The 67,530-nt window shown below is 47.8% G+C and overlaps 6 protein-coding genes across 15 annotated transcripts in view; 3 read left to right on the top strand and 3 right to left on the bottom strand.

The window, feature by feature from the left end:
- The first annotated feature begins 8,815 nt into the window (after positions 1-8,815).
- On the top strand, positions 8,816-22,217 carry Hyou1 (hypoxia up-regulated 1). 5 transcript variants are annotated; one of them, XM_075966215.1, is made up of 26 exons: positions 8,816-8,888; positions 9,826-9,923; positions 10,123-10,216; positions 10,376-10,454; positions 10,576-10,730; positions 10,829-10,905; positions 11,210-11,391; positions 11,645-11,760; positions 13,728-13,920; positions 14,062-14,196; positions 14,306-14,388; positions 14,486-14,618; positions 14,779-14,966; positions 15,215-15,353; positions 16,542-16,602; positions 16,763-16,842; positions 17,228-17,413; positions 17,539-17,708; positions 17,804-17,891; positions 18,007-18,129; positions 18,295-18,428; positions 18,536-18,620; positions 18,772-19,012; positions 19,110-19,160; positions 20,664-20,714; positions 20,833-22,217. In XM_075966215.1, exons 2-26 carry the CDS (start codon positions 9,833-9,835, stop codon positions 20,892-20,894), a joined length of 2,997 nt encoding a protein of 998 aa, XP_075822330.1. In that variant the 5' UTR covers positions 8,816-8,888; positions 9,826-9,832; the 3' UTR covers positions 20,895-22,217. The 5 variants fall into 5 exon arrangements, with proteins under 5 accessions (XP_075822330.1, XP_075822326.1, XP_075822325.1 ...); XM_075966211.1 differs by having other exon boundaries at positions 17,536-17,708; XM_075966210.1 differs by having other exon boundaries at positions 8,873-9,229; positions 17,536-17,708.
- Positions 22,218-26,528: 4,311 nt separating this feature from the next.
- Slc37a4 (solute carrier family 37 member 4) lies at positions 26,529-32,831 on the top strand. Of its 4 annotated transcripts, none has more exons than XM_075966207.1 (10): positions 26,529-26,669; positions 27,939-28,280; positions 28,938-29,170; positions 29,589-29,832; positions 30,280-30,438; positions 30,652-30,737; positions 31,234-31,347; positions 31,515-31,580; positions 31,881-32,019; positions 32,139-32,831. In XM_075966207.1, exons 2-10 carry the CDS (start codon positions 28,133-28,135, stop codon positions 32,303-32,305), a joined length of 1,356 nt encoding a protein of 451 aa, XP_075822322.1. In that variant the 5' UTR covers positions 26,529-26,669; positions 27,939-28,132; the 3' UTR covers positions 32,306-32,831. The 4 variants fall into 4 exon arrangements, with proteins under 4 accessions (XP_075822322.1, XP_075822324.1, XP_075822321.1 ...); XM_075966206.1 differs by having other exon boundaries at positions 26,652-27,120; XM_075966209.1 differs by lacking the exon at positions 31,515-31,580 and having other exon boundaries at positions 26,578-26,669.
- Positions 32,832-33,446: 615 nt separating this feature from the next.
- Positions 33,447-36,458, bottom strand: Trappc4 (trafficking protein particle complex subunit 4). Its single transcript, XM_075966203.1, has 5 exons — positions 36,152-36,458; positions 35,851-36,025; positions 34,753-34,856; positions 34,019-34,145; positions 33,447-33,794 (listed from the first exon to the last, which is right to left on the bottom strand). The coding sequence occupies exons 1-5, from the start codon at positions 36,324-36,326 to the stop codon at positions 33,716-33,718; spliced, it is 660 nt and encodes a 219-aa protein (XP_075822318.1). The 5' UTR covers positions 36,327-36,458; the 3' UTR covers positions 33,447-33,715.
- Positions 36,459-36,638: 180 nt separating this feature from the next.
- Rps25 (ribosomal protein S25) lies at positions 36,639-39,280 on the top strand. The gene is made up of 5 exons (XM_075966205.1): positions 36,639-36,780; positions 37,011-37,106; positions 37,891-38,074; positions 39,030-39,128; positions 39,218-39,280. The coding sequence occupies exons 1-4, from the start codon at positions 36,778-36,780 to the stop codon at positions 39,122-39,124; spliced, it is 378 nt and encodes a 125-aa protein (XP_075822320.1). The 5' UTR covers positions 36,639-36,777; the 3' UTR covers positions 39,125-39,128; positions 39,218-39,280.
- On the bottom strand, positions 39,231-47,387 carry Cenatac (centrosomal AT-AC splicing factor). Of its 3 annotated transcripts, none has more exons than XM_075966200.1 (11): positions 47,221-47,387; positions 46,961-47,124; positions 46,463-46,561; positions 42,466-42,532; positions 42,330-42,392; positions 41,971-42,035; positions 41,750-41,891; positions 41,264-41,294; positions 39,780-39,869; positions 39,515-39,647; positions 39,231-39,439 (listed from the first exon to the last, which is right to left on the bottom strand). In XM_075966200.1, exons 1-11 carry the CDS (start codon positions 47,338-47,340, stop codon positions 39,379-39,381), a joined length of 1,035 nt encoding a protein of 344 aa, XP_075822315.1. In that variant the 5' UTR covers positions 47,341-47,387; the 3' UTR covers positions 39,231-39,378. The 3 variants fall into 3 exon arrangements, with proteins under 3 accessions (XP_075822315.1, XP_075822316.1, XP_075822317.1); XM_075966201.1 differs by having other exon boundaries at positions 41,750-41,876; XM_075966202.1 differs by having other exon boundaries at positions 41,750-41,855.
- Positions 47,388-65,207: 17,820 nt separating this feature from the next.
- The window catches only part of Foxr1 (forkhead box R1), a 9,214-nt gene continuing 6,891 nt past the window's right edge, over positions 65,208-67,530 (bottom strand). The window contains exons 2-5 of the mRNA XM_075967813.1: positions 67,438-67,512; positions 67,117-67,343; positions 66,697-66,926; positions 65,208-65,490 (exon numbers count right to left, since the gene is read on the bottom strand). Of these exons, the coding sequence (XP_075823928.1) occupies positions 65,208-65,490; positions 66,697-66,926; positions 67,117-67,343; positions 67,438-67,512 (815 nt within the window). The remainder of the gene's footprint in view (positions 65,491-66,696; positions 66,927-67,116; positions 67,344-67,437; positions 67,513-67,530) is intronic.

Raw genomic sequence — 67,530 nt, 5'->3', positions numbered from 1 at the left:
AACCCTGTCTCAAAAAAGGGAGCAGGGGAAGACCAGAAAATCACAATTACCACAAAGGATATGTAGACTGCCAGTGGAAACCTAAACATACAAGAGATTTAAGAGCTATTAAGGAAGCTGGGCGGTGGTGGCTCACACCTTTAATCCCAGCACTTGGGAGGCAGAGGCAGGCGGATCTCTGGGAGTTCAATACCAGCCTGGTCTACAAGAGCTAGTTCCAGGACAGGCTCCAAAACCACAGAGAAACCCTGTCTCGAAAAAACCAAAAAAAAAAAAGAGAGATATTAAGAAAGCAATGGATTCTTATGGTAGACATTGAGCATATGTGAGACAGTTTTTAAATGCTTGATCTTCTAGGAATAGGATCACCCCAAATGACTGGAAGCAATTAGTCTCAGCACTATTAAAATATGGTCGTTAGTTACAGTGTGAAAGCTGTAACAGTGGAAAAGAAGCTAAGGCTCTGAACAGGGTAAGATTAGAGGTTTTGAGGCTTCCCAAGATCAGATACTTGGTGAGGGCCCCCATGCTGATGTGGGTACTCAAGCTACATTTCACATCACACCTTGTCCTTATGCTGTACAGTAGGGTTCAAGATTCGTTGACCTCAGAATGGAAACAATATTTGTTAGATTGGGGACGGTGTTTTGCTTTTGTTTCCACAGGTGAAAAAAAGCTACAAATACGATCAAAATTAATAAAGATTTGGTTTGATTGATTATGAGAAGTGATAATTCATAACCGATGTGGTAGTTCAACCTGTTGAAAAGAAAAACTCACCCAATCAGGTTCAGGGCAGGGTTCTGTTTTTATCTTTCCAGGAAAATAAAAACATCCATCTTGAGGAATTTAAAAACCTTTGGACAAATAAGCATCTAAAAAAGGGAGAATTATCCCCCCCCAAAAAAAATGACCAACAAAAGGAATGATCTGGCCTAATGGTATAATATACTATCAACAGGGTAAAAATTTATATACCTGCCGGGCTGTGGTGGCGCACGCCTTTAATCCCAGCACTCGGGAGGCAGAGGCAGGTGGATCTCTGTGAGTTCGAGGCCAGCCTGGTCTACAAGAGCTAGTTCCAGGACAGGAACCAAAAACTACAGAGAAACCCTGTCTCGAAAAATCAAAAAAAAATTTATATACCTTTCAAAATATTTGTTTTGCTGGTCTCTACAGTCATGTTATCAGGTGGTCTTTATGTAGTCCCAACTCACTTCAAAACTAAAGCTGGCTTTAGTTTTAGTGTTGGATTGTGGCTCTCTCCTCCTCTAAATCTAAGCCTGTTGTTAAAAGAAAAATTCAGAGGTTCTGTCTCATAGCAGAAGAGCCACCTGGTATGGGACAAAAGAAAACCAAAAATGTAGGGACTGTTGTTGTCAGGACACTTATGTCCCCAAAATTCTGTTTCTCACCATACTTATTTTTGATTCTTTAGAACCTTTCTTTAGATACAGTGCTATCTTAAAATTTAAACGTTTTGATATTAATAATGCTTAAGTTTTCCACAGTGAATAATTTTCCTAACAGCGATCTCTGAAGTCTCCAGAAGGATGATGCGGCCCAACAGCAACTCTACCTGGTTCATAATGATGCCTTTTTTTGTTTGTTTTGTTTTGGTTTGGTTTGATTTTTGACTTTTCGAGACTGGGTTTCTGTGTAGCTTTGGAGCTTGTCCTGGAACTCATTCTGTAGACCAGGCTGGTCTCAGACTTACATAGATCTGCTGTTTTCCCTAAGGTTAGGGAATACCCCCAGAGTACCAGGCCCATAGATACTTTCACTTTTTCACCAGGACTAAACTTGACTTTTTGGTTTTTTGAGACAGGGTTTCTCTTTGTAGCCCAGGCTGACCTTGAACTCACAGAGATCTTCCTGTCTCTGATTCTCCAGTGCTGGAATTAAAAGCATGCACCACCATTGTTGAGCATAGATGCTCGACTTCTTACATTACCCTAGACAGAACTTAAGAACTTCAGATAAGCCTTAATCATTAATCAGAGACTGGCTATAAATGTTACAAATAGTCCTGAGTTAAATCCTAGACGTAACTATTACCTTAATTTTTTTTTTTTACAGGATCCAAAAGAGATACATTTGCCCCCTAGACAGCAGGAAGCAATTCTCCCTCTCCCAATAGGTGGGATGGATGTGTGCTTGGTTTTTCTTGGGATTATGCATAATAGTCATCTGTTAGGGTTGGTTACAAAGGTAAAATTATTTTCTCATTCATGTTTAAGATAATTTGTATATTGTTACAAAATTAATATTTATAATACTGTACATGTTCCTACTTCTGCTTACAGTATTTTTGTATATTGATACAGAAGTAAAATTATTTTTGTCATGTTGTATATGTTTCTACTTCTGTTAAAGATATTTTATATATTGATGCAAATTAAGGATATTTTTGTCATATTGCACTAAACATTCTACCTCTGATTAAGATATTTTTGTATATTGTCATGAGGTCATTGTCCTTACTGTACATCTGTGTACAGATTACTTTATAATGTGAAGCTTTAGTCTTTAAGCTATGTAGGTTATTAAGAATTACAGGTTAATAGTCTCCCAGGTTTGTCATAATTATAATTTGTTGGTTAGGTTCTCCAGACAAACAAAGTTGTATTCTGTGTAGATAGGTAATCTTCAAACACTTCAAAGACCTACAGAATAGGGCATTTAAAAGTTTTAATAATTGAGAATTCTGTTGATGTGAGACACAACTGCTCCTGGCAGCACAGATCTACTCCCGAGAGAATGATGGGCATAGAAGACACTCCACATGGAGCTTGTTTTCTCCTTGCAAAACTGGCCTATTGGGCAAAGAACTGCCCCTGCCTTGCTGCTGACAGTAAGCACACTGTCCAATCTTCTGGACAAGCAGGATACAAGGGAAAGTGACTGCTGAACCTTGCCAAGATAGGGGGGACAGTCTTTCAAATTTTCCTGCTTCTGAAAATGGTCTGTTAGGGCTGGAGAGATGGCTCAGAGGTTAAGAGCACTGACTGCTCTTCCAGAGGTCCTGAGTTCAATTCCCAGCAACCACATGATGGCTCACAGACATCTATGAGATCTGGTGCCCTCTTCTGGCATGCAGGCATACATGGAAAGAATGTTGTACACATAATAAATAAATAAATCTTTAAAAAAAAATGGTCTGTTAGATATTGTAGGCCTATAGCTAAAGTTGGAGGCCCCAATGCTACAGAGAAACACTGGGTGATTGTCCAGGCAGCTAGCTGTTTCATTTCTGGCATCTTCAGAAGTTGTTTGCTTGCACTTCCTGCTTACTCAAGTAATATTTTCCTTCTCAGGTTTGTGATGGGTTTGAAGATTAGGTAGTTACTGTTACAGTCCTCTTATCTTAGCTAGAGCATATTCAGCACAACACAGACTTTCCAGAATAGGACAGCTATTGGAGTAATCTCTGTAATTTGCCATTTTTTAGTGTTTCTTGCTTGATGTTCTTCTTGTTGTTTCATTTTTTTTATGCTATTATCACTTCTTCTGCATAATACTTGATAGGTCTTATTGTAAATAATTTCATGTTATTTAAAAATAACCTTCTTAATTAGAAATAAAGGGGAAGTGTTGTGGGATTTTGATCCAGCCAATGACTTTTGTGGGGAGGGCAGCAAGCCCTAAGGTGTGGTTTTGTCTGCCTATGGAACAACTTAAAACCTGAAGGACAGGTTTGCACACTCTTACACTTTCTTGGTTGGTCGGAGTGGAGAGGCATATCTTGCTGTTGGTGCTCTTCACCCCTGGACAGATGACTGGACAAGGCAGCTGATCAAATGTGGCATCTAACTGTTTCTGTATCGTGTTTATCCTATCCTATACCTAATTCCTGAGACCCCCTGGCAGACTCTCATGGCTTCTCGTTATCCTTCCCAGGTGTAGGAAATAGGAGTGGGTTTGCTGGGGATTTACACATTCCCACTTTTGCAAACAATGATGTTTCCAAGCTCAGGTTGTCCTTGTGACTGTAAACAACCTAAACCTACATGAATGTGCCTTGCTCTTGTAACTGTTTGCAGATTGAACTCAGGTGAACTTTGCATATATGACACTGCTTAACCCTCAGAAAATAAACTATCTGGTGCTCTGAATAAAGTTGGCTATGGCATGAGACTTCAATCTGCCTCATTTTTAGGCTCTGCTCTCCCAGGTTCCCCTGCCAGCTAGGGCCTTAACAAGGAGGCTAAGGAGGACTAGCTTGAAGCTATCATTATGTATCATTAGATACATAATTTCTTTATCCTGAACTACAACAAATAAAAAGAATCAAATGCCTGAAAATATAAGTGTAAGCAGAGGCTGAAGAGATGGTCCAGCCATGAAGAGCACTGACTATTCTTCCAGAGGACCAGGCTTGTCTTGAATTCTCCAAGGTCCACCTTCTTCTGCCTCCTGATATTGTTTTTGCATTCTTTTTCTTGTGCTGTTCCAGTTTTCTTCAATAACTATGGGGTAATTTTTTCTCTCTTCTAAAAGAAGAAAATGATAATCTGGTTTCTGTTCTGTTGAAAATAGCTTCTCTCAGCTGGGCACTGGTGATACAGGCCTTTAATCCCAGCACTCAGGAGGCAGAGGCAGGTGGATCTCTGTGAGTTTGAGGACAGCCAGGCATACACAGAGAAACCTGGTGCTAGCACACACTGAAATTGTACAAATAGAACATACCATTTGCAATCAGGAATGTGAGTTGCTAGCTCTCTAGAAGCTGCCTACTGACTTATTTGGAACACTATCTTTCCTTGAGGGAAAGCACAGCCCTCCCTTCCATAATCATTTGTTTTTAAATTTTGTATAAATTAAACATGTATGCTTTGGCTGGGTGTCTTTCTGGCTAGGTAGCCTAGTTAGGTCTTAAACTCTAGATCCCACCTCATTCTGCTAACTCTCAGGAGTCCTGGTCTGTACAAGCTGCTACCCTCCATTTGTGTCTGCTGTAATCTTGTCACTTTCGGCCCTACCCTTGCATAACAGTGATGTTCTTTTCTTCAGATTTCTGCTTAGTGCCAGAGAAAGGGCTATATGAACAAGTTCTGGATTGGAACAGTGAGTTCATCAGCCAAGGTCAATCCAGATCAGGTGGGTTTTTTTTTTTTTTTTTTTGGTTTTTCGAGACAGATCAGGTGTTTTTACTTGAAAATTTTCCATCGTTCTACACTTGGTCTTGTGAAATTCTGTTCTTTTCTGGCTAAAGAACAAAACAGGCGGCTCCCTAGAGCACTCACACCTGCTACAGCTCCCAAGGGGACAGAGATGGAGGCCGAGGACTGTGATGGCAATAGCACTGTTTCCATCGAGGGTGTTCTGGGGCACCAGTCCTCGGAACAGGAAACAGCCTCCAGGTCAGCAACAACTGGTAGGTTAAAAAGTACAAGGAACCATTGGACATAGTTGATTGAAACTTCTGTGGGCAATGCTAAGTTATAACTATTTCTGGAGAGCACTTAGAACACTGCCCATCACAAGCTCAGTAAGTGTTAAACGCAAAGTCTTTGTCCAAAACAATTGGAATTAGTCTGCTGCCTCTTTGACCAAAGTGGAGTTATTATTGAGAAACAAAATATTTTTCCTTGCGGCCGGGCGGTGGTGGCGCACGCCTTTAATCCCAGCACTCGGGAGGCAGAGGCAGGCGGATCTCTGTGAGTTCGAGACCAGCCTGGTCTACAAGAGCTAGTTCCAGGACAGGCTCCAAAGCCACAGAGAAACCCTGTCTCGAAAAACCAAAAAAAAAAATATTTGTCCATGCAACTATGCAATTGGGTAGAGCCAGGAGGACTGAGTTCAAGGCCAACCTACGTGAGACCCTGTCTCAAAAACAAACTAGGTGGTGGTGGCGGCACAGGCCTTTAATCCCAGTACTCTGGAGGCAGAGGCAGGCAGATCTCTGAGTTTGAAGCCAGCCTGGTCTACACAGGGAGTTCTGGGACAGACAGGACTGTTTCACAGAGAAACCCTGTCTTGAGCCTCCCCGCCCCCCCCAAAAAGTAGAAACAAAGCAAAAATAGAAAATTAGAAGCACATACTCATAATCCCAGCACTCAAGAGGCAGAATTTTAGGCAAATAGGTTGCCTCAAATTCATGGTCAGTAGCAAAACTTCTACATAGTGAGGGCCTGTCCATTACGGACTAGCACTATGTAGTAGGGACCTTGTTTAAAAAAACAAAATAGGGTGTGATAACAGACATTTAATCCAGCACAGAGAACGCAGAGGAGAGGCAGGCAGATCTCTGAGTTTGAGGGTAGCCTGGTCTACAGAGCAAATTCTAGGACTGCCAGGGCTACACAGAGAAACACCAAAGAAAAACAATAACAGAACATGAAGTCAGTGCAGGGCAAAAAGAAAGAACAGGGTGCACTAGAGAGATGTCCGGTGGGTAAGCATGCTTCCTACACAAGCGTGAAGACCTGAGTTCAGATGAAAATGCATAAAAAAAGAATTTAAAAACAAAACAAAGCCCCCATGCACCTACAACCAAGTACTGTTGAGGTTGGAGACAGGACAGTCCCCTGGGGCTTGGGCACTAGCCTAGCTCCATGTTTCATAAGAAACCTGGTCTTAAAAAATGAGACAGAGGGCTGGAGAGATGGCTCAGTGGTTAAGAGCATTGCCTGCTCTTCCAAAGGTCCTGAGTTCAATTCCCAGCAACCACATGGTGGCTCACAACCATCTTTAAAGAGGTCTGGTGCCCTCTTCTGGCCTGCAGACATGCACACAGACAGAATATTGTATACACAATAAATAAATAAAAAAAAATGAGACAGAAATTGATAAAGCAGGACTCCTGACATCCTTTCTGGTCAGTCTTTGTGCACACATCCCATGTATGTGGTAGAAGTGACTACTCATATCCATCACTGGCAAACAACCCCCACATTATGCAATGTTGTACAGTAGTAACAATGAGGTGACTCCCACCAACATGGAAAAGTCTCTGAGTTGAAAAATAGTGCCAGGCAGTGGTAGCTCATGCCTTTAATCCCAGCATTCAGGAGGGAGCGGGGCAGGTGGATCTCCGAATTTGAGACCAGCTGGTCTACAGATCCAGTTCTAGCACAGCCAAAGCTACACAGTGAAATCGCGTTACTTATACTACTGACGAGAGTGGGAGGTTGTGGTTGATGTCAAGGGATTTACTTTTATCTAGGAAACTTTCCAAGATTGCATCTCTGTGTTTAGTGTGATTACACTGTTACAACTTTAAGCAAAGGTCTAAGGTCTCTTTGTTTCTATTTTTTATATCACCTGAATACCGTTTGTTTATTTATTTATTTATTTATTTATTTATTGAATGGTGCTGTTGAAGGAATCCAGAGCTTCAAGTGTGCCTGGCAAGAGCTGTATCCTGACCTACTTTCCCAGCCTCGAACCATTCCTAAAAAGAAATAGACTGCCCTATAGCAATACCAAGGATTTCCCTAACACAGACACCAGACTCTCAGCTCTTAAGCATCATGAAACCGTAGAGAGAACAGACAAGGCTCAGATTTTTGCCAAGTCTGGCAATGACAGAACTGGCACCAGGGTTCTATTTCTAGAACCGAAGGAAAACAAACCAAAGAGTCACAGCATGAAAAAGACCTGCGCAGACACCAGTACTAATTTAGTGAGGAGAGCCAACCTTTAAGCAAAGATCTCTGTATTTTTAATTTCTTTATTTTTGTTTTTTCGAGATAGGGTTTCTCTGTTTAATAGCTCTAGCTGTCCTGGAACTCACTTTGTAAGACCAACCAGGCTGGCCTTTAACTCACAGAGATTGATCTCTGCCTCCCGAGTGCTGGGATTAAAGGCGTGTACCACCAGTCGTATTTCTATTTGTTTTTTAAAATTTATTTACTATTTACTTTTATGTGATTGGTGTTTTGCCCGCATGTATGTCTGTGTGTATCAATTCTTGGAGTCAGTTGTTAGTTGCCGCTAGGAATTGAACCCGGGACCTCTGAAGAGCACTCAGTGCTCTTAACTGCTGAGCCATCTCTCCAGCCCCTGTATTTCTAATTACACCTGATACTGGTTTTTTGGATAGATGCTGTAAAGTTTGTGCACTCTCCAAGGACCACATTTTCATGGGACCATAACTAGAAAGGGAAATGAGGAGTGAAAATAGCTGGGGAGATGGGTACATTAGAACTTTAATTCTACGACCCCACTAGTTAAACCGAAAGGAAAATACAATACTTAATGGAACAGGAATACCCAGAAGGATGATGTAGATGATGTAATCAACTAAATCCCTGTTTTAGTTTGGAATATCGTCTCTCCTACTAATGGGGTTCAGAGTTAAAGCCAAGTTCTGTCACAAACACGATTTATCTCCGGCCCATCAGCGAACATCATTTTTGTGGCTTAGGTTTCCTCAATGAAACAGGAAGGTTGGAGTAAAGCAGCGGTCCCCTGGTGTCTAGCCAAAGCCCAGGGCAGTTTAGAGCCCCCAACGCACGCGCCTCTTCCGCATCGCCGCAGCGAGTGCAGCGCAGTTCCAGTCCTTCGCGCCGACGCCCCGGGTGACTCCAAGAGGACCGAACCCTCCGCCAGCACCGGCTCGCACGCGGGGTTCCGCGGGCCGCCCCACCGAAGAGTCTAGCACTGGGGCTGGCACACGGCCCACGAGAAGCGACCCGGCCGCGAACCGTGACGTGGTCCAATCAGCGGCCGGCGCCGGCGGTTTTGTTCCAACTGGTACTGAGGCCCCGCGGCCGCTTCGGGGGCGGGGCCATGGAGGGGGCGGGCTTCCCACGTGGACCAATGGAGACGCGCGCCGGGCCGCAGGGGTGGGGCCAGGTGTGCGGCGCAGGGCCGGGCAGCGGAGGCGCCAATGAGCTTGCGCCGCGTCCGGGGCCGGCTGGTGCGCGAGACGCCGCGGAGAGGTTGGTGGCTACTGTAACAGTTTGCAAACGGAGGGGAGTTGCGAAGGGCCTGGGGTTAGGGTCGTGCTGTTGGCCGTGTGGATACGTCCGCGCCGCGTTGATCCTGGAGCGAGGGACACAGGAGCTGAAGGCCAGAGGGAGCGGGGGTGAGGATGGAGCAGCATCCGGGCCGCGGCTCCTAGGGGAGGCAGCGTGCTAGCTTCGGGGGCGGGCCGGTAGCGGGAGTGAGGGCCGTACGGATACCGGTGCCTTCGGCCCTGCAGTTCCGTCGCTGGGCTGGCCCCTCGCTCTCGGGGTGGGCCGAATCCATTTCCGGGAGTGGGATCTTCTACCTTCGTCAGGTGAGGTTTAGGTGAACACTCGCGGCCGGTAACCTTAGCTCGTACCGCGTCAGCGTGGGCAGCGGGGCCCAGGAGTGGGATGGACAAGGAGGGTGGGCCGGGCAGTACTCAAGGGATGCTGAGGAGGGGACATGCCCTTCCATGCCAGCCATCCCCAACGTCATCACCTTCCAGTTCCTGTGCAGGTTCAGCCTGGCTTTCCCCACCACCAGGGGAGGTCCAGGTGTGAGGTAGTTGAGCAGGTTTCGAGGGTCCCTGGCCCAGTTCCAGGTGTGTGACAGCGCGCACAGTGCTGTGGTGCGCCAGTTACTTGCCTTTGCATGGACGGAAAGAAGGTCAAGTCTCCTTCCTATTTGTCTGTCTAATGATGTCGTGGAGCTAAGCATCGGGGCCCTTTTGCCTAGGCCCAAATGTGGGACACTCGGGAGGATGTGTAGAATGACTGAAACTCCTCGGAAGGGGAGGGGAGGAGTCCACGCTGCTTTGCCTTTAGCCTCAAGTGCCACAGATAGGAATCTTAGAGCTTGTCTGTTCTGGGATGTGGTTTTCCTTCTTCACTCGGCATCCAGTTACAAGTGTTTTCCCTTCTCTGCAAGGTTCACGATGGCAGCCACAGTAAGAAGGCAGAGGCCAAGGAGGCTTCCCTGCTGGGCCTTGGTGGCTGTCCTCTTGGCGGACCTGTTGGCACTGAGCGGTATGTACCTGGCAAAGGGATCAAAAGAAGAGGGCCTGAGGTGCCCACTCGAGTGTGTAGGGTTGCCAGAGCTAGGCTCTTTTCTTTGTCTTTGCCATCTTTCTGTCTAGATCATAGACTGCTTTATTTGATTTAACCCAGGAAGGTATGGGAAGCAGAGAGCTAAACAGATAAGTGTACTTTTCTATTTTCCCTTCAGACACATTGGCTGTGATGTCTGTGGACCTGGGCAGTGAATCCATGAAGGTGGCCATTGTCAAGCCTGGAGTGCCCATGGAGATTGTATTGAACAAGTAAGGACAGATCTGTGTCGAGGGTGTGTGTGTAATTTGTAGTGTCCAAAACAGACGTGGGTGGCTGAGCCCACTGTGAGATCTTGAGGCTGCAGGAAGCTAGGCTAATGATGCTTTTCTTTTTTCTTTTTTTTTTTTTCTTTCTTTTTTTTTTTTTAGGGAATCTCGGAGGAAAACTCCAGTGACTGTGACCTTGAAAGAAAATGAAAGGTTTTTAGGTGACAGTGCAGCAGCCATGGTGAGTAGCAGCCCCAGCTCCGGGTTGGCTCTTCTGGAGGCTGGTCTCTTGTCTATTTCTATGATGTAAGAGGCAGGCTAAGCTGGGATTGGGCCTAAGAACCTGCTGGGTCTTCTTTCAGGCCATCAAGAACCCAAAGGCTACACTCCGTTATTTTCAGCACCTCTTAGGAAAGCAGGCAGATAACCCTCATGTGGCCCTTTATCGGGACCGTTTCCCAGAACACGAGCTAAACATTGACCCACAGAGGCAGACTGTACGCTTCCAGATCAGTCCGTGAGTGTCTAGTGGGGGAAGGTGGGCTCAGTAGCCCTCTTGGGCTCCTTACTGGCATGTGTTCATGACTAGTGGTCTTGCTCAACTCCTCTCTCCAGGGAGCTGCAGTTCTCCCCTGAGGAGGTGTTGGGCATGGTTCTTAACTACTCCCGGTCCTTGGCTGAAGATTTTGCAGGTGAGTATCAAGGTGGGGTCAGTGGCAGCGAGGTCCCCAAAATCTGCACTGACTGTCAAGTAGGGACACTTTTATCTCTTAGTGAAAGTTGACCTCTTGCGTGAAGATACATTTGGCTGTCACAAACAGGAGATGAGCTATGGGCATCTAGTATGTAGAGGGCAAGGAGGCCAGTAAACACCCTCATGTACAAGATCAGCCCCAGCCAGAGAGAATTCCGTGCCTCAGAGTCCGTTGCACTAAGTCTGGAAGCCCTGGTCTGAGGTTTGGAGTTGCTGAGAGCCTGATCTTTTGTCCTCTGTAGAACAACCCATTAAGGATGCGGTGATCACCGTGCCAGCCTTTTTCAACCAGGCCGAGCGCCGAGCCGTGCTGCAGGCTGCTCGAATGGCTGGTCTCAAAGTGCTGCAGCTCATCAATGACAACACTGCCACTGCCCTCAGCTATGGTGTCTTCCGCCAGAAAGATATCAATTCCACTGCACAGGTGAGCCAAGGAGGCCTCCTGAGCACTGGATACACAGGATGCTCAGCTGAGCATAGAGGGTCCTCGACCTGCTTTGCATCTCGTTTGCATGGCCTTCCCTTGGCAAAGTGTGGCAGTTGCCTCCTTCCAGTCCCCATTGGAGTTGGTCGGCTTTATGGTAAAAGGCGATAGTTCTTTGTTTTCAGGTAGGCAGGGGGACAGGCAGCCTACGTTTGATAAAGTTCCCTTGACAGTGCCCTTGGTGTCTCCACAGAATGTCATGTTCTATGACATGGGCTCAGGCAGCACCGTGTGCACCATTGTCACCTACCAAACAGTGAAGACTAAGGAGGCTGGGATGCAACCACAGCTGCAGATCCGGGGTGTGGGGTAAGTTACTAAGACTTTAGGGTTTGCTTTCTGCCTGGATCTCAGGTGCTTTTCTTCTGCTCCCCGAAGGAACACACTTCCTGGATATAGCATCCGCTGCCTGCCATGGGAGGCGGCTGCTCTCAAAGAGGAAGTGGAAGCAGGAGAGAGAAGGGGACACTTTAGGGAGTTTGAAAAGCAGGGAGCTTCCTGCTGAATGTTTTCTAAGGAAACCCACGAGAGTGCATGCGAGGTTGAGTGTCAGGTGCAACCTGCTTCTCGGCTTTCTCGACATATTGAGGTTATCTGTATCACTGTCATTATCTGTCTTTCTTCTTACTGAGGTTGAACTTAGGGTCTCACATGTGCTACATAGGCATTCTGCTACCAAACTGTATATTCCTGGAATTTACTGTGTTATCCAGGTTTGTCAAAAACTTCTGATAGTCCTGCGTCTGTCTCTTGACCTACAGAATTTAAAAAACAAAATAATAATAATAATAAACCATTCCTAAAGAAGGCTTGGCGGTGTAATCCTGGCACCGGGAGGTGGAGGCAGGAGGTTCAGAAACTGAAAATCACCTTTAGCTATTTATGATGTCCTGGCCAACCTAGAATTTATGAGACCATGTATGAAAAACACAAAGCCTCTCTCCTAGAACCCCCTTTTTCAGCTCCTCGCTGTTCAGCTAGTGCTTATGGGCCCTGGTCTCCATCCACAGCACCACTGAAGAGAGGAATAAATGAAATACCGATATGATAGTAGTAATCCATTTCTTCAGTGCCCTCTCTGCCTCTTTGAGCCCTGCCTCCTGCAACTGTACCTGAGCTCTTTTACTCTTTTTTGGAGGTGCTCTCACTACATGGCTCTAGCTGTTTGGAATCTCTATGCAAACCAGGCTGGCCCTGAACTCACGGAGCTCTGCCTGCCTCTGCCTCCGTCTCTCAAGTGCTTGGCTTGAAGACAATGAGCCATGATGCCTGGCTCCTATTATTATTATTATTTTATTTTGCTCCTTTTATTCTTACATTCCCCCCTATTTCCTGTCTTGGGATCTTTAGCAAAACTATTCTGTATAGAATGTTCTTCACTCTTATTATTATTATTGTTGTTGTTTTTAACTTTTATTTTTGGTTTTTCAAGACAGGGTTTTTCTGTGTAACAGTTGTTGACTGTCTTGGAACTCCTTTTGTAGACCAGGAACTCTACTCAGAGATTGCCTGCCTCTGTCTCCAGTGTTCTAGGATTAAAGGCGTGTGCTACCACTGCCGGCCAGTCTTTTCACTCTCTTCTCTACCTAATCCACTCCAGCTCTTCTTGAGGTTTCAGTTCCAGTGTACTGCATCAAGGAAGGTTCCCCTGACTGTTCTGAGTAGTGCAGACTTCCTGTGTGTTCCACTAGCTTCATCTGCCTTTCTTCATTCATTTTGAGACAAGGTTTCACTATTTAATCCTGGTTATCCTGGGAAGTCTGTACATAGAGCAAAATAGCCTCAAACTCACAGAAATCTACCTCTGCTTCCCTAATGCTGGGTGCTTTTTTTTTTCTTCTTTCTTTTTTCTGTTTTTGGTTTTTCGAGATAGGTTTTCTCTGTAGCTTTGGAGCCTGTCCTGGAACTAGCTCTGGTAGACCAGGCTAGCCTCGAACTCAAAGATTCTCCTACCTCTGTCATCCAAGTGCTGGGATTAAAGGTGTATGCCACTACTGCCTGGCTATGGTGCTTCTTTTTTAAAACATGTGTATGTTTTCACATTTGGGAGGTTATTCATATTTTGATTATAAACTCCTTGACTTCAGGCCCCTCTCCTCCTTTTCCCACCTACATTCAAATAGTTGATGCTCAGCACACTGACTGAACAGGCAGATGAGCTACTCTGAGCTGCTATTTGTGCTATTGAGAGCCTGCAGGCTCAGTGCTGTTGTCTCTTGTGCCAGTGGGAGGACCCTCTACGTTCTTACACTTTACCTGCTCCCTTTCTTGAACAGGTTTGATCGCACTCTGGGTGGCTTAGAGATGGAGCTTCGGCTGCGAGAACACCTGGCTAGGCTCTTCAATGAGCAACGCAAGGGCCAGAAAGCCAAGGATGTTCGGGAAAACCCACGTGCCATGGCCAAACTGCTTCGGGAAGCCAATCGTCTTAAAACCGTCTTGAGTGCCAATGCAGACCACATGGCACAGGTGCCCGCATGGGAGCCTAGTGGAGGGCAGGCCTGGGGATCTTCTCCACAAGGGTGTTGGGCCTTTCTTCTTGAATTTTGTCATCTTTTGCCCAGAGGTAGGATCTGGTCAGAACCTCTCAACAGGTTCTTCTTCCCACAGATTGAGGGCTTGATGGATGACGTGGACTTCAAGGCGAAAGTAACTCGAGTGGAGTTTGAGGAGTTGTGTGCAGACTTGTTTGAAAGAGTGCCTGGGCCTGTGCAGCAGGCCCTCCAGAGTGCCGAGATGAGCTTGGTGAGTGCCTGAGGGAGGCTGAGCACGTGAGGGACCCACAGGGTGTCAGAGGGAAGGGCCAGTTCTGAGCCGGGCATTCACTCCTGCATCTCGCCTTCCCCTTCTGCAGGATGAAATTGAGCAAGTGATCCTGGTGGGTGGGGCCACTCGTGTTCCCAAAGTTCAAGAGGTGCTGCTGAAGGCTGTGGGCAAGTGAGTACTGTGTGGGAGCTAGGCATGGAGTTCTGCCTAGCTGTAGGCTGGGGACATTCCCTCCCGGTCGGATAATGCTAAGGCTTGGGTCTCCTAGGGAGGAACTAGGAAAGAATATCAATGCAGATGAAGCAGCCGCCATGGGGGCTGTGTACCAGGCAGCGGCACTCAGCAAAGCCTTCAAGGTGAAGCCGTTTGTTGTGCGTGATGCTGTCATCTACCCCATCCTGGTAAGCTTGGCCATGGGGCCTATTCCCATTGCTTCTCCAAGTGAGATCTCTGTTCACCTCAACCTGCCCCTTTTCTTAATACCGAGAGATCTCATGCCCTCACTCCTACCACAGAATCTTCCCTGGCTCTCCATTGTACCTTCTCTTTCCTGGTGTGTAGGTGGAGTTCACAAGGGAGGTGGAGGAGGAGCCTGGGGTTCGAAGCCTGAAGCACAATAAACGTGTGCTCTTCTCCCGGATGGGACCCTACCCTCAGCGCAAAGTCATCACCTTTAACCGCTACAGCCACGATTTCAACTTTCACATCAACTACGGTGACCTGGGCTTCCTGGGGCCTGAGGATCTTCGGTGAGGGGCGGGGGCAGGATGGCGCAGGGAGTGTGGGAGGTGTGCCTATTGGATGACTGACCTGAGGAGGGGAGGAGAGTGCGGGGTTTAGAGGGCTGAAGGTGGATTAGGGTCAGGTTGTGAACAGCCTGCCTTAGAGAGAGGGTCCATCCTTCTGAGTGTCCCCCTGACATCTCCTGCCAGCAGAGCATGTGTTTGGGGTTGGGGCAGGTGGGTCTCCTCAAACTCTTCTTTTCCTTCCCAACCAGGGTATTTGGCTCTCAGAATCTGACCACAGTGAAGCTAAAAGGTGTGGGAGAGAGCTTCAAGAAATATCCCGACTATGAGTCCAAAGGCATCAAGGCCCACTTTAACCTGGATGAGAGTGGGGTGCTCAGTTTAGACAGGGTGAGAGCAAAAGAGAACCCTTATCAGGGTAGGGATGGTGAACCCTGGCCCTCCCAGCCCTCCCAGAGAGGGTTTCAGAGGATGGATAAGCACAAAGCATTTTGGGAGCAGATCTAATGAGTCTTGGCTTTAAACACAGTGAAACAATGGGGCTCTTTGTGGTCAGCAAGTGTTGGTGGTCGCTTTAACTTGATAAAAGGGACATACAGAACTTTTTTTTGGCTTTGTTTTGTTTTTCGAGACAGGGTTTCTCCAAATAGTTTTGGAGCCTGTCCTGGATTTTGCTTTGTAGACCAATCTCACAGAGATAAACCTGCCTCTGCCTCCTGAGTGCTAGGATTAAAGGTGTGGGCTGCCACTGCCCAGCACAGATTTTTTTTTTAATAATTATGTGTTTTGCCTACATGTACATCTGTGCTAGTGCTCTTAACTGTTGAGCTATCTGTCCAACCCCCTTAATTTTTTTTGTTGTTCGAGACAGGGTTTCTCTGTAGCTTTAGAGCCTGTCCTGGAACTAGCTCTTGTAGCCCAGGCTGGCCTCGAACTCGCAGAGATAAATTTTTTGAGTATATGTATATATGATTGAGTGTGGGGTGGAAGTAGACTACAGCACACATAGAGGCCAGAGGAAATGAGTTGGTTTTCTTCCTTTTACCTTTTGATGAGAGTAAGCACCCTTTACCTGCTAAGCCATTTTGCCATCCCAGAAAAAAAACAAAATATGTATGGGTATTTTCCATGCACATATCTGCATCATATGTGTGCCTGGTGCCCAAGGAGAACTGAAGAGGGTGTCAGATCCTCTGGAACTGGAGTGAGAGCAACCATGCAGTGCTGGGAGTAAACCTGGGTTCTCTGGAAAATCAGCCATGTTGTTAGCTGCTGAGCCAGTTCTTCAGCCCCCCAGATGAGCCCATTTCTAAAGAGTAACTTTGAATTAATACCTTCTGGCACACTGGGAGACTGTGTTCTAGTAGAGACATGGACGGCTATAAGGAGAGCAGTGAGCCTGTCCCGAGAGTGCCGGCACTCACAGGGGTTGTGGCTATCCAGGAGTCCTAGAAGGTGGGACAGCAGTCCGCCACAGCTGCAAGTCATTTTGTATTCCTAGTGTATGCACAAGCAATGTGCTTGCGAGACAGTGTGGGTTGATAGGCAGTTCTTTATTTTGAACCTATTTCAAAATAGGTGGAGTCTGTATTTGAGACCTTGGTGGAGGACAACCCAGAGGAAGAATCTACTCTTACCAGTAAGATGCAAACGGGCTCCTGTCTGTGCATGCAAGTGTGCGTGAGCAAGCAAAAGTAAACATACATGTGTGCTTAGGGGAGGTGATGGCATTGATGTTGATGGGAAGTGGGTTCACTGCTTGATTTTTCTCATAAACCTCTGGACTTCCTTCCTCCTAGAACTTGGCAACACCATTTCCAGCCTGTTTGGAGGTGGTACCTCATCAGATGCCAAAGAGAATGGTACTGATGCTGTACAGGTAAGGGTAGAGAAGCATGGGGAATAGAGAGGGGGTTGGGTTGGATTAATGTAGACAGAAGCAGAATCTGGTGGTTTTCCAGTTTCCTGGACTTGAGAGGACCTCACTGGTCCCCATCTTGTCTTTACTCAGCCTGTGGCAGGTTGATCTACTCCTGCTTCCATAGACTTAAAGCTATTACCAGATCCCAAGGCTTAATTCTCATTCTTGCCTACCATCCCTTTGTTGACCTATATTTCTGCAAATTCCAACAACCCCTGACTGCACACACAGGTACCATCTGCTTGTCCCCAAGCAAAGGAGCTGATATGGTCAAGGCTAAATATGGCCATAGGCTGAGTTAGTAGTATATATAACCTCTGGGGTTTCTGTAATTATCTCCCAGGAGGAAGAGGAGAGCCCTACTGAGGGAAGCAAGGAAGAACCTGGAGAGCAGACGGAGCTTAAGGAGGAAACTGAAGCCCCTGCGGAAGACACCTCTCAGCCTCCACCCCCTGAGCCCAAGGGTGCTGCAGCCCCTGAGGGAGAAAAGCCTGATGACAAAGGAAGTAGCGACAAGTCTGAGGCCCAGGTGAGCTCCCGCAGGGCAGACTGCCATCCAGGGGCTGATGAGTGAATGGCAGCTGCTTGGTTTATGCCCCATGGAGGAGGTGCAGCCAATTTTTGCCTGACATCACTACTCTTTCTACTTAGAAGCCTGAAGAGAAAGGACAGTCAGGGCCTGAGGGTGTCCCTCCAGCTCCTGAGGAAGAAAAAAAGCAGAAACCTGCCCGGAAGCAGAAAATGGTGGAGGAGATAGGTGTGGAGCTGGCTGTCTTGGACCTGCCAGACTTGCCAGAGGATGAGCTGGCCCGTTCAGTGCAGAAGTGAGTGCTGCGAAGATGGGCAGGATATGGAAAGGTGATCCTGGAAGGGCGGGGCGTTCAAAGCCTACCTCATCCCTGTCTTGTTCATCCCACAGACTTGAGGACTTGACCCTCCGAGACCTAGCAAAGCAGGAAAGGGAGAAAGCCGCCAACAGCTTGGAAGCTTTTATCTTTGAGACCCAGGTTAGCAGGCGGGGGCAGTAAACACACCCTGCTCCCGGAACTTGCACTTGGGGGTATGTGGCTCTGATCCTTGCCCCAAAGCTCACTCCATATATGGATTTATGTTCTTTACTAGGACAAGCTCTACCAACCTGAGTACCAGGAAGTGTCCACTGAGGAACAGCGGGAGGAGATCTCTGGAAAACTCAGCGCTGCTTCTACCTGGCTGGAGGATGAGGGATTTGGAGCCACCACTGTGGTGAGGGGCCCTCTAGGATGTGGTAGGCAGATGGGAGTGCTGGCCTCCCTCCTAGGACCAGAGTGAGAAGAGCTGGGGTGTCAGGCCATGAAGCAAGATGCAGGCCTGGGTCCAGGGTGCTCCTGCTACTACTTCAATTCTCCTTCTCCTCCTCATGTCCATCAGATGTTGAAGGAGAAGCTGACTGAGCTGAGAAAGCTGTGCCAGGGGTTGTTTTTTCGGGTGGAAGAGCGCAGGAAATGGCCGGAGCGGCTCTCGGCTCTCGACAATCTCCTGAACCACTCTAACATCTTCCTCAAGTGAGTGCTCCTGCCTCCCTTTCTTGTGTGGTTCCCTCTCTGTCAGCTTCCTTACTCTGGCCCGGGCCCTCTGCACTGGGCTGATCCGTCTTCTCTTTGGCTTCTAGGGGTGCCCGACTTCTCCCAGAGATGGACCAGATCTTCACTGAGGTGGAGATGACAACCTTAGAGAAAGTCATCAATGACACCTGGGTAATCACTCTGAACGTGTGACTGGACACTTTAGCTGGGACGCTGAGGGTGGCAGGGTGGTTTGCAGTCAGCAGGAGTTGCCTTAACTGGGTGAAAGTGACACCTGCCAAATCTCTGGCTAGTTCTGAGTCTTCTCTGGCCTCAACCACAGGCCTGGAAGAATGCAACTCTGGCTGAGCAGGCCAAGCTTCCTGCCACAGAGAAACCTGTGCTGCTTTCAAAAGACATTGAGGCCAAGATGATGGCCCTGGACCGTGAGGTGCAGTATCTGCTCAATAAGGCCAAGTTTACCAAACCCCGGCCACGGCCCAAGGACAAGAATGGCACACGGACAGAACCTCCCCTCAATGCCAGTGCTGGTGACCAGGGGGAGAAGGTCATTCCACCTGCAGGTGAGGGGAGAAGGTGCTGGCTCCAGTGTACTGTGGGCAGAGAAAAGCCACCCATCTCTCCTAGGGCTGTTGCTGCTAACTCTTGGTTTCCCTCTAGGTCAAACTGAAGAGGCAAAACCCATTTTAGAACCTGACAAAGAAGAGACTGGTGAGTTGGGAAAACTAGTTTGGAATGTGACATTTCTTAAGTCAGGCAAACTGGCAGGCATGGTCTGGTTCTGCTCAGCCCATGAACTGTGGGTGACCTCTAGTTTTAAAAGTATTGTGTTTTTTCTTTGGAAGAAAAAAGGGGGCTGGAGAGATGGCTCAGTGGTTAAGAGCATTGCCTGCTCTTCCAAAGGTCCTGAGTTCAATTCCCAGCAACCACATGGTGGCTCACAACCATCTGTAAAGAGGTCTGGCGCCCTCTTCTGGCCTTCAGGCATACACACAGACAGAATATTGTATACATAATAAATAAATAAATATTTAAAAAAAACAAAAACAAAAAAGGGCACAGACATGCTGGGGAGATGCTCAGTAGGTAAAGTGTTTAATTAAACAACGTGAGGATCAGAGTTCAAATCCTCAGCACCTATGTAAATGCCAGGCAGGCATATTGCCCACTTACCCAGAATATTGAGAAGGCAGTTGTCTAGAGTAGGCTGGTTAGCTAATCCAGATGGATTGCTAGTTTTGGTTCAAGCCAGAGACCTTGCTTCAGTATGTAAGGTAGGAAGCAGTGAGGGAGAAACGCTGCATCACCCTTGGGCCTCCATATGCATAGGCAAAACTTTTTTTTTTTAAAGTAAAGATTTGCTGGCCATGGCATGGTGCCCAGCACAGGACATGCAGATGCAGGCAGTTTGAGGCCAGCCTGGCCTACATTAGTGAGTTTCATGGTAGCCAAAGCTGCTGAGAGATGGTTTAGCTGTTAAGAACACTTGTTGCTCTTGCAGAGGACCCAGCTTCATTTCCCAGCACCCACATGATGGTTCATAGTCATCTGTAACTCCATTTCTAGGGGCTCCAGTGTTCTCCTGTCTTTTGCAGACATCAAGCATAGGTGTGGTGCACAGACATACATATTTGCAGGCAAACTACTCACACATAAAGTGAATATGTCTGATTTTTAAAATAAAAAAAGTGTAGGGGGGAGGGGCTGGAGAGATGGCTCAGTGCTTAAGAGTTCTGGCTGCTCTTCCAGAGGACCCAGTTTGTATTTCCAGCACTTACGTGAGGGCTCACAGCTGTCTGTAGCTCTAGTTCTAGAGGACCCAGACCCTCTTCTGGCCTCCGAGGCACTTATGAAATACACAGGCATACATGTAGGCAAAACACCCATAAATAGTAAATAAAATTTTTTTAAAAAGTAGGCAGAGGCCGGGCGATGGTGGCGCACGCCTTTAATCCCAGCACTCGGGAGGCAGAGGCAGGCGGATCTCTGTGAGTTCGAGACCAGCCTGGTCTACAGAGCTAGTTCCAGGACAGGCTCCAAAGCCACAGAGAAACCCTGTCTCGAAAAAGCAAAAAAAAAAAAAAAAAAAAAAAAAAAAGTAGGCAGAGACCCTAAATGTGTCTCACAAGTGTTATAATATTTACCACCTGGGTTTGTATCCTCTGTGTTAGCATCTCACTTCTTTATGACTGATGTTTTTCTTCTACACTGCAGCTGCGGAGCCAGCAGACTCTGAGCCTCTGGAATTAGGAGGTCCTGGAGCAGGTAAGAATGAAGCACAGGGTACTGGGCAGCTTGTTAGGGTTGGATGGAAAAAGAGGAACTGGCTGTTGAGCCTTATGCCCCCATCCTCTCTCCCCTGTCTTTCCCCACCACCCAACAGAATCTGAACAGAAAGAGCAGACAGCAGGACAGAAGCGGCCTTTGAAGAATGACGAACTATAACCCCACCTCTTGTCTCCCCACTTGCCTCCAGCTCCTTCTCCTACCACCTCTATTTATTAAACATCAGGGTTGGGGCCGGGTTTGCTCCTGCGGTTAGGGGCTCCAGTTCCTTCTCTTAGCTGGGACAGGAGTGGCTGCTTAGCAGTCCTTCTGGAATAGCTCCATGAAACCGGATCTAGCTCTGTCCCCAGCTCCACCCTCTGGTCTCCTACTCTCTGGCCCTGTGTTTGGGAAAAATCACTATTATGTCTTAATTATTTGCCTGTGGGTAAGTGAGCTAGATAATGGCTGCCCGTAGTTGTTGGAGACCTGGTAGTGGGAAGGATGTTTTGGGACACTAAAGAATGCCCAGTCTTCTCTGAGCATCCTTTCATCCTCTCCTGTTCCACAAAATCAGTGTCCTGTCTGGGCCAGTGTCTGCAGAGCCTCAGTCACCACCTCTGGTTTCCGAGTGCCTCTTTTCTTTCCTGTGTCTTCTCTCTCCCTTGCCCTTCCTCCTTGGCTCTTTCTGTCCTTGCCTTCCCAGTACAGATTGGGCTATAGTTTTCTAGCCCGAAGCTTTTAGTCATCAGGACTGTGTAACTATATTCTCTGGTTCCTGCGACCCCTGGTGGCCAGAGCAAACAGGGAGCAAGTAAGAGAATCCCCTGCCCAGGGGAAGGAGAGAGAATGTAAAAGCCCTGTCGCCCCTTGGTTGGGCCCAGGAAGTATGTAGCACGGTTGGCAAGGATGCAAGTATCCTGCAGGCACTTGCAATCCTTATCCCCATCCTTATCCCCAGTTCCTGTGACACCTACCCCTTCTCTCATGTTCTTTCTCTCTTTCTCCTGGGCTGACCAAAAGACGTGCTATCTACTGTGAGCCCCTTTCCCGAGACTGAGGGACAGAGTGACCATGGTATGAATGTAAAAATGCCACCTCACTCTCAGGCAGGCTTTGTGGGTAAAGAAGTGGGGTCAGGGCTCAGCTTCCCAGCGTACTTTGCTAGGAGGGAACGCCCCTTACCCCTATGCCCATGTCTAGAGTGCCTGTCCTCCAGTATTGCACCTGTAGCAGGAGCTGGGACTTCTCCACCCTGGGGCAAAGCAAACCTGGTATGTCAGTCATTTTGTCTTTTCTCCCCTGCCCTAACAACTCCCCCTCTTTTTCTTTTTTTTTTTTTGCCACATTGGCAGAGGGACCTAAAGGTCCTACACAGTCCCCCTTCCTGTATGTTTGAGTTCTTTCATTAGTAGTTCAGGCTGGTTGGACAGGTTTGAATCGAATTGTACTTTGTTCCATTGTTAATTGAGAAACTGTTTCAATAAAATATTCTTTTCTATAGATTGTATTGCTTTCTCTCCCACTCCCCCTTTTTCCTTTTTTTTTATTTTTAATTTTCAGGACAGGATTTCTTGTGTAACTCTGGCCATCTACAGATCTTGCCCAGTAGACCAAGCTGGCCTCGAACATAGAGCTCCACCTGCTTCTGACTCCCAAATACTGTTTAGTACTGTTTTTTCCCACCCTGAGACAGGGTTTCTCCGAAGCTTTGGTGCCTGTCCTGAAACTAGCTCTCGTAGACCAGGCCAGCCTCAAATTCACAGAGATCCACCTGCCTCTGCCTGCCGAGTGCTGGGATTAAAGGCGTGCCCCACCACAGCCCGGGCCAAGCGCTGGTATCAGAGGTGCACGCTACCACTGCCTGGCAACATGCTTACGTTTCTGACACACTCGTGACTTGTGTGTATGTGTTGAGTGTGATTATGGTGTTATGGTCGTTTAGGAGAATATCCCTGTTTTTACAGCAGTACAGTCCCAAATTGAAGTTTAATGATGCCAGCAACTAGCTTTCATGTCTTGGAAATGGGCATGTTTATGTATATTTATGCAGAGGAATTAGGTAAACTTCACAGTGTTAACATTTGTTGAGAAGTCTTGATTATTCTTGGAACTTTGGAGTGGGTTTGCAACTTCCCCCAAGTAATCTGTTTAGATCTGTTAATCAGTGGTAATTACAGGGGTGATACACAGACAAGGTGGGTGGGACTTAATTGTCCCCATGTCTCACATCTGTTAAAGAGAAGTTTTTGGTTTTTATTTAAATTATGTCTTAACATATTGAATAAAAGCCAAATTTTTAAAAATCATTTATGTGCATATATACATAGGTGTGAATGTCTCTGCATACCATGTGCTCATGCAGGTACTTGTGGAAGCCAGAAGAGGGTACTAGATCCCCTGGAGCTGAAGTTAGATTATTGTAAGCCACCCAGCCTAGGTACAGTTATCCAAATTAAGGTTGTCTGGAAGAAAGTACTCCTAGATAGCACTCTTAACCACTGAGACACCCTTCTACCCCCAGTTAAAAATTATTTGTAAATGTGTGACTATGTATATACCTGAGCAGATGCCTGATGAACACAAAGGGGCCGGTTACAGGTGATATGAGCCATCCCACATGATGCTAGAAACCAAATTCAGGTGCTCTGGAGTATGTTCTCTTAATTTCTAACCATCTCTGTCTTACAAGTGCTGGAATTACACATCTGAACTACTATGCCTAAGGAAATCTTCATTACACACACACACACACACAGGCTCCTGTATCAAATCTAGAGGCTGATGTTCTAGTGTTCTAACATTGAGTTACCTCCCCAACCCTAGAGCTTGCTTTTTGTTTCTTGATTCTTTGCTTAGCCCTGGCTGTCCTGGAACTTGTTTTGTAGACCAGGCTGGCCTCAAACTCAGATTCCCCTGCCTCTGCCTCCTGAGTGCTGAAATTAAAGGCGTGCACCTTGGAGCTTGGTTTTGAGGGAGCACAGGCCTTGGTTCTGTCATCTGCCTACGGGCACAGAGCCTGGTCTGCAGCAGGCCAGCTTAGAAGAAGTTCAGCACCTGTAGAGTCCCATTTTATCTCCTCTTCCTCTCTGGCTTTCACTATTCTAAAAAGTTCTTTGCTCTCCAATATGGAGTGCTTAAAAAATCTCCAGCCATCTTCCTGTGGGATGGTGTAATAGAAAATCCCAAGATGCCCTACATTCAAGGCAGAAAGAGAGAGGAGAGGAGAGAGAAGTTAGTGGGCTCTTGTTTGCATTAGATGGGGTCTCACTATGTCTATCCGCCTGACCAGGAGCTCACTGTGTAGATGAAGCTGGCCTTGAACATACAGAGATCCTCCTGTTTCTGACTTCCAAAGTGCTGTTGTGCCGGTTTTTGTTGTGTTTCACGTGTTTCAGGTTGCCTCAAACTTGCTGTTCAGTTGAGGATGACCTTGAACTCCTGATCCTCCTGCCTCAGTCCAAGTCCTGGTGTTGTAGATGAGTGTTACTGAAACTAGTTTACAAGAATTCCTTGTAGGGCTGGAGAGATGGCTCAGAGGTTAAGAGCATTCATTACCTGCTCTTCCAAAGGTCCTGAGTTCAATTCCCAGCAGCCACATGGTGGCTCACAAACATCTGTAATGAGGTCTGGTGCCTTCTTCTGGCCTTCAGGCATTACACACAGAAAGAATATTCTATACATAATAAAAAAAAAGAATTCCTTGTAGACTGTCCATCCATCACAAAACTTTGAGTTGTTTCACTATTTATAGCCAACATAGATTCAATGCAATTTATGATTTCTTTGCTTCTGCTTCAGCTTTTCCTTTTCCTTCTCTCCCTCCCTCCCTCCCTCCCTCCCTCCCTCCCTCCCTCCCTCCCTCCCTCCCTCCCTCCCTCTTGTTATTGTTTTGAGGTGGTTTCTCTGTAGCCCTGGCTGTCCTGAAACTCACTCTGTAGACCAACTCAGGGATCTGCCCGCTTCTGCCTCCTGAATCCTGCAATTAAAGGCATATGCCACCATGCTCAGTTTCCTCCAGTTACCTAGTTTAGAAGCTGGTACCCGGGGAAACCTGTGCTAAGGTGACTCTTACGATGTAATTGTTCAGCTGAAACCTCCAGCTCACTCCTGCTTGATCTGCAAAGCCTATTCCTCTCTACACTCAGAGATACAGGGTACAGCCAGAGCTACACAATACCGTGAAACAAAAAAGTCCTGGATTTTTGTTTGTTTGGTTTTGGGAGGGAGGCTGTGTTTTTTTGTTTGTTTTGAGACAGAGTCTCACTGTGTAGCTCTGGCTGTCCTGGAACTCACTTTAGAGACTAGCTGGACTCGCACTCACAGAGCTCCGTCTGTTTCTGCTGAGATTAAAGGTGCCTGTCATCATGCCTGGCCAAGAGTTTTGATTTATTAAGTAAAAACCACTATTGTGGGGACTTCTTTTTTTGTTTGTTTTTTGTTTTGGTCCTGAGAAATTATGTCTCTGAAAACAAAAACACCTCACAGTGAACAATGAGTTCTGGATTTCCAAAGAGGACTTATTTTGCAGTTATCTAACCTGCCTTTGTCCACCAGTTGAACAGACAAGTGTATCTATCTTTTTTGTTGTTGTTGTTGTTGTTTTGTTCGTTTTTTTTTTTTTTGTTTTTTGTTTTGTTTTTCCGAGAACTGATTTCTTTGTAGCTTTGGAGCCTGTCCTGGAACTAGCTCTTGTAGACCAAACTGGTCCTGAACTCAGAGATCCCCTTGCCTCTACTTCCTGACTGCTGGGACTAAAGGCGTGTGCTGCCACCGCCTGACTCTCATCATTATTTCTAATGGATGCACTTTCTCTGTCCTTTTCTTCCATAATTGGGTCTTGCCAAGGTATCCATCCTCATCTTAAACTCATCCTGTAGCTCAGAGAGGCCCTGAATTCGTGAACTCTGGCGTGTTGAACTTAGGGAACTTACAGTTGGTCAAGGTCAGGTTTAACTTTCCTGCTCTCTCGTGCAAATCATCTGTGGAGCCCCTAAGGGATCTATGATTGGCGCCTGGTGTGAACTGGGAAGGCTGCTGTTAATCTGCTGTCTCCAAGTCAGGTTACAGGCCTGTCTGTAACCGTAGATACTTGAAGGCAGAAGCAGGAGGATCACCCAGAGTTCCAGGCCCGCTGGGGCTCTCACCGTGTCTCCACAAAGTCATGGCTCCAAGGATTAGAATGTGAGGTTGGGGATGGCTCAGACAGTAAAGAGCTTGAGCAAACCTACACTCCATCTCTAGCTCCCATGGGAAAAAGAAAAAGCCAGGTATGTTGCCTAGCCTAATCAGTGAGAGACCGGTCTCAAGGAAGTAGACAGCATTCTGGGGGAGGATGACACCTACGACTCCCTTTCGCCGCCCCCACCCCTAATGTACATACATGACTATTAAAGAGATTTTAAAAGAACCCAAAGATAGGATTATCTATCTATTATCTAATCTATCAATCTATCTTTCAGTTTTTTGAGGCAGGGTCCTGGAGCTCACTTTGTAGACCAGACTGGCCTCGAACTCCCGAGTACTGGTATTAAAGACGTACGCCACCACCATCCAACAGGATTCTGTCTTTTAAGTACTAGGGCTATATTGTATGTCTCTATTCCCATTTGCCTGACCACAACGTAGAATTCCAGTGCTGAAGACTGAATTTATTTCTAAGAGAAAATGCCAAGCCCCTACAAGCAGTGATTATTTTAGTTTTCTGAATGTGCACAGTAACCGGAGGCACTCTATGGAAACTGGTCGGTGGAACGAAATGGACATGTGGTGCTCAACCTGTAAGCGTCACTGTCCTTACGCAGGGAGCAGCGTGATAGGCAGAGTGACGCCTTCATCCCACAGCCGATAGCAGTCAGCCGCTAGGCGAAGCCGAGGCCCGCCCATCTCTGTGCGTGCGCACCGGCCTTCCTCGAGCCCCGCCCCCGTCCTTGTGGGGTTACCGCCTCCGCTCAGGTAGGGGTGGCATGCGAGGGAGGGGCGTCGGTGAGGGCGGGACCGGAGGGCCAGCCTGGGGCCTTGGGGCTCCCCTGACTTCCGACTGTGGAGGCTGTCCCTGTGACTGCCCTTCCGGGATGGCGACAGTTCCAGGGGCCAGGGACAGCGGTCGTGGACGCCTCGCCCTCGTGGCTGCAGAGCTCGGTTACCGCGGCTCTCCTGCTCCTGTCCCCAGGACTCTCAGTTCCCAGCCTGGAGTCGGGTGTCCCGGGTGGCTTGAGGACACAGGGTGCAACCCGTCCTGACAGGCCGAGCCTGGGCCGCCAAAGCAAGGGGCCTCCCGAGGCGACGTGCGGCTCCCTAGCGCCCACTCCATCTGCTCCAGCGGCCTCGCAGCCGATCCGAAAGCTGCGGTGACATGCTGCGGTGCCTACAGCCCCGCGGGACCGAAGCCTGACTGATGTCGAGGGTAATAGGGACCCAGAGGCAGCTCCGAGGGCTCTTACCCAGACCGGAACCATTAGCTCGCCTTGTACATGTCACTGTGGAGTGAACTGAGGGGTTTGCCTCCCCCCGCCAAAATTCTGCAACTATTACAGCTAGCTAGCTAGCTCCCTCTTATCTGCTGCTGTGCTTTGCACATTTCAGTGACCCAGGCGAGCCGCAGTGGGAAAATGAAATGGGAAATTCCAGAAATAAACCATCATTAATAGGCTTTAAGAACCTTATTATGGTGCATTGTTGTAATTTCTTACCGGGCCAAATTTATATATTTAAGTTTTATCATTATGTATAAGGGAAGTGTATTCATTGTTCATGTATGAGGGGGTCATGGAATGATTCCCGCGATAAGGGATCCGCTACCTATTAGGGAAGTTATACCCCAGTGTGTACTAGGCACTGGGGCAGTCAGCTCTAGAAGGCTAGGAAGTGGGGTTTTTAGGGTACTGATCGGAAGAGACTGAGCATAAAACCAGTCTAGCGCCTTCCATGATGCCTGGCAACCCGGAAACCTCACTGAACCTGAGTGAATGAGAAAGTTCATTGACTAAGGGAGTAGGGCTATATTGAGCTCAGCTCTCTGCTCATCCTACCCCTGCCTCCCCTGGGCTCAGGCAGACAAAAGTAATTAGGCTGAGCCTTTAATCACAGCTGATTTCACAGGCAAGAAGCCGTGGAAAAGGAGGGAAAGGCAGAAGTCCTGGGGACAGGCTTGCCTCCCTCTGGGACCCCCCTCCTCCTCTCCGTTTGGCTCTCAGTAATCTACTGTTTTCTTGTCCCTCTCAGGACACAGGGTTCCCTAGTTGTTGCCCCAGGCTTAATGATTGTCCAGAAGGAGGCTATAAAGAGCCTGGGTGGAGGAGGGAGCAGAAAAACACAGCTCAGCAGATCTGGGCGCTAAGAGAGCAGCAAGCAGGAGCCGTCAAGAGGCTGTGATCAGAAGCACTGTGACTTGGCCTGCAGGGCCTGCTTTTTCAGCCATGGCAGCCCAAGGCTACGGCTATTACCGCGCTGTCATCTTCGCAGCCATGTTTGGGGGCTACAGCCTGTACTACTTCAACCGCAAAACCTTCTCCTTCGTCATGCCATCTCTAGTGGAAGAGATCGCTCTGGACAAGGACGATTTGGGTGAGTCTTGGAGGGGTAGAGTAGTGGGCCGTGGCATACACTGTTTGGAGTGTGGTGTGTATAGCATGAAGTGTGTGCATGGAAGTCAGTCAAGCATGTACCAAGTACAGAGGCTGAGCTCCTTGTGTGTGGTGTGGGTGAAGGACTGGGGCTCGTTGCTTATCTGGTGTGTATGCCTGTGACCCTCATGTACCGGGGAGGCGCAATGTAGGGGGACTCTGAGCCTGGGGGTACATGCTGTACCTGCAGGTTAGTGAGCACTACAAAGGTAGCACCCGTGATTTGAGCAGTCTGCTATGCTACCTCCAGGAGGAGTAAGACCCCTTTCCTCCACGGTCAGACGTGGTGGGGCAATAGCACTTCTTGAAGCCTTTGGTTTGGCATTGGGGTGAGGTGGGAAATGCAAATGCTAGGGAGAAACACATCACCCTTCTAGTTTGGACAGTTGCAGATAGAATTACCCAAGAGGCGGAGAAGTCCCAAGTCAGCCTACATCCGACATACAGCACGGGTCCTTTTGTTCCTCCGGGAAGGAACCTGTTTTACCCTGCCAAGCACCTGTACACACCTGATCCCTTGCCTTCCTCCACCCGTCCTGTGCCTCTGCCCTGCCCCTAACGCCTCAGGTGTCCTGCTCCCTGCTCTCCTTCGCTGCAGGGCTCATCACCAGCAGCCAGTCGGCAGCCTATGCCATCAGCAAGTTTGTGAGTGGGGTGCTGTCTGATCAGATGAGTGCTCGCTGGCTCTTCTCCTCTGGGCTGCTCCTGGTCGGTCTGGTCAACGTTGTCTTCTCTTGGAGCTCCACAGTACCAGTCTTTGCTGCTCTCTGGTTTCTTAATGGCCTGGCACAGGGGCTGGGCTGGCCCCCTTGTGGGAAGATCCTGAGGAAGGTAAGTGCATCTGCCAAACCTGTCTGTGGCAGAGGGTACCTAGACAGGGTTTCTCTGTGTAGCCTTGGCTGTCCTGGAACTTGCTTTGTAGATCCGCCTGCCTCTGCCTTCCAAGTGCTGGGATTAAAGGCGTGTGCCACCACTGTCCAGCTGGGAGCACCCCTTCTTACACACCCCTTTCACCCCTAACCCATAGCAGGTTTCTTAGGAGGTCTCTGCCAGCTCCTCCTGCTTGTCAGGATATTTTAGGAGCATGAGAGTGGGGGGATCGGGTGGCAGATGAGGGTATTGGCTCTGCCAAGTAGAAGCACTCTTTCCCTCATCCCTGTAATGTGAGTCTCTAGGTCTGCTGCACTTGAGCTGTTCCCTCAATGTAGACATAGACCAGGCTCCTATTCTGCCCCCTTCTGTCTCTCAGTGGTTTGAGCCATCCCAGTTTGGCACTTGGTGGGCCGTGTTGTCAACCAGCATGAACCTGGCCGGAGGTTTGGGACCTATCTTGGCAACAATCCTTGCCCAGAGCTACAGCTGGCGCAGCACACTGGCTATGTCTGGGGCACTGTGTGTGGCTGTCTCCTTCCTCTGCCTGCTGCTCATCCACAATGAACCGGCTGATGTTGGACTCCGAAATCTGGACCCTACTCCCTCCAAGGGCAAAAAGGGTGAGCATCTAGCAAGCTGACTCCTAAGGCACCTTCATTCACCTTTTACTTGGCACAATTTTGTTAGGACTAGCCTAAGCCTTGCCCTGTGTTTGTCAATAGATGGAGGCAAAGGAATGGGTGGGGAAGTAAAGTTCTGTCCTTGAAAGGCAGAGCCAGGCTTCTCTGGCAGCACAGACCTCTCTGTTCTGGATAGCACCTTACATTCAAGAGGTTTGAGTGCTTTGTCTATCCATACCAATCTTCAGTTTCTCTTTCATTGCTAGGCTTTTGCAGCAAGGTAGAGGAGAGAAGAGCAGGGGTTTGAGGGTTACCCTTCATCAGTCCTGGTTGTGCCCACAGACTCTAGCCTTGCCGCTGGTAACGAATGGTTGTGGTAGTGTTCCAGTGGGGGACAGGCCAGCAGGAGCAGAGCCCAAATCCTATTTCTTCTCTTCCTACATCCAGCTTCATCAAAGGAGGAGAGCACCCTACAGGATCTGCTGCTGTCCCCCTATCTGTGGGTGCTGTCCACTGGCTACCTTGTAGTTTTTGGAGTAAAGACCTGCTGTACAGACTGGGGCCAGTTCTTCCTCATCCAGGAGAGAGGGCAGTCCGCCCTAGTGGGTAAGATGAGGGTTTGAACAGGGAAGGGTGTGAAAAACAGGAGCTAATGCAGACAGGATATCTAGGCTCTGCTTCCATTTATTCAGATTCCTTCCCTGAGGCTGGGCACCCTTGGAGATATCTCTGTATCTTGGGATAAGCCGTTGTGGGATATCCTTAGTGAGGAAATGTTTCCTTCTTTTTCCTCCCATCTCCCTACAATTTTCCATGCAGGTAGTTCCTACATGAGCGCCCTGGAGGTTGGAGGCCTTGTGGGCAGCATTGCAGCTGGCTATCTGTCAGACCGGGCCATGGCCAAGGTGAGTTGCAGGAAAGACTATTAAGGAAGAGAGGCTTTTCGTCTTCCTTGCATGGCTGGGCTACCTAATGGAGAGATGGGAGTCCTGGCATGTGGGCTGGTTGGCACCAGCTGTGTGAGACAGGAGTGATTCCAGGCTTCTCCTGTTTGCTTGAGATGTGGAGAAAAGACCGGTGGGATAAGTTTTAACTGGTGGCAAAGGGAACCAGACTCTCTCAGTAGGCTTCTTCTCTACCCCAAGGAAATTAGTGGGGGGCAGTGGACTAGGTGCAGCTCCCTAGCACGTGTCCCGTGCCTGCCCCAAGGTGGAGGAAGGGATGTTGTGGAATTTGGCCTCAGATCACGGAGCAGCTCCTAGGGCCTCCCAGAGCTGTCTCGGGCCAAGAACTGTGACAGATTGCCAAAGACCTGTCAGCAATAGCCCTGTGTCAGAGTCCATGGGTGGCGGTGTTTCGCCTTGCACAGAGAGCCTGATACGGCTGGCACTGTGTCCGTAGGCAGGGCTGTCTGTGTATGGGAACCCTCGTCATGGCCTGTTGCTGTTCATGATGGCTGGCATGGCAGCATCCATGTTCCTCTTCCGGGTAACGGTGACCAGTGACTCACCCAAGGTAAATATTAAGAGCCTGGCAGGCTGCAAGGTACGAGGAGAGAAAGCAGGACGCTCTTCCCCGGCCAGCTCCTTCTCCCTTTGCAGCTTATACCTTACTCTCTCTCTCTCTCTGGTACTTCCCCTCCACTCTGGGCCTGGTTTTCTTCTCTTTCCTCTGCTCTCTAGGATGCTGCTTTCTGGACTTCTGCTCTCCATCCTCTGGCTGAGCTCACAGGCTTTACGGAGCACGAGGTGCCTTAAAGATATCTCTGGTTTTTCTCCTGGTCTGTCTTATTTTTGTTTTCCCTGTCTTGCCCCTAACTCACCAATTCTTAAATAGCCAGCATCCAACTCAGAGGGATGACTCTTAACTCCCCTGACCCTGTCCACCTAGGCCCTTGGGGCTGGCTCACTGCCATCTCTGTCATCAGCTGTACTGGGAGTGGGGTGAGGATGGCTAAGGACTATGGCTTGACTAAGGGCTAAGTACATTTTTCTCCTTAAGCAATTGTGGGCAATAATTCTCAATGCTACCTCTCCCTGCCCTGGCAGATCTGGATCCTGGTGTTGGGAGCTGTGTTTGGTTTCTCTTCTTATGGTCCCATTGCCTTGTTTGGAGTCATAGCCAATGAGAGTGCACCTCCCAACTTGTGTGGCACCTCTCATGCTATTGTGGGCCTCATGGCGAATGGTAAGTAGTACTTTCTGGAATAGCTGCCTCCTGGCATTGCCTTGCTCAGGCCTGCTAGAGGTAGAACTGCTTACCTACTTTAGCCTCACATGGGACTTATTCTTATCTCTCCCCAACAGTGGGCGGATTTCTGGCTGGGTTGCCCTTCAGTACCATTGCCAAGCACTATAGCTGGAGCACCGCCTTCTGGGTGGCAGAAGTGATTTGTATAGCCAGCACAGTTGTCTTCTTCTTGCTTCGGAATATCCGCACCAAGATGGGTCGCGTACCCAAGAAGGCAGAGTGAAGAGAGTACTCACTATGGAGCATCCCCAACCTCAGCCTCCCTGGCAGGGCATAGAAAGGGAGAAGCTGCTCTAGTTAGCATAGAACCTTCGCCTTTCTGTGTCCACACTGTCTCCTTGGACCTCCATGGTGCTACAAGTTATCAGTGGCTAATGAGATCCTAGCTCCCATTCTATGCTCTATTTAAATGTTTGTTTTTAGACTCCATCAGCTTCTATTTCTACCTTCTAGCAGACAGAGAAACTCCTGCATTCAGGTGTCTCCTATACCCTTCTTCCTCTCCTAGGTCCTGTCCTGTCCCCATCTCCTAGTGAGGTAAATCTGTTTCTGCAGCTGCAGAACAGTAATGCCTGTGGTTTCTGGTGTACCCCAAGGCTTCTTGGCAGGGGACAAAGTTATTGCCAATACCTCAGTCCCAAGGGAAGAGAGGAAGCCACCATTCTCATCAATACCCTGGGACAAAAGGGGGGAATATAGTGGGCAAGCCGACTTGTTATAGATTTAATAAAACTAGATTTGATACTAAACAGTCAGTGGCTCATCCTTTCAAAGGGAGACATAAGCTGGACACAGCTTTCCTTGGGAAAGTATTCTTATCAGTATCTGCTCTTTCCGCCCCCAAAGGGAAAGACTTTTCTCTGGAGTGAGACAGGAGAAGAGTAAGTGGAGCCTTTTAAGTACAAGCCTAGCATCACCTGGACACTGTATATATACTGTGGGGTTGCAGGCAGGTTAAATAACTTAACGGAGGGAAGTCAGAAAGCATGGATCCAAATCCAGCACGGGCCATCAGTAACTGGCTTGAGGACTTTGAAGCACAGCTATTCTGTACTTTGCTAAATTCTGACTGTAGTAGTGTGTAAATCCTAGGATTAGAGTGCATACTGAGATAAAACTTAGCTTGAATCTAAGTGCTAACAAGTACTCCATCATCCACCAGCACACTTCAGGCTCGCGGGAAATCAGTTCTGGGACTCCATCCAGGGCTCAGGAATCAAACTACTATGTCAGCTAATGAACATCAATTTATTTTGTTTTCTGCTAGGCGATAGGACCTCACCTTTGCAGAATGCCCTTACCATTTCTGCCTTCCCCTCCCATGCCTTTCTCCCAAACCATACATACGCTAGGACAACAAACACTAGAACAAAGGAATGTTTATTAAAGCACTGCTAAGCCAGCATCCTCCATAAATAAATCTGTACAGAGTAGGGCGTAGGACTGTGATATATACAGAAGGGCAGGGAACAAGGCATTCTAGCCCAGGAGCTGTCCCTATCACCGGGCTCAGTGTTCTCCCACTTTCAAGTATATTAACAAGGCTACTGCAATAGGATCCTCACTGGAGTGGAAACAGCAAAGCCCTTCTGCAGCATGTCTCAGAATTTAGGGCGTTCATTCCAGGTTCAGCCTATGACCCAGGTCCAAAAGTGCCAGCCTTCTCTGCCACCTCTAGAGCTAGCTTCAGGTTTTGATCAAACAGCTCACATCTAGGCCAGACCCAGAAGACAAAAAATTGTGAGGTATCAGACCCCGCCACAAAGGGTAGAGGGAGAATTAGTAGAAACTACTGAAGAACACGAAGCGCAAGGAAACCCCGTGTTCTCAAGATAAATAAAGCTGGCAACTGTTGGCCTTACCTAAAGGCAATACTTGGTCACACTTGGGAGACCATGTAAGGCTTTGACAGTATCTGGGGAATGGGACTACCTACCTGATAGGCATTTCCAAGGAGTAGAATGGATTCTTGAGGGCAAAGTCTGAGTAAATTTCATAAATTTTTCGGAGAAGAGAATCTATTCCAGCTTGCCTAGGATCTGCCAGGACCACAAACTTGATCCCTGGAGAAAAGCAGGTCCGGTTACCCAAGAACAGAGAATGCAGCAAACGTCATCCTACGTTTTGTGCAGCCCTTTCATTTCGTAAGACCCATAAACCCATTTTTATTTTGTCCTATTGCCACATCAAGCAGCTAACACAGGAGGCTAGGGATGAAGTGACTTCTCTGTCACCAGGTGACCGAATGCCCAGACTTGGGATCTAAATGCCATTTTTTAGTCTTGGAATCTCTCAGCAGAAACAAGACAGGCAGAAGACAAAACTCTGGCAGTTCAGTTATCTGCAACAAGGAGTGAAGCAATGAGAAGCAGAATTGAAAGACCATCTCTATTTGGCTTTCAATTTTTATTTGGAACAACACATCTTCCAAAATGTGTGAAGCCTAACTGACGTGGATTTTATCCAAACTTAGATAACCAGGGTTGAGCATACTGGGTGACAAACAAAATCAGCCTCTGATTAAATATTGATTTTGGATTCCCAAGACAAATGGATGTATTTGCACAATTGTCCCTGGAAACCTGACACCATCCCTGCCCTAATTTACCAGAGCTTTCTCTGGTCAATCCCTTGGTTCAATCTGCCCCAACCATCCCTATAGGTGCCTACCTGTCAGTGTTTGGAAGCAGTGCAGTTTGAATGTGTCTGTCTCCAGCATCTCGATGCCTGAACTTCCCTGTTCCGGAGACAGCTGGGAGCCAATGGCAAAGAGCCTGTACGCGAGGGAGGTAAAGTTGTCAATGTACCAGGTGAGGTGAGGGAAAAGTGCTCCTCAAGCTAAGGAGTTCACTACAGCCCAGGACAGACAGGAGAAAGAGTGTGAACTACCCAGCAGCAGTGTTCCCCTCAGATTTGTTTAATTTTTATTTATTCTTTTATTTATGGTCTCAAGTCTGGTCACTCAGTCACCTGATGACAATGAAGCCAGTTCATTTCTACGCCTCCTCTATAGGCCGCTTTATGTAGCAGAAAGGACAAAGTAAAAATGGCTTACGGGAGTGTGTGAGGTTTTTGTATGTACGTGTGTATACCACGTGTGTGCCAGGTACCCACGGAGGCCAGAAGGCGGCATCAAATCCCTTGGAACTGGAGTTGCGGTTGTAAGCTATCATGTGGATGTTGGTTCTCGACAAGAGCATCAAGCAGTCATCTCTCCAGTCCCGATATGAGACATCTTACACTAAAAATGTTAGCTAAAGCCAACACGCTAGGGAACACATGCATATCTTCTTAGTTCATGACTATGCCTAAGCCGACACACCTCACACGGCAGGTAGTCACAGGAAGACTTTGAATGTCTACTTAATTCAATTACCGAGCCGAGCAGTGCTGGCACACACCTTTATTCCCTACACTTGGGTGGCAGAGGTAGGCTGATCTCTGTGCATCGGGGGCCAGCCTGGTCTACAGAGCAAGTTCCAGGCCAGCCAGGGTTACACAGAGAAACCATGTCTCGAAAAATAAAAAATAAAATAAAAAATATTCAACTCCCTTATGTTAAAGGAGCTAGGGCTAAGATTAGGAGGTGAGAAGCTGAGTTAAAACTACTTCAAACCTGGATATGTTCTATCAGTTATTTCTTCATGACACCAGAATTGAGCCACTTAAGAGGTACAAAATGATTGTCAGTACAAAGAAAACACGTTAGGCATCCTAGAAAAAGCTGCTGGGGAGTAAAAGTTTAAGGGGGACGGGGAGAGGACTTACGAGTGGAACATGGAAGCCAGCATGAGCTTTTCGTTAGAGGTAAGGCGGGGCCGACCGAATCGAATGGACACGGGGTAGTTCGCAGAGTTACCCAGATACTCCAGCACTTCTTTCCCGTCGGCCGTGTACTTGCCATTCACGTCCATGCCATTGATGGCCAGCACGGCATGGCCCACTGCAGAAGAGACCAAGGATCAGAGGCGCTCCGATCCACGCCCCCTTTCAGCCCGCCCAATCCTGCACCCGCCCACCAGCCCACTTCCGCAGAGCCGGCCCCGCCCTCGAGCCGAGTCCAGCCCACCCCGGATGCCGTCTCTCTGGCCGAAGGCGACCAGCACTCGCTCGTCGTGCAGTTTCAGGAGCAGGTCCAACGGGTAACTGAAAGTTTTCTCGGCTTCAGCCCGTGGCGAGTAGCTGTCCCACTGGTAAATCAGGCCGCCGGCTTTGTTAACCACGTACACACTGAAAATCGCCATCTCTGCGCTACCGCTAAGGCGCTACCATCCGGCCTCTTCCGGACCTTCCAGCCCCGGAACTGGCGTCAAAGCCCCGCCTCTGCTCTCCTCCCATCTGCCTGAAGCGCACGCGCAGACCAAGCCGCCATAGTGCGAAGAAACGAATTTCTGGGCACTGGTCTACTGTGTCTCAGAGTCGGAGAAGAACGTTACTGTCTGTCCGGTGACCCTCAGCACAGCCCCGCATTCACAACCAGCGCCTGGGGGGCGTGGCTTGCAGGCTGAAAGCCACGCCTCCCATCCCGATCTCGCAGGAGGGTGAGGCGGAGTTTGCGTAAACTTGGCCCCACCTCTTGCCCCGGAAGTACTTTCGCGTGGCTGAGGTTTCTGGGACTGTTGGCGAGCCGGGCTTCCTTTTTTCCCGACATCTTAGGGAGGCTGCAGTGGTCGTCGCCACTCTCCGAACTTCATCATGGTGAGGCTCCGGGTGTTGGGCGACGGGGTTCAGGGGGCCGAGCGGTGCTGAGGGGCGGTGAAGACGACGCTATACGGAGCGCTTTGGGATCTGCGTGGCTGCGTCTCAAGGCTGCTGCGGGCATTGCGTCCATGTGCTCCGGCGCCGCCGCCATGGGTCGGGGAGATGCAGCCGTCGGGGCGACTGGGGCCGCGCTATGACCAGCCCGCACTCTCGCTTTCTTCCCCTAGCCGCCCAAGGATGACAAGAAGAAGAAAGATGCCGGAAAGTCGGCCAAAAAAGACAAAGACCCAGTAAATAAGTCCGGTGGCAAGGCCAAAAAGAAGGTACGAGTAGCCATTTGTAATAGAGGAGGATTCTGGGGGGACCTTTCATGAACCTGTACTGTGGGTTTTTTTTTCTTTAGATCGTGAATTTCTAGAAACGTAAAACATATTGTTGACTTTGCGCCCTTCTACTGATTCTTGTCCTTATTTCAAGAATTTGGTGGTGGCCGGGCTATGGAGGCGCACGCCTTTAATCTCAGCACTCAGGAGTCAGAGGCAGGCGGATCTCTGTGAGTTCGAGACCAGCCTGGTCTACAGAGCTAGTTCCAGGACAGGCTCCAAAGCCACAGAGAAGCCTGTCTCGAAAAACCAAAAAAAAAAAAAGAATTTGGTGATATATATTCCCTTAAAACAGTGGTTCTCAACTATCTTAATGCTGAGGCATTTAATACAGTTTCTGATGACCCCAGCCATAAAATTATTTCCGCTACTACCTCGTAACTGCTTTTAGCTTTTCAAGACGGTTTTCTCTGTGTAGACCAGGCTAGGCTGCCTCTGCCTCCTGAGTGCTGGTATCAATCCTGGCGTAATTTTGCTGCTGAATAAAATGTAAGTTTCTGATAGGTGACCCGTAGGTTGAGAACCACGGCGAACATTGTGTAAAGCCACAGCATTTGCACATCTGCTGTCGGGACTGTTAGCAGTCTCTGACGCTGTGGCTTAGTGTGAAGTCTTTACCTGATATGATATGATAACCAGGGGACTTCTCACAGTTGGGATATTTGAGAAAGAATGATTCTGCCGGGATTGCTGACTAGTGTTCTCTTGTTTTTCTTATGAGCAGAAGTGGTCCAAAGGCAAAGTTCGGGACAAGCTCAACAATCTAGTCCTGTTTGACAAGGCTACATACGACAAACTCTGTAAGGAAGTGCCCAACTATAAACTTATTACTCCAGCCGTGGTCTCTGAGAGACTGAAGATTCGCGGTTCCTTGGCCAGGGCAGCTCTTCAGGAGCTCCTTAGTAAAGGTAAAAGATGATGTGCTTTGTTTGGGGGTCTGGGTTGTCTTGTTAGTGATCTGTTTCTGCCGTCTAAGTGCTGGGATCAAAGATGTGTGTCACCGCCGTCTAGCTTACTGCTGGTGTAATATGGTTATTGACATGGTCTTGAATTCCTGACCTTTTCTGCTTCTCGGGTACTGGGATTAAAGGCAAATACCACTATGCCCTATTAGGGAAACCGTGTCACTGTAGCCCAGGAAAATTATTCTCCTGCCTCAGATGTTTTGGTTACAGTCATTTTTACTAAATACACTGATGGGGCTGGGTGCTGGAATAGAAGTGCGTGTCCTACAGAGAGACCCTTGTGCAGTGACTCCTAGTTTGTAATCCCAACATTTATTGGTAAGACCGGAGAATCGGCCAGGAGCTCTCAGGCCAGTTAACCTCTTGGGGAGATCCTGCCTCAACAGAGTGGAAGAAAAGTGACTTCTCAACACACTAGCATTCTGATACCTCCACTCACACACACTTAGGCCATAGTAATTGGGGGGGGGGGGCGGACAGGGTTTCTCTGTAGCTTTGGAGCCTGCCCAAGAACTTGGTCTGTAGGCCAGACTGGCCTTGAACTCACACAGACCCACCTTTGTCACACCCAAGTGTTAGGATTAAAGGTATGCCCTCACACACAAAGTAAATCTTAAAAGCAGCTACACTGATTCCTGCATGTGACCTTAGCTCATTGAAGGTTGAAAGGATCCTAATTTCCAGGCCCGCATAGGCTACGGAGTAAGACCCTCTTTCAAATACCACTCTAAGAACTTAGGGTCTAATAAAAGTCATGTCCTTGGTGCTGGAGAGATGAGTCAAAGCACTCTGTAAAAGCATCAGATGGCCTTCTCAGATCATCAGGCACACATGTGCCATACATTTATGCAAAGTCCTTCAAACACAAAAAAGTTAAGATCTTACCCTTTCTCCTCAGGGCTTATCAAGCTGGTTTCAAAGCACAGAGCCCAAGTAATTTACACCAGAAACACAAAGGGTGGAGATGCCCCAGCTGCTGGTGAAGATGCATGAACAGGTGAGAGAACCAAAGGGCTCTTGGCATTGAAATACTGCGTGCTCCCTCTGAGATACTGATTCTGACTTTATCTCTTTATCCTTTTGCAGGTTCAATCAGCTGTACTTTTGGAAAAATAAAACTTTATTAAATCAAATCAATGGGTGCTCTGTTTCCTAAGAAATACAACTGGAGAGGATCTGGCTTTTGAAGTAGTAGTTGGAATGGGTTTGTTGGCTCTGAGGTCATAGGATTATCAGGCTAGGGCTCTTCAGCTTTTTCCCTTGTTTGACTGCTTGTTTCTCGTTGCAGTTTCAGTTTTGAATTGATGCCTAAAAGGAAATGAAGACTTAGCAAAATTAATAGAAAACATATAGGAGGTAGCTGATTAGAGTATGGACACATACCTGGACTGCCAACGGCGTCCATTATTCCAGACTCTGCCAAAAGAGGGCAGCCAGCCTGCACTGGTATCGGAATTGTGGTCAAAGTTGGCCCCAACTCGTTCTGGGGGGAGTTTCTTCAGTTTTTGTTTCTCCTCTGCAAATAGGAAATATGGTGACCTGACTACTTGAGTAGTTTTGTCTCCGAAAAGCTAAGTCGCTGGTTCCCTTGACACATGCTGCAACCAGCTCAGAAAAGTGGCATTGAATGTGAAGCTAGCTTGCTTACTTTCTTTAAGGAATTCTTCATAGGAAGGTCCTATTGGTAGGTTTCCAGAGCTGTGTTCCTCCTCTTGGATCATCCATGGAGGTGTGGCACCTACAACAAGCAAAGCCCTTTACTATGTGATGCGGCCCAGCCAGGGGTGCTCAAAATTAAAAATCTGAGGTTTCTGGAGCTTGAGGGCTGGTGGCACACACCTTAAGTCCCAGCAGAGGGAGGCCTATCTCTTGAGTTTGAGGCCAGCCTGGTCTACAGAGTGAGTTCTCAGGCTCCAAAGCCACACAGAGAAACACTGTCTCGGGGGAAAAGAAGGCAGCATTGGCACTTTGGGGAAGGCAGAGGCAGTGGAGGATGTAGACCGGACATTTACAAGTGTATGCTGAGCTCTCAAGGTGGTATGTTACACTCCCACAAGATTGCAGGAAGTGCCACCTCACCTAACAGCCAAGCACTGGGTGTAGTTACTTTAAACATTGTTTTGGTTGGCTTTTTATTCCTTTTGGAGTTGGTTTCACTGTGTACTTCAAGCTGGCTTCAAAATCAAGGCCTTCCTGCCTTCAGCCTCCTAAGTGCTGGAGTTAAAGGTTCCTCTGTGGCTGTTAGTCTTGTTGCCTTGAGATCCCAGCACTGGGGAGGCAGCAGGAGTTCCAGGACAGGCTCCAAAGCTATAAAGAAACCTTGTCCGGGGCTAGAGAGATAGCTCAGTGGTTAAGAGCATTGCCTGCTCTTCCAAAGGTCCTGAATTCAATTCCCAGCAACCACATGGTGGCTCACAACCATCCGTAATGAGGTCTGGTATACATAATATTTCAAAAAAAAAAAAACTTGTCCAGAAAAAAGTCACTGAAACAAGCTTGGTTCCAGCTAGCATGACTGGCTGGTCAGTAAACTCACAGGATCCACCTGTCTCCATCTAATGGTACTAGGATCATACCTGGCTTTTTGTATAGGTTCTGGGGATTGGAAGCTGTGTCCTGCTGAACAGCAAGTACTCTTAAAAATGAGCTATTTGCTCAATTCTAAGGCTTTACTTAAAAAGAAAATAGCAAACAGGTCAGATAAGGTATATTTGTCTAATTCTAGCACTTCAAAAATTTTGGTAGGGACTGCACAGTGGTTAAGAACACTATTTTTGCTGCTCTTCCAGAGGTCACGAGTTGAATTCCCAGCAACCACATAGTGGTTCACAACAATCTGTAATGAGATCTGGTGCCCTCTTCTGGCATCCAGGCAAAACACTATACATAATTAAATCTTAAAAAAAAATTTGTGGCAGGAGCTCAAGGATTAACCTGCATCAAAACAGCTGGGCATGGTGATGCACACCTTCAACCTCAGCACTTAGGAGGCAGAAACAGGTGGATATCTTGAATTCCAAGCTATCCCCATTCATAGTTACAAATTGAGACCCAGTCTCAACAACAACCAAAAATCAAAACAAAGCACCCAAAATTGTCTTGCAGACATAGAAACATTGCTCAGAAACTTACCTGAGTGGATGTTACCAATGCCAGGTATATCCTGTGGTGAAAATAAGATACCAGATAAATCATGAGATACAATACTCAAAGCTGGAGACAGCAAACTTTAAGGAACACAACTGACAATGCTAGTTCTGAAGAACTCCAGTCACTGAACCGTCCCAAGGTGGGACTGAGGTAGGCAGGTAAAATTGCTCAACAAAGTTACACAGCAATTTGAGACACAGAAAGGAGTGCTAGGATTCAATGGCAGGGTGGTGGGGCGTAATTTCAGATGGCCTGTTGGAGTACCCAAGTGTGGATACCCTGTATCAAGAGTAGATATTACCCTGAAAGGTTGCAATAGCGTCTAGGAACACTACCACAGAAGGATGTAGTAAGGGAAAACCAGCAGGAAGAGAAGATGGTTAGAATAGGTAGAAAAGCCAAGACAGCCGTCTTGGGAACTGAGGGGTCAATGACCCCTTCCGGTTTGCTTGTCCATTGTACCTGTACCTGATGGCCAATGAATGTTAGCTGCTGTCCAGTCTCCATCCAGTCAAGCTCTGGAACACGCTGCAGGTCCACGTGGGATACCTGCTGTGAGCTGGAGGCTACATGGCTGAAAGACAGGGGAGCCAGGCTGGCAGATGAGGTCCTTGAGCAATGAGGACAGCAAAGATTAGATCTGTTCCCATTTTCCAGCATCCAACAAAAGAGGATCCCTGACAACGTACCCGTTGGTTGCTTTCCAGTTTCCAGGTGCCGAAGAGCCCTCTTCTGGATCTGGCTCTGCCTGAGGCTGAGTTTGATTCAGGAAAAATAAATGTGTCTAAGGTGCTTAACAGCCTCCCTGGGCCATGAGCCCGCACTCCAGACCCCAGAATATTATGGAGGATACTGCCCATTTTACCAACTCCCAGCCCTGCCCACGTCTCCATTGAGGGGCCCTGCCCCCACAGAGAAGGTAATTGAGGCATATCGACTTGTGACCCATTAGCTCTCTGAGAAGAGTTGACAGTTGGAATGCTGGACCAGGGTAAGCCAGGCATCAGTGGATTTGGATACTGCTCTGGGTCCGCCGAGGGAAACAAACCTCTAAGACAGATAGGACCACTTCCTGCCGACTCTGCTCTACTTCCCGGATCTGAGCTGCCATCTGTGGGAGAGAGAATGCTTAGGGTGGCTCCGGATCATGGGGAGAGTTCCTCTGCAGACGCCTTTCTTCCTACCTCTTTAATTGCCGCATCCTCTTTCTCCTCATAGGAGTCCAAGGCCTTCACCATGGATTTCTTAAACCTAAAAAATGAAGGAATTATAAAAATACTGGAAAGGGCCAGGTGGTGGTGCCGCACACCTTTAATCCTAGCACTTGGGAGGCAGATCTCTGAGTTCAAGGCCAGCCTGGTCTACAGAGTGAATTTCAAGACAGCCAGGACTATTACACAGAGAAACCATGTCTCAGACAAAAACAAAAACAAAACAAACTGTAAAGAGATAAATTAGCCTAGAACTCCAGCCCCACTGTTTTAAAGAACACTTCAGTAGACAGTTTTTAATTCTGAGGGGAAAAAACTGAGACAGTCTGATTGTGTAGCTTAACCTAGCACAGAACTCCCACCTCAGCCATCTGAGTGCTGAGATTACAGGGATGAACCATCAAGCTCTGTAATTTTGAAAATTTGCAACTCACAAAAACAAAACTGGTCAAATGAGCCCCTGGGTACACTGGCGACGCTGTCATGACAGCTCCACTATGCACCGTAGGTGTTCTGCCTGCACACCAGAAGAGGGCACCAGATCTCATTACAGATGGTTGGGGACCACCATGTGGGTGCTGGGAGTTGAGCTCAGGACCTCTGGAAGAGCAGCCCATGCTCTTAACCTCTGAACCATCTCTTCAGCCCCTATTATTTGTTTGTTTGTTTGTTTATTTATTTATTTTGATTTTCAGAGATAGGGTTTCTCTGTGTAGCCCTGGTTGTCCTGGAACTCACTCTGTAGACCAGGCTGGCCTCAAACTCAGAGATCCACCTGCCCCTGCCTCCTGAGTGCTGGGATTAAAGGTATGCGCCACCACTGCCTGGCAGACTTTTTAATTTTTATGTATTTGAGTGTTCTACCTACATACATGTCTGTACACCACATGCATGTCTAGTTTCCTCAGAGACCAAAAGAGGGTATTGGATCCCTTGGAGCTGGTTGAGTTGCACAACTAGTGGGTGCTGAAAAGTTCTCTAACTGCTGAGCCATCATCCCCAGGCCCTGCAGTGAGATACAGGCTGACAGCTTCTGATAGAAAACTACACTGCTCATCTCCCATTGTTTACTGGAAGGCACATGAACTGCCACTCTTGATCACTCAGCCTTTGTATCTAAACAATTCATAGAATATTTTCCTATTTAAATCCCTCCACTTTTTACATATAACTTCCTTCGGCCACAGTGAAAACTCATCCCCAACAACACATCTGTATTTGTTTTATATTACAATACTTAAAAAGTGGGGCTGGGGGCTGGAGAGAGATGGGTCAGTAGTTAAGAACACTGGCTGCTCTTACAAAGGGCCCAGGTTCAATTCTCAGCACCCACATGGCAGCTCACAACTGCCTGTGACTTCAATTCCAGGGGATCTGATACCTTTACATCAATGCACATAAAATAAAGTTAAATTAATCTTTTTTAAAAGTGGGGCTGAAGAGATGCCTCGGTGGTTAAGAGCACAGGCTGCTCTTCTACAGAACTCAGGTGTGATTCCCAGCACCAACACAGTGTTTCAGGGAGACTGTAACTCCAGTTATAGGGGATGTAATGCCCTCTTCTAGCTTTAGAGGGCATCAGGCACACACATGGTAAACAGACAGATGTGCTAGTAAAACCTATACACATAATTTGTTCGTTCATTTGTTTTTCGAGACAGGGTTTCTCAGTAGCTAAGGAGCCAGGCCTGGAACTTGCTCTGTAGACCAGGCTGGCCTCGAACTCACAGAGATCTTTCCAGGCCTGCCTCTGCCTCCCGAGTGCTGGGATTACAGGTGTGTGCCACCACCTGACACACATTATCTTTTTTTAAAAATAACTCTTATTTTTCTTGTTAATACTTTTTTTTAAAGATTTATTATGTATACAGTGTTTTGTCTACATGTATGCCTGCAGGCCAGAAGAGGGCACCAGATCTTACTACAGATGGTTGTGAGCCACCATGTGGTTGCTGGGAATTGAACTCAGGACTTCTGGAATAGCAGGCAGTGCTCCCAACCTCTGAGCCATCTCTCCAGTCCCCATTATCTTTTTTAAAGCATATAGTACTCTACTACTTTACCAGTAGACTTGCTTAGTTCTCAGCATTCATGCTGGGCAGCTGGCAACTACCTGTAACTCCAGGCCCAGGGGATCTGATACTTCTGCCTCCCTAAGCAGTGGTGCTCAAGTGCACACACCCAACAGACCAGACACACCTATACACACAAACACAAAATAATAATTTTTGAGACAGGATTTCTCTCTGTAGCCTTGGTTGTCCTGGAATTTGCTCTATAGACCAGGCTGGCCTCAAACTCAGAGATCTGCCTGCCTCTGCCCTCCCGAGTGTTGGGATTAAAGGCGTGCGCCACCATCGCCCGGCTTGCACAAACCATTCTTGCGCACAACCCAAGTTCAGTTTCCAGCACACACACATGTGGGGCTGCTCACAACTGCCTATAACTAAAGTTCCAGGAAACCATTTATTTCCTCTGCCTCCAAGGACACCTGCATTCACACGTCCTCCCTCCCCTCCCCTCGACATTATCAAAAATAAAGGCTGGAGAGATGGCTTAGAGGTTAAGAGCACTTGATGCTCTTGGAGCCTGGTTTGGGTTTTTAGTACCTATGTGGTGGCTCACCACTGTGTAACTCCAGTTCTAGGGCATCTAACATCGTCTTCTGGTCTCTGTGGGCACTGCATGTTCATAGCATACATACATACAATACAGGTCAGACATTCCTACACATGAAAGTAAGTCTTAACTAATACCATCATGAAAAAGTAGAGGCAAGAAGATCTTAAATTGAAGCCAGCATGTATTATATAGTGAGATCCTGTCTTAAAACAAGCCAGGCTATGCAATCCTCCTGTCTTAGCCTTCTTGGAGGGGATTACTGGTTTCCCATAAGCTGCATTTGTATCCTCTTTTACACCTTTTTTTTTTTAACTTAGAAGAGTAAGTCAAACATGGTGACATATGCCTTTAGTCCCAGCACTTGGCAGATCTCTGTGAGTTTAAGGCCAGCCTGATCTACAGAGTGAGTTCCAGGACTACATAAAGAAACACTGTCTCCTAAAAGAAAAAGGAAGGAAGGAAGGAAGGAAGGAAGGAAGGAAGGAAGGAAGGAAGGAAGGAAGGAAGGAAGGAAGGAGAGAGGGAGGGAAGGAAGGAAGGAAGGAAGGAAGGAAGGAAGGAAGGAAGGAAGAGGAAGGAAGGAGGGAGGGAGGGAGGGAGGGAGGGAGGGAGGGAGGGAAAGAAGGAAGGAAGGAAGGAAGGAAGGAAGGAAAAAGAAAGGGAAGAATGTACTCATCATTGCCCTCAATAAGTTTCTATGTATCTTCATTCACTATCCAATGATCCTATGCAGGAGGCTGGAGAGATGGCTCAGAGGTTGGAAGCACTAGCTGCTCTTCAGAGACCTAGGTTTAAAGAAACACACAGCAGCTTACAACCATCTGTGATTCCAGCTCCAGAGGACCAGATGCCCTCTTCTAGCCTCTGAGGTAGCCATCCTCCCGTCTCAGCCTTCCAAACAGCAGGGAGGCTGGGCCTAAAGCACCATACCCAGACATCACATCTTCTGTGTGTGCACATTCAATGCAGAACTTGGGGGGGGGGTGGCGCATACTAACAAAAAGTGCTATGAAAACACTAGATAACAATGAAGTCGCTGCTGGACTTCCCAAACTTTTACTTACTTTGGGTGTGTTGAGAGAGACCCTCCTGATGCAGCTGGGTATTGGAACTAGGAATGTGCACTAACAGAGTTGAGTCTGAACTTCCCAAATGTGTCCTTGTTTTGAGACAAGGTCTCATTCTATAGCCCAGGCTGGCTTTGAACTCTCAAGAATCCACTCTCAGTTTCCCTAGTCCTGGATACAGACGCTCCTTTGAAGCTTTCCACTTCGAAGCAGTTTCTGTGCCTGACAAACACCTGGAGTTGTTCACTTTGCTACTTCATCTCTTACACCAGGTGACTTACCGGGCATAATCCTGGGGGGAGATCAGAAACTTCTCTTTCATCTGAGCGTTGGCCTTGTTCTCCCACCAGAATTTGTTGGTGGCTTTCTTATGCTCTGGGCTGAGAACGGAGAGGAAGAGTAACCTTAGCAAGGCAGTAAGATAGTAAAATAGTACAGGCTATCAGAGCACTAGGTAAGTAATGCAGACTGGCATCTGGGCTGCTGCTTTGGAGAGACAGACAAAAGAACATTATTTATTACCAACCTCTTCAAGATCTCAATCTCGGGATTCCTTTCCTCCAATAGAGTGAGATGGAGGGAGGGAGGGAAGCGGCTTTTCTAACAAGACGGCGGTAGTGGATGCTAAGAGCCCCTAAGCTGCAAGCTTGGCAAGGTAATTCAATCTACCCCAATTAAGTCACAAAAGCGACCTTCCTCTCCTCAGTTCCAACTTTCCCTCCCACCGTGTAGACATCTCTGCGTGTGTACGGGGGAGGCGGGTGTTCCCCAGATGTCACCTGGCCAGATGTTCCAGCAGACCCCCGTGCAGCACTGTCAGGTTTCCGTGGCTCAGGTGTTTTCGCACTTCGCGGCCACAGCAAAGACACCAACAGCACCGATCGTGCTCGGGGACATAGCGCTCTATCTGGGCGGCACGGACGGCCTTGCGGGCGGCTTCCACCTGCAGGGACACAAGCCAGCTAGGACCCTGAAACCACAGCTGCGGGCCCTCGAGCCCGGCCCGCATCCCTGGCCTCCTCCAGCCTCGCTTCCGCACCTGCGGTAAAAGCCGCTCCAGAGCCCCCTTCAACTGCCGCTGGTGCTTGCGGCTGTAGACGTGTCCGCGACCACAGAAGAAAGTTTGGCGACACAGAGGACATCTCTGCGGTGGCGCCATCGACCCAGGACCCGCTATCACCTCCACCACCAGCCGGTTTGTCACCACCCACTGACCCCTGACCTTCCCGGGGCGGGGCGAACCCGGGAGCTCTGGGCTCCCTCTAGAGGTCGTAGGCGATACTGCAACTCGTTCTGCGGCTGCGCAGACTATTCACTACCACGCCCCTCTCACGTGCGCGCAGAAAACCCAGCCGAATCAGTGGCGTCCCAGATGTCCTGGGGCTTGTGAAAGAACTCCGGGACAGGAACCACTTCAGTTAGGACTTCGGACTATCACAGGGCGCACACTGTGTCCCCGAGCTTTGTGTTAACGACCCTACTGAGGTTGACGATTTGTAGTTTGGCATTATTGTTATTTTATACGTGAGAAAGATGTGGCTGGGAAGAATGAGGACCTCTGAGGAAGGCTGCAGAGGTGTTAGCTTCGGAGTCAGCATCAGCATCCAGTTTCCCTGAATTCTGCCGGAGAACACTTGATCCGAGTGATTGTGATCTAGTTACAGCCCTTCCACAGGAGTGTTGATTTTCTGGTGGTAATTACTTCTTAATCTTTAAAAGTGCTCCGACCCTGTCTCAAAAAACCAAAAAAAAAATAAAAATAAAAAAAAAAGTGCTCCGAAGTAGAACAGTCTTTGTAAGCCACTTCTCCCAGCATTGGCTTGGTAGTCTAATTCCTTGATCTCTAATGCTTAAAGTGAATCCTTCGCTAACAACCTCGCAACAATTCTCGTATGTCGGGGTTCTTACTCAGCAGGTAAGAGCACCAACTGCTCTTCTAGAAGACTCTGGTTATATTCCCAGCACCCACATGGCAGCTCACATCCGTCTGTAACTCCAGTCCAGGACACCCTCACACAGACGTATATGCAGGCAAACACCAACGAACATCAAATAAAAATAAATTTAAAAGGTGGGGAAAAAAATTCGCGTATGTCATATGCCACCCTAGGAACGTGTTTCCTCATTTTTCTAAAGCTGCTCAAAGTAGTCTGCACAGTCTGCCCAATTACTATGAGCTTCCTGGAGCTCTGCAGTCTGGTTTGTGAAAGTATTTGCCTGCTAGTCGCCACCACCACGTGTACCTTTCCCACTTGAACTAGGTTTGTGAAACAGACTGTAACCCCCCACCCAATATTACTCTAGATTGAAATAGCTGTTTCTAGTCCCCTGGAGAAGCAGGCAGTCAAGCTCCGCCTTACAGGGGGGAAAAAAAACCAACCCTAAGCTTGCCCCAAGATAAAGCGACAGAATCCCACCAATCCCTGAGCTTCCCCGAAGATCGGGCCACCAATGAAAGCACACACACACACACACACCATATAAAGCCGGCCTCCTGCTCAGGGCTCCGCCTTCTCACGCAGCAGGGGCAGCCGCCATCTTGTATCCCTTCCCAATGAACCTCTTGTGTGAGGTTTGTTGTGTAGAGTGACTTTGTGGTATTCCTTGGCTCCCGACTGCCAGATTACTTTTCCCTTCAGAGCTGCAACACTTGCACTGGTGAAATCTTTCCCCTTCCTGTAACACCTAACAGTGACCTATCTCCCAGGGAATGAAACCACCAAGCTAAAGCCAGAAGGCACACTCTCTTTAACTCAGTCCCACAGCCACTCTGCAACGAACTGTCTTATCCACCGGACCCCTGAGTGGTTTAAAACCAGCCTCCATTTGTATTCACACAGCATATCTCCTTCACATCCTTTTTTTTGTTTTGTTTTGTTTTTTTATTTTTCGAGACAGGGTTTCTCTGTGTGTGTCCTGGCTGTCCTGGAACTCACGGAGGTCCACCTGCCTCTGCCTCCCGAGTGCTGGGATTAAAGGTGTGTGCCACCACCACCTGGCTTTCACATTCTTTCTTTTCTTGCTTGGAGTCAGATAAAATTTGTTTTGTTTTGTGTTTATTTTTTAAAACAGGACCTGGTAGCATAGCTCAGTCTTGCTGGGTTGTTGAGAATGACCTTCAATTCCTGACCATCCTGCCTCCACTCAAATGCTGGGATTGCAGCTGAACATCACTCTGTCCACCAACTATGTAAGATCTGACTGGTTTCCAAGTATTTGGTTTCTTTTTGCTTCATTTACCCTCTGCAGTCACCCTTAGGAAGTCTCCAAAACAATTTTCCGCATTAGTTTAGTAGCTGAGGATTAAATTGCCCTCAGAATAAGCCCCAGCCTCCCCTGCACTTCATTCAGAGCTCCCTACCAAGTGATTCCCAACTCCCTTGGCTCGTCCCCTTCCGCCCACTGGCCTCCATCTTTCTTCCAGGCAATATATTCACTAGTCCAGTTGCTCCGGTGCACTTCAGCGTCTCTCATCTCTGTCCCCCAGTTTCCTGTGTCTGGAACTGACTTCCTTCCATTTCCATGTCCTCTATTCTCTCCATCCTGGAAGGCTCTGATGTCTGAGCTGCAGTGTGATTGCAGTGAAGCGGCCGTATGTGGCACACAGCAAGCTCCCAAATGTTTACTGAACGAATGCCAACCATTTTGTGACCCTTCCATAGTTGTGTCTGTGAATTCATTCACTCATGGTTCCAGGAATGGAACCAGGGTCCTCACATAAACTATGCCAGTACCTACCACTGAGATAACTTCACCAACCCCAGAATTATTTTTTCTCTCTCCATTTCTCTCAGCAGGCTGTGCACTGTGCTCCATGTTCCCAGATTTGTGATCTCTCGCCAATGCTGAGGTGATACTGATGTCTAAGTCATTTCTACTCCTGTACGTGACCCTTCACCCTTGCCGTGCATGGTGGCACATGCTTTAAATCCCATTCAGAAGGCAGAGAGAAGCAGGTGAATCTCTGTGAGTTCAAGGCCAGCCTGGTCTACAGAGTGAGTTCCAGGACAGCCAGAGCTACATAGAGAAACCCTGTCTTGAAAAACAAAACAAAGCAAAACAACAACAACGAATAAAATAAATAAAATAAAACCAAAATAATCCTTCACCCATATTCCTGTAAGTAACCCCTATAAAACTCTGGTTCACCAAGCTGGACTTCGATGGTATCTGTGCTTTGATCTGTTGTGGGCTCCCTATCTTAAGATGAGTGTGCTGTGTCTCCCCAGGAAAAGTCTTTTTCTTTTTTTTGGTTTTTCGAGACAGGGTTTCTCTGTGGTTTTGGAGCCTGTCCTGGAACTAGCTCTGTAGACCAGGCTGGTCTCGAACTCACAGAGATCCGCCTGCCTCTGCCTCCCGAGTGCTGGGATTAAAGGCGTGCGCCACCACCGCCCGGCTCCCAGGAAAAGTCTTATCACACTCACTAACCCCTTTAAAACAACCAGCATGGATGGCCTCAAATTCAGTGATCTCTTCCCTCAGCTTCTTCCTAGAATTACAGACATGTCTAGTCTCTCTCTGTCTCTCCTAAAAGTATTTATTGATTTTTAGGCATGAGAGTGTTTTGTCTCTACACGTAGATGTTTACCATGTGTCCACCGGTGCCCTCAGAAGCCAGAAAAAGACATTGGATCCACTGGAACTGGAGCTATAGAGGGTTGTGAGTCACCAAGAGGGTTCTGAGAACTGAACCTGGGTCTTCTACCAGGGCAGCAAGTGTGCTTAACCACTGGACCATCAGTCCAGCTTGAGTGTGTTCTCTCTGTCTCTGTCTCTGTCTCTCCCCTTCCCCTTTCACCCAGATCTTGCTTTGTAACCGGAGCTGGCCTCTTAATCCAGGATCCTCCTGCTTCAGCCTTTGAATGCTGGAATTGTGTTAGCTGTTAGGTCAGCTTTCAATTTCTGATTTTTATTTTATGTGAATTGCTTCTCTGCTGCTGAAGCAGTAAATCCTAGTGCACCAAATTAAAAAGTAAAAGGCAAGTTTATTTAGGGATTAGTCACTCCCAGGCGAGATCCGGGTCACACAGTAGGAGGTCCAGTCACACAGTAGGAGGTCCATGAAGTTCCTAGGCTGAGCTGGGTTAGGAGGTTTTTGTTGGAGAGGGATGAGAGGCAGTGCTGTGCTTGCCGGGAACCTCTAGCCTAAGGTGTGTATGAGTTTTGCCTGCATGTATGTCTGTGCGTTATGTGCAAGCCTAGTGACCCTGGAGGCCGGAACAGGGCACCAGTTCTCCTGGACCTGGAGTTACAGATGGTGTGAGCCACACAAATGGGTGCAGGGAATTGAACCCAGGTCCTCTGGAAGAGCACCCAGTTGCTGGGCGGTGGTGGTGTAATCCCAGCACTCGGGAGGCAGAGGCCAGCCTGGCCAGCCTGGTCTACAGAGCGAGTTCCAGGACAGGCAAAAAAAAAAAAAAAAAAAAAAGGAGCACCCAGTAGTACTCTCTGTCTGTTTTTTGAGACAGGGTTTCTCTGTAGCCCTGGCAGTCCTAGAACTCCTCTGTAGACCAGACAGCCTCGGACTCACTGAGATCTGTCTGCCTCTGGATTAAAGGTGTATGCCACCACCACCCAGTAAAGTATTTCCTTCCTTCCTTCCTTCCTTCCTTCCTTCCTTCCTTCCTTCCTTCCTTCCTTTCTATTTTATTTTGTGTGTATTAATGTTTTACCTGCATGTATGTCTGTGTGCCACATGCATACTTGGTGCCTGGGGAAGTGGTAAGCCTCCATGTAGGTGGTAGGTATTGAACCTGGATCCTTTGCAACAACAGCAAGTACTCTTAACCCCTGAGCCAACTCTCCAGCCCCCAACAGATCCGTTTTGTGTTGTTTTGTTTTATTTTGTTTTGAAAGCAGGGTTTCTCTGTGAAACAACCCTGGTTGTCCTGGAGCTCACTCTGTAGACCAGGCTGGCCTCGAACTCAGAGATCCACCTGCCTCTCCCTCCTGAGTGCTGGGATTAAAGATGCGGTCCAACACACCCAGTTTGCCAGTAAGTAGTACTCTTAACCACTGAGTCCTTCCTCCATTCCCCCCAAAAGGAAATTGTTTTTTCTTTTGATACTGAACAGCAGCATGAAGCACAGCTCCCAGTTAGCCCTGGCATCATGACACAAACAATCCATCCTCTAAGGTGCACGGTATTGGTGAATGAGGAAGTTCCCTGTGTTAGGTACAGTCAGTACATTTCCAGTTTATAGGAGGGAATCCTTTTGTCTGGACATAGCCCATGCACACCTATAACCCGTGCTTTCCCATCTCCTCCCTGTTCCATTCCAGCCCTTACCTATACCTCCTTGGAGCATGAGCTGATCCGAATGAGCAGGGTTAACTCTGGGCACTTGTAGAAATGAATTAACTCTTAACTGGAAAACCCTCAGTGCTTCTGTCAGAAGCCTTCTCCAGCTTCTGCAGCCAGAGCTAATTGCTCCTTGCTTGACGCTTCCTGGGAATACACAGACTCTGCTTGCAGCAGAAGTGACTATTTGTAGCCAACAAACAGTCCCCATGCTAGGCTCTGGCGATTTGGACAGGAGTATCACTTACTCCTTTGTGGCGTTCACCATGGTTGCCGGGGCACTGAGAAGGAGCCCCTGTGGGGTGGAGGCTGTATGTTCTATCCTGCTTAGCTTAGTGGCTCTACTTCCTCAGCCTTAGGCCAGGGCTAGAGAAAACACTTTACTTCTCTGACATGAATCATATTGATAGGAAGCTACCACACATGTAACTTTTAAAAGTTTGTTTCAGAGCCAGGTAGAGTATTTCATGCCTAGAACCCTAGCATGCCCTAGGTGTAGGCTAGAGAACCAGGAGGTGAAGGCAATTAGCAACAATACAGGGAGTCCAAAGTCAGCCTGGGCTACAGGAGACCATGTCTCAATAGAGGAAATAAAAACAAATCTCATAGTCATGGGGAGGGGGGATGGCACACGCCTTTATTCCCAGCACTCGGGAGACAGAGGCAGGTGCATCTCTGTGAGTTCAAGGCCAGTCTGGTCTATGTCTATAGAGCGAGTTCCAGGATGCCCAGGGCTGTTATATAGAGAAACCTTGTCTTGGGAAACCAAAACCAAACCAAAACCAAACCCAATCACACACACATACAAACAAGCCAGCAAAGAGATAGCACCCACTCTATAAGGTATGGGGGGTGTATTAAATCTAGAAGCACACATACAATGACATCTGATCTGATTCAGCATCCCAGTCATTAGTGCACCAGACTATATGACCTTTCCATGATCTTAGTTCTCAAATCAAATATTCACTTTATTTCATTATCCTCATTTTACATATCGAGTAAACAGCCTTAGAAATATTAAGAAAGCTTATGCCCAATGCATAGCTCAATTCAGGGCAGATTATCTACTGAGACAGCCAAGAGGGGTGTCAAAGACAGAATAAAAACGTTGCTAAGCAACATGTAGATCCAAGCCATCAGTAGGAGCCAACTATCCAAGACTAAAAGTAGATCCAAGCCCTGATTAGTTCATCAGCCTCCTGGAATAGTGACGTCACAGTGAACAGTAAAACAGCTCCCCTTTATTTAGCTCCCACTAAGAACCAGATTTATACAGAATCAGCTGACCCAAACTAGTGAGAGATCACTGACTCCAGACTGACAACTGGGGAGCCTGCATAGGACTGAACTAGACCCCCTGAATACAGTGGTGTGGCTTGGGCAGTGTATGAGGACACTGGCAGTGGACCAGGATCTAACTCTAATGCAGGAACTGACTTTGTAGAGCCCATTCTCTATGGAGAGATACCTTGCTCAGCCCAGGCACGGGTTGGGGGGATAAGGGTGGGACCTTGATCCTGCCTCAGCAAGGTGGTGGGACAGGCTTAGTTGACTTCCCAGGAGAGGCCTTACCTTCTCTTAAGGAGCAGATGGGGAGGGGAGAGGAGTGGGAGGAGAGGAGGGATGGGGGAACTGAGATTGGTATTTAGAAAATAAATAGATAAATAAACAAGTAAATAAAATTAATTATAAAGGAAAAGACCCAGGTTTTGTGCTAGGCACAGTACTGCATCCCATTCCTTTCCCCGGCTAAGAAAGAGGCCTCATTTTCCGAAGTAGGCTCTAGAATGAGGAAGTAGGATGTTGTAATAAGAGCCGCTTGTTCGTTTCCCAGCTGCGCAGACTCCTAAAATAAACACACAGAAACTGTATTAATTAAATTACTGCTTGGCCAATTACTTAAGCATATTGCTAGCTAGCTCTTACATCTAGAATTAACCCATCTCCATTATTTTATATTTTCTCACAAAGCTTATGGCCTACCAGCAAGGTTTCACCATGTTTGTCTCTGGCAGGGCTACATGGCTTCTCCCTTGACTCTGCCTCCTTTCTCCCAGCAGTCAGTTTAGTTTTTCCCACCTACCTTTATTCCCTGTGCAGGCCCAAAACAGTTTTCTTTATTAACCAATGGTATTCACAGCATACAAAGGGGAATCCCATATTACTTCTCCTTTTCTGTTTAAATAAAAAAGGAAGGTTTTAACTTTAACATAGTAAAATTACATATAACAAAACAGGTATCAAGCAAGAATTACAGTCACAATATTTATATCTATCTTTTATTATAACTAAGGAAAACTATAACTATAAATTCTTCAACTCCATCAAAGATTCCAAAAGGATATAATATTACCTAAGTAAACAGTAAGTACATTGTAAGCAACTTCCAAAACTCTAGAATAGACAGAGACATCTCGCTGCCTGGACAGTCACCCAGAGTTCTTCTGTACCATTGAGACATCCATCTTCAGCCTACGGGCCCATAGTATCCAGCAGACTTTTCCATAAAGCAAGAAATTTCAAAGACAGATCTGCCTATATTGGCAGTTTGTCAGTCACTTTCTTCTGTGTCCTGCAGAATGTCTGGCTGACTCTTTCATGAAGCAGGAACCCCAAAGGATCGTCTTACCTTTAGGCAAGTTCAGCAGTCATTTTTCTGTGGATCCTGCATGTCCAATTCATCAGGCAGTCCAGGCAAGAGCAGTTTCTTGCCCAAATGGCTAACCAACTCCATAAGGAGCCTTTTCAATGCCCATCTTCCTCTTGGAAGTTATTGGTGCTACCAGGAGCAGATGTGTCTCATCGTCATGAAAAGTCCTAAATTCTTAAAACGTTTTAAATGCCATATTCTGTAGACTTTGAAAGGTTTGAAGCATACCTACCTATCTGAAATACATCTCTGTACATCTAGAAAATCTAACATGACTACAAGCTTGACTATTATGGATGATTATCTATTAACTTATATTTTTTAATTATACATTACATTTTTATTTTTTATTTATTTATTTTTGGTTTTTTGAGATAGGGTTTCTTTGTGGTTTTGGAGCCTGTCCTGGAACTAGCTCTGTAGACCAGGCTGGCCTTGAACTCACAGAGATCTGCCTGCCTCTGCCTCCCGAGTGCTGGGATTAAAGGGGCCACCATCGCCTGGCCCTGGCACTTTTTTTTTTTTTTTTGGTTTTTCGAGACAGGGTTTCTCTGTGGTTTTGGAGCCTGTCCTGGAACTAGCTCTTGTAGACCAGGCTGGTCTCGAACTCACAGAGATCCGCCTGCCTCTGCCTCCCAAGTGCTGGGATTAAAGGCGTGCGCCACCACCGCCCGGCTCTGGTACTTTTAAAAATATTTTTATTGGGGCTGGAGAAATGACTTAGTTGTTTCCAGAAGGATGTGATTCCCAGCACCCACCCTGAGTGACTTACCACCTCCCATCATTTTAGTTCCAGCGGGATTCAACACCTCTGGCCCCTGTAGGCATTTGCACAGATGTGCACACATACACATAAATTAAAAATAAAAGCATTGTATGTGTTGATGTGTTATGTGCACACCTGCCATAGCATGCAGGTGGAGCTGGGGCCAACTTCAGAGGGAGTCGCCTCATCTTCGATTACGGAATCAGGCTGTGTAGTAAGGTCTTTTGCCCATAGGCTACTCTTAGGCCCTATTCTTTTTCCTTATGTTCTGGCTCCTACCTGTTGCCCTCAGACTTGCTCTACCCTTAAGCAGCTAGGAAGGCCACAACCTGAGACTTGTATCTTCCAGGACTGTTATGCTGCGGGTGTCCTGCCTTGTCCTGATGTCACTGACAGACCACAGCAGGAGCAAAGGGGATTCAGTTCCAAATTCTCACTCCTTCCCGATTGGCTCACCACCTCCTGGCTTGTTCATCTGAATGAGCACATTTTGATTTGGCATTCAGAGAAGAGACCAAATGTCAACAACATGTAAGATTTGAACTTGTGAGTTTCTCAAGACATACTGTCTTCCCATCTCTTCCAGTACCTTTCTGGTCCTAGAGAAAAATCCTTCCATGGCCCCATCAATACTAGGTCTGTTCTTAGTCCCAGCTGCAGCTTCAAGTACCATTTGGTCGACATCTACCCAACTGGCAGGACCTGCGCTTTGGACTCCTCTTTCACTGCTTTCTGTGGCAAGATGTTGAAGATTCCAAATCCAACAAGCACCAAATAACACTGTACTGTGCTCCGTCTGGAGTCCTTACTATCGTGATGGCCGTTCTCGCCATCAACTTGACCACATCTGGAATTAACTAAAATCCAGGTGACTGGATACACCTATGAGGGATTTTTTTCTTCTATTGGTTCTTCGAGACAGAGTTTCTCTGTGCGTCCCTCTCTGTCCTGAAACTCACTCTGTAGGCCAGGCTGGTCTTAAACTTGAAGATCCACCTGCCTTTGCCTCCAGGAACTGGGATTACACCACCACGCTGGGATATTTCACAAGCTTCAATGCATTTGATTACTATTAGGTCTCAAACCCCAAACTGAAGTGCCTAATTAACATATCAGAGTGGACCTGGGCACCAGATTCTCCCAGCATCCCTCTGTCCCTACCAGCTACAGGGTATGACTGGAACACGCATGCCCTACCCAGCCCTTTCCCCAGTGGCTCTTCCTATTGTATTACCCAGCCATTTTGGCTATGCCTGGTGCTCCTTACCTCCGTTTCCTTTTGGTCTCTTGGTCTCCTGACTCTCCTCTCTCCCCTCCCTGATCTCCTCACATGGCCTGACTCAGGGTCATGTCCATTTTGGACTCTCCCAGATGTCTCTGCCCCTGGCTTTGCTCTCCCTCACACCTACAAATAAACTTTCTCCTCCACCACACCTAGCAGCAGTCATGTACCCTCAATTTTTTTCTTTTTTCTTTTTCTTTCTGCATTTATTTATTTTGATTCACCAGTTGTGAAAGGCAAAGGATTTGGTTTATAAAAACTTGACAATTTAGCCGGGTGATGGTGGCGCACACCTTTAATCCCAGCACTCGGGAGGCAGAGGCAGGCGGATCTCTGTGAGTTCGAGACCAGCCTGGTCTACAGAGCTAGTTCCAGGACAGGCTCCAAAGCCACAGAGAAACCCTGTCTCGAAAAAACAAACAAAAAAAAAAACAAAAAAAAAACTTGACAATTTATGGAAAATACAAGGAAAACGATGATGCTGGTTTCTTGCTCCTAACATCACTGGATAAACTGACAAGGGAAAGAAGGATATGCTCCTTCTAGCATCTCAGAATACAGAGAACAGCAATGAACTGAGTGACAAAATGGACCCACTCCAGATGTGCATAAGTAACTTTAAGTTTTCTAAGTGTACCCTGGGAGAAAATCTTCTCTGGCAGCCGCGGAGCTCCCTCATTATAAGGTTGGCTGAATTACACCAAAGTTCAAGTCCCAGCCTTGGAGGGTGTTGGCTAAATTAAGGCCATTGACTGGTAAAGAATGTGATCCTGTCCGTGGACACTGTTGAGGCTGAGAACTTTTGAGTCCTTAGGTTCTCCAGGGTTCGTCTCTCCATCCTCACCTCCTAAAATACCGCCTTTCCAAACCCTTGAGGAAATTAATCCACCATTATCTGCTAAACCAGCAGTGAGTTTCCCTGAAGGAGAAGGCAGGCAAGATAAAGCTGATGTCCCTCAGGGCTACCGATAATTGCCTCCAGATCTATAACCAGACCTACAGCTAAGCAGGCTCCTGAAGGGAAGATAAAGAGTACAGTCCATGAGGAGGTTGCTACGTTAGTAAAGAGCTTAATAAGTTTACTAATTCATTCCAGCAGATGTCTGGGGGAAAGAGTAAAGGCGGGGATAAGGTGGAAGTAACATAAAACTGGATCAGGCTGAACTTTTTGATATTGTGTGAAAAATCTAGATTTATTTATTTTTTTATTTTTTATTTTTTGGTTTTTCGAGATAGGGTTCTCTGTGGCTTTGGAGCCTGTCCTGGAACTAGCTCTGTAGACCAGGCTGGTCTCAAACTCACTGAGATCCGCCTGCTTCTGCCTCCCGAGTGCTGGGATTAAAGGCGTGCGCCACCATCGCCCGGCTAAGAATCTAGATTTAATATGGAAAAAGCATCAACATTTTTTTAATATTTATTTATTATGTATATGACATCCTGTCTCTATGTACACCTGCAGGCCAGGAGAGGGCACCAGACCCCATTACAGATGGTTGTGAGCCACCATGTGGTTGCTGGGAATTGAATTCAGGACCTTTGGAAGAGCAGGCAATGCTCTTAACCACTGAGTCATCTCTCCAGCCCCAGTCTACTGCATTTTTGTTTGTTCTGTATAAGCAGAATTTTCTCTCAAGCAAATGAAAGAGAGGCTCCATTGGATTGTGGTGAAAGGGAATCTGGGCCCATGAATCATCTTCCGGACTTGAGCCACTTTGTAGACCAAGAACCCCTGGAAGAAGGGATGATTAAGTTCTCCTGAGGAAGGACCTTGATAAAATACTTAAAGTTTTGCTGTTAGCCTTTCTCCAGTTCTTCCCCAGAAGGACCTACAGCCTTTTACAAGGATAATCACACACTGGGGAAAAGGAAACAATCACACTCTCCAGGGTCTATTGGAGGATACCGGTTCTGAATTGAGGCTGATTCCCATAGATCCCAAGAGGCACTGTGGCTCTCTAGTTAAAGTAGGGGCTTATGGAGGTCAGATGATTAATAGAGGTTTGGCTAAAATCCAACTCACTGTAGGTCCAGTGGGTCCCCCAAACTCCTGTGGTTATTCCCTCAGTCCCAGAATGTATAATTGAGATAGATATACTTAGAAGTCAGCAGGATTCTCATATTGTTTCCCTGAACCGTGGAGTGAGGCCTATTATGGTTGGAAAGGCTAAACGGAAACCTTTAGAGTTGCCACTGCCAAGGAAAAGTGAATCAAGAACAGTGTCTCGCTGGATGGTGGTGGGTGCACACCTTTAATCATAGCATTCAGGAGGCAGAGGAATTAGTGCCACTATCAAGGACATGAAAAAGACAGGGGTGGAGGCTTCCTTTAACTCTCCTACCTGACCAGTGCAGAAGACAGATGGATCATGGGAAAATGACAGTGAACTATGGAAAACCCAACCAGACAGTGACGTCAATTACAGCTGCTGTACCAGATGTAGTGTTCTTCTTTGAGCAGGTTAACACATCTCGTGGTACATGGTATGCAGCTGTTAATCTAGAAAATGCCTTTTTCTTGGTACTAATTCATAAGGACCACCAGAAGCAATTTGCTTTCAGCTAAGCAACATGCCTTTACAGTTCACCCTCGGGGATACAGTAACTCTATAGCTCTGCATCATAACTTAGCTTGAAGGGGTCTTGGTCATTTGTCTCTTCCACAAACTATCCCTTTGCTTCTCTATATAACAACATTGTGCTGATTGGACCAAGTGAGTAGGATGGAGCAATCATTTGGACTTGTTGGTTACACTTACTTGCATTAGATTTTAACTTTCCTTTGGTCACCTTCTAACTATAGACCTAAAAGATACTTTTCATTGTGCTAAAAAGTCTGTCACCATCATTTCTGACATGAGTACCCTGCCGTTCCTACAAGACAAATTTCAATACAGATTATAAACAGGAAATGCTAATGTGTCCAAAATTTATGTTTTCACAAACTCAAAGAATTCTTGTAAGTTGAAGGGAGCTGACTGGTAGGATTCACCTCAAACAGGTCAGATGTACCCCTCCCTCAATTACCCTAAGAGCCCAAGCCTCCCCACTTTCCCCTGGTCCTGACACCCTCCCCCTCAATCACCAGGACCTTAAGAAAAAAAATTTTTCCCCTAAACTTAACCTTGTCCTCTGTTCTGCCAGCACCTCCCCAGGTCCAAGAGACACTGGACAGTTCCACAGAGCCTGGACAGCCTGGACAGCAGTGAAGCAACCAGCTACCCCAGGATGTGGCCAGCACCCCAGCTGCCTTAGACACCCCCAAGATTTCAATGCCCACAAATCAGCAGGAAGCAGTCTTGAGAACCCAGTACTCCATCCCTGTCCAACCCGCTATTCCCTTTAATTTCCCCACCTTTCAAAATGAGAAAAAGGCCGGGTGGTGGTGGCGCACGCCTTTAATCCCAGCACTTGGGAGGCAGAGGCAGGAGGATCTCTGTGAGTTCGAGGCCAGCCTGGTCTCCAAAGGGAGTTCCAGGACAGGCTCCAAAGCTACAGAGAAACCCTGTCTCGAAAAACCAAAAAAAAACCAAAAATGAGAAAAAGTTGGGAGTGTTAGGATTCAGGCATTATGCTGGCCTGCCCTGTCATCTTGCAGGATGCACTCAGGCAGTACCCTGGCCAGTCCAGGGTCCTAGTCTGTACGCAGGTGCAAAGGGTCCCTTTAAGAAACAAGCTCCTGCCGGTCAGTGGTGGTGCAAGCCTTTAATCCCAGCACTCGGGAGGCAGAGGCAGGCAGATCTCTGGGAGTTCGAGGCCAGCCTGGTCTACAAGAGCTAGTTCCGGGACGGGCACCAAAGCTACAGAGAAACCCTGTCTCGAAAAACCAAAAAAAAAAGAAAGAAAGAAAGAAACAAGCTCCACCCACTCCATTTCTCTTCCCAGCTGTTCCAGCTGTTCTTCTGAAGTCAAGCAGGCCTTTGCCTCTCCCCCTCTCTGTCTCCCTTCCCTCCCGTCTACCCTCCTCTCAATAAACCCGCCGCAAAGGTCTCTTGCACGGTCCTCACTCTCCATGGAACCCGCCAGGGTCCCACTCTTGCTTTAAATCATAACACCTGGCTCCTCCCACCACCAAGCAAGAAGCACAGTGTTTTGTGACCCTACTTAGATTCTGGAGACAGCACATTCCTCTCCTGGGGGTTATTCCAGCCCACACGTCAAACGGTGCTGAAAGCCTTGAGTTTCGAGTGGAGCCTGGAACAGAAGGCTCCTCCACGGGTCCAGGCTGCTCTACTGCTTGGATCATATGATTACGTAGACCTGAGGGTACTTGAGGTCTCCGTGGCAGATAGGGATGCTGTTTGGAGCCTTTGGCAGGCTCCTGTAGATGAACTACAGAAGAGACCACAGGGATTTTGGAGCAAGGGTCTATCATCATCTGCAGACAACTAGTCTCCTCTTCAGAGGCAGCTTTTGGCTGGCTACTGGGCCTTGATGGAAACTTAATGTTTGACAATGGGTCACCAAGTTACCAGACAATCCGAGTTGCCCATCACGAGCTGGGTGTTATCTAACCCACCAAGTCATAAAGTAGGACATGCACAGCAGCAATCTCCTATCAAATAGAAGTGGTATACATACATGATCAGGCATGGGCCGGTCCTGAAGGCACAAGAAAGTTACATGAAAAAGCTGCCCAAATGACGGGTTTCTACACCTAACAATGCCATCTGCTGCCAAGCATGCAGTTAGAGCCTTCTGGAGTGTGCCCTGTGATCGGTAGACTGAGGAAGAGAAGGCCTTCTTTCTGCCTGGCTTACTGATGGCTCTGCAGGAATCACCCGGAAGTGGACAGCTATGGCATTACAACCCCTTTCTAAGATACCAGTAGACAGAACTTTGAGCAGTACATTTTATTTGGAAGGAGAAATGGCCAGATGTGCAACTGACTTATTCATGGTCTATAGCCACTAGACTGGCTGGATGGTCAGGGACTTGAAATGTCCTATGTAAATGCTCATCAAAAGGCCACCAGCAGGAAGGAATTCAGTAATCAAGCAGATAGGATGATGCATTTTGTGGCTCTTTCCCCAACCATTCCTGTCATTACCCAATGGGCCCATGAACAAAGGGGCCATGGTGGCAGAGATGGGGGTTATGCATGGACCTGACAACACGGATTGACACTAACCTTGCTGCAGCTGAGGGCCAGATGTGCCAAGAGCAGAGACAAACACTGAGCACCAGATCTGGCATCACTCCCTGGAGTAACTAGCCAGGGACCAATTGGTAGGTTGACTGCATTGGACCACCTTCTCCATAGAAAGGACAACACTTTGTCTTTACTCTGGTTATGGATTTGCCTTTCCTGCACGTAATGCTTCTGCCCAAACCACCATCCACCGACTTACAGAATGTTTTATCCACCGTCGTGATATTGCTCCTGACAAAGGAACTCACTTCACAGTCAGAGAAGTCTTAACAGCAGGCCCACAATGAATTCACCATGTTCCTCACCATCCTGAAGTAGCTGGCCTGACAGAAGATGGAATGGCCTCTTGAAGACAGAGTTACTGCACCAATTAGATGGCAGCAGCCTGGAGGGCTAAGGCAGGCTTCTCAAGGTGGTATATGCTCGGAATCAGCGACCAATATATGGCACAGTTTCTCCCATAGCAAAGACCCACAGGTCCAGGAGCCAAAGAGTGGAAAAAGGAATAGTTCCACTCACTATCACCCCTAGTGACCCACTACGAATTTCTTTTCCTTTCAGTTTCCTTCCTTAAATTCTGCTGGCCTAGTTTTGTTTCCTGATGAGGGAACGCACCAGCCAGGAGATAACAAACATTCCAATGATCTGGAAGCTCAGATTTCCTCCTGGCCACTTTGGGCTTCTGATGCCCTCCAGTCAACAAGCCAAGAAAGGAATTAAGTGTTAGGAGGGATGGTTGATCCAGATTGCCCTGGGGAAACTGGATTGAGTCCAAGAGATCTTTAGGGCTTCTTCTGGTGCCGTGATGTCCTGTGATTAGAGTCAATAGGAAACGACAGCCTAATTCAGGCGGATGACAAAGGGCACAGACCCTTCAGGAATGAAGGTGTGGGTCTCTCCTCCATGAAGAGAGCACAGACCTACTTAGGTGCTGAGGGCAGAGGAATTACAGAATGGGTAGGAGAGGAAGTAGCTATAAACCAGCCAAGGTCACATGACCAGTAGCAGAAAAAGATGACAAGTGCTTGTCATATTTTGTTAAGTATGTTTGCACAGGTATTAGTGCTTTCTTTCAATTTACCATGTAGCCGGGCGGTGGTGGCTCATGCCTTTAATCCCAGCACTCGGGAGGCAGAGGCAGGCGGATCTCTGTGAGTTCGAGACCAGCCTGGTCTACAAGAGCTAGTTCCAGGACAGGCTCCAAAACCACAGAGAAACCCTGTCTCGAAAAACCAAAAAAAAAAAAAACCCAAAAAACAAATCAATTTACCATGTAATGTAACATCAATTAAGAGACTATCAGTGGTTGTGTTCACTTTTGCGATACTAAAAGGGACATATGTAAAATGTATTCGCTGTTGTGTGAGGGAAGAGTTGTGTCCACCGTGTTAAGAATGATTATGACCTGGTTAAACACATGCCTTAGCTACTGTACACGGGATAGTTATGTCAGGCATGATTATGTCATGGTTATTGTTTTCATTTGGAAATTAAACATGACTTAAGGAGATATGGTTGTGTCAGGCTGACAAGGGTGGACTTGTGATAGCTGCTCTTGGGTGTCATCTTGACTCCACCTGGAATTAACTAAAACCCAAATGGCTGGGTTCACCCATGAGGGATTTTTTTTTTCTTTTTCTTTTTTTTGAGACAGGGTTTCTCTGTAATAGTCCTGGCTGTCCTGGAACTTGTTTTGTAGGCCAGGCTAGTGTCGAACTCAGATCCCCAAGTGCAGGGATTAAAGGCATGTGCCACCACCAACCAGCCTCGGTTGTCTTTTCACTGACTGAAGGTTTCAAACAGAAGTCAGCTATGGTGAGGTCTGAAGTCCCAGCGGCCAAAGCAAGCAGGTCTTGGTTCAAGGCCAGCCTGCCTACACACTCAATGCCATCTCAGACAAGTCTGGTAATCTGTTCCCTAAGCACTTGTCCCTCCTTTGCAGCTGAGGCAGGGCCTGTCTCTTGTTCTCAGCTTAGAACCAGCAGCTGCTTGCCAGCTGCCAGCTGAAGGAGCAGGTGGCACTGCCAGGGCTGACTGCTACAAACCAGCATCTCCCAAGATGATCGTCATGCTCCACGAACCTGAAGAGAGTTGAACATTTTCCTCCTTTGAAGGAAAAGCAGCATCTTCCCTTTGTGCCTATCAGGCAACTGCCTCATCGCCTCAGGCGCATCCTCCAGTTTCCAGAACTCCTATTTTCTCTCTTTCAGTTTTTTTGAGACGCGTTTATCTGTGTGTAGCCCCTGCTGTCCTGAACTCATTCTGTAGACTAGGCTGGCCTAGAACCCAGAGATCCACCTGTCTCTGCTTCCCGAGTGCTATTAAAAGCACGTGCCTCCACTACCCAGCAGAACCCCTATTCTCATTCTTGGAGCTGAATTCTACTTCCCACTTGGACCCATCTGCTTGGCCTCATCCGTAGAGATCACACAGACACACACACACACACACACAGGTGTTGCTAAAGGGAACTTTAATTGAGCATGGCTGATTCTTCTTTGAGGTCAAAGAGGAAGGGCATCACATCTGTAAGAGAGTTTAGAGGAGCTTACAACCTTGACCTGCTCTCCCCCGGGTCTGCTATGCTGTCCCCACAGAGCTCAAGGCTCCAATGCTACCACTTCTGAAGCCTTTCTGCTTGCTATGGAAGAGTCATCTCTGCACAGAACCCCCTGTACTTCTTACCCAGCTCGTATTGATTTCCCAGCATGCTGAACTGCCAGCAGCGCCAGCTGCAACCATGGTTTCCCAACCTACAGCTTAGCTCCACTCTTGTGGGAGGTCTCAGAGGGCCTCAACCGCTCCTAATCTCCCTGCTTCCTACAGTTCTCTCGAGTGGGAGCCTGGCGGGTACATCTAGCCTAGGGTCTGGGCCTCAGGCCCCCCACCCTTGGGCCCACCCATGACAAGGCTTCACACCTGGCTGGCTCATGCACTGTTGGATACTTTCCAGCCGTGTGGAAGCCAAGGTTTGTGTCTCCTCCACAAAGCGGCGGTGTCCCTCCTCAGTCAATTTCCAGAGGCAGGATCGAGGCCGTGTGTGGACCTCACATTGCATACTGACTGGCACCTTCTCAAAGCTGTCTCGGAAACAGAGATTGTGACGGATTGTGTTCTTCCAGCCTTCGGGAGCTGTCCGGAAAAAGGGGAAGTGCTTTCTGTGGACAGGGAGGAAAAGTAGGAAGGGTGTGGTTCCTCTGAAATATTCTAGGCCTTGTTCTCCCCCTGGGCCAGCAGCCTCAGAACTTCCTAGCAGGGTGAAGCGGGGCAGGCTGGTCTGGAACCTTTTCTAGCAGAGCCACGATCCCGGGAATCGCTTATGACCCTTTCTTTTCCTTGGTCTTTTTGAGAGAGTCTTAATGTAGCCCAGATTGACACTGAACCCTCTGGGTAGCTGAGGATGACCATAAACTCCTGGTCCACCTTCTACCTCTACCTCCTAAGTGCTGGGACTACAGGCCTGTGCCACCATGTGCTACCATGCTCGGCTGAGAATTTTCTTCTCCTAAACCTACTTTACTGTCCCCAACCCCAGGTTCGTTTTTGCCCATCCCTCAAGGGTTGAGGATTTTGATATCAAACCATGAGAGAACCAACATGCTAGGTTCTCTGCCTAAAATCAGGGAAGACCTCCCCCCATACTCACTCGGACATGAATATCAAAGCTGAGTGTTAGCCAGGTGCGGTATCGCACCTTTAATCCCAGCATTTAGGAGGCAGAGGCAGGTGGAGCTCTGGTTTTGAGGCTAACTTGGTCTACGTAGTAATTTCTAGGACAGTCAGGGCTACACAGAGAAACACTGTCACTTGGGAGACAGGCAAGTAGATCTCCGAGTTCAAGTCTACTCTAGTTTATATCATGAGATCCAGATCAATCAGAGCTACAAAGCAAGACTTTATCTCAAAAATGAGGCCCTATGCACATGCATACACACACACACACACACGCACGCACGCACGTATGCACACTAAAAGCAAATTCTCAGTGAGGCTTTCTTGACCCCAGTGGGTACAGGGTTCTGTGCCAGCCAGGACAGTCTAAGGGCAGTAGGTGGAAGATGTTGTTGGGAATATTGGGTTTTACTCTGGCTAATCTTTGGAGGCAGGGTGGGAGAAGCTGCAGTTTGGCCCAGGTGGACTGATATCCGAGGGAAGGCTGAGTTTTTAAGAGGCGGAAGGGGATGGGAATGCTCACGTTCCTGAACATGGGATAGGCATGCATTTGCCTGGGAAAGAAAACCAGGAGGGTACATATATGCTCAGGCCCAGATGGGGAAACTGAGTCAGCAGCCCAGGGCCAGGTTGGAAATTATTAGACCCTGACCCTCCCCCTTTCCCTCCTCACAGGCCTCCTGGGCACATACCGAATGAAGCTGTAGATCTGCTGTACGTTGATGCCACAGGGGGCGCTGTTTCTGAGTGCCAGGGCAATTAGATGGAAGTAATTGAGAGGGGGACGGAACCAGAGCCTCCCCTCTGGGCTGATAGCTTGTCCAAGCCTCCTGCGACTCTGGAGGGGACCCCTTGTGGGAAGGGATGGGAGAGCCACAGAGGAGCTGTCATCCTGGTCCTTGGCCTCCTCCTCTTCTGTAAGCTAGAGGGGCACAGAGTAGGATCTGGTCCTGACTCCTTGGCCTCCGCTCCAGGATACAGTGGCAGACGAGGGAGCAGTCTAGCATCCACCATCTGGGCTTCTCCCCAACCCAAGGGCACAGAGCAGTTCTCAAGGTGTTCATCCTTTTCTGGCCCTCAGACACCCAACTGCTGTGCCCACTCATCCGTACCTCCTCCCAGGCGCTAGAAGAGGCAATGTGCTTCTGCTTCTTCTTCCGCTTGTGAGGAGGGGATGGATGGCTGGCAGACGGCAGCTGCAGCGGTGCCCCTGAAGCCTCGGAGCAGCTGGCTTCTTCCTCCTTCAAGACCCTTTTAGGTCTCCTGACCTCCAGCTTGCCGGGAGGATACACAATGTTTGGGTCCACCCACATCCACAGATTGGGCTTAATGTCTGGACCTGTGCAGAGGAAAAAGGGACTTACCATAGCTTTGGGGAGCAGGATAACCCCAGCTCAGGAAACAAAACCATGTCCAGAGAGCTCACCACTTACCATCTTTATCAGGGTAGCGTATTTTTTCCAAAGGCAGTGTTGGTGGATGAACTATTTGGAGTCTGTATTTCGCAACTGGCAAAGAAAGAGAGA

Source organism: Microtus pennsylvanicus, chromosome 3, assembly GCF_037038515.1.
Source record: "Microtus pennsylvanicus isolate mMicPen1 chromosome 3, mMicPen1.hap1, whole genome shotgun sequence".
Lineage (NCBI taxonomy): Eukaryota > Metazoa > Chordata > Mammalia > Rodentia > Cricetidae > Microtus > Microtus pennsylvanicus.
Note: the sequence above shows the minus strand (reverse complement) of the source record. Positions and strands in the feature narration are given on the sequence as shown.

Excerpts from the sequence above, each read along its gene's own strand:
- Rps25 (XM_075966205.1), top strand. Across the intron at positions 37,107-37,890 it reads GTGGCAAGGCCAAAAAGAAG|AAGTGGTCCAAAGGCAAAGT; the intron begins GTACGAGTAGCC and ends TCTTATGAGCAG. Across the intron at positions 38,075-39,029 it reads TCAGGAGCTCCTTAGTAAAG|GGCTTATCAAGCTGGTTTCA; the intron begins GTAAAAGATGAT and ends CTTTCTCCTCAG.
- Hyou1 (XM_075966211.1), top strand. The coding sequence starts at position 9,833 with ATGGCAGCCACAGTAAGAAGGCAGAGGCCAAGGAGGCTTCCCTGCTGG. Across the intron at positions 10,731-10,828 it reads GTACGCTTCCAGATCAGTCC|GGAGCTGCAGTTCTCCCCTG; the intron begins GTGAGTGTCTAG and ends TCCTCTCTCCAG. Across the intron at positions 16,843-17,227 it reads ATGGTACTGATGCTGTACAG|GAGGAAGAGGAGAGCCCTAC; the intron begins GTAAGGGTAGAG and ends ATTATCTCCCAG.
- Slc37a4 (XM_075966207.1), top strand. The coding sequence starts at position 28,133 with ATGGCAGCCCAAGGCTACGGCTATTACCGCGCTGTCATCTTCGCAGCC. Across the intron at positions 28,281-28,937 it reads TCTGGACAAGGACGATTTGG|GGCTCATCACCAGCAGCCAG; the intron begins GTGAGTCTTGGA and ends CCTTCGCTGCAG. Across the intron at positions 31,581-31,880 it reads CAGGCTTTACGGAGCACGAG|ATCTGGATCCTGGTGTTGGG; the intron begins GTGCCTTAAAGA and ends CTGCCCTGGCAG.
- Trappc4 (XM_075966203.1), bottom strand. The coding sequence starts at position 36,326 with ATGGCGATTTTCAGTGTGTACGTGGTTAACAAAGCCGGCGGCCTGATT. Across the intron at positions 36,026-36,151 it reads CCAGAGAGACGGCATCCGGG|TGGGCCATGCCGTGCTGGCC; the intron begins GTGGGCTGGACT and ends TCTCTTCTGCAG. Across the intron at positions 33,795-34,018 it reads TCCTTGGAAATGCCTATCAG|ATGTGAGCTGTTTGATCAAA; the intron begins GTAGGTAGTCCC and ends GGTCTGGCCTAG.
- Cenatac (XM_075966200.1), bottom strand. The coding sequence starts at position 47,340 with ATGGCGCCACCGCAGAGATGTCCTCTGTGTCGCCAAACTTTCTTCTGT. Across the intron at positions 39,648-39,779 it reads TGAAGAATTCCTTAAAGAAA|AGGAGAAACAAAAACTGAAG; the intron begins GTAAGCAAGCTA and ends TCCTATTTGCAG. Across the intron at positions 39,440-39,514 it reads GGACGCCGTTGGCAGTCCAG|GCATCAATTCAAAACTGAAA; the intron begins GTATGTGTCCAT and ends ATTTCCTTTTAG.